General features: G+C 45.4%; 1 protein-coding gene across 3 annotated transcripts; it reads right to left on the reverse strand.

The window, feature by feature from the left end:
• Positions 1-11,578: 11,578 nt before the first annotated feature.
• Positions 11,579-38,682, reverse strand: PDGFB (platelet derived growth factor subunit B). Of its 3 annotated transcripts, none has more exons than XM_056523892.1 (7): positions 38,249-38,682; positions 32,051-32,147; positions 17,228-17,320; positions 16,751-16,944; positions 15,476-15,623; positions 14,965-15,136; positions 11,579-12,808 (listed from the first exon to the last, which is right to left on the reverse strand). In XM_056523892.1, the coding sequence occupies exons 1-6, from the start codon at positions 38,303-38,305 to the stop codon at positions 15,003-15,005; spliced, it is 723 nt and encodes a 240-aa protein (XP_056379867.1). In that variant the 5' UTR covers positions 38,306-38,682; the 3' UTR covers positions 11,579-12,808; positions 14,965-15,002. The 3 variants fall into 3 exon arrangements, with proteins under 3 accessions (XP_056379867.1, XP_056379866.1, XP_056379868.1); XM_056523891.1 differs by having other exon boundaries at positions 14,965-15,139; positions 38,249-38,669; XM_056523893.1 differs by lacking the exon at positions 38,249-38,682 and adding an exon at positions 34,119-34,338 and having other exon boundaries at positions 14,965-15,139; positions 32,055-32,147.
• Between the last annotated feature and the right edge of the window lie 33,407 nt (positions 38,683-72,089).

Below are 72,089 nucleotides of genomic sequence, written 5' to 3' on the forward strand. Positions count from 1 at the left end.
GGCGGGGCAAGCTGTGCATAACTAGCTTGCACCCTGACTGGTGAGCAGTTAAGTGGTTAAGAAAAATACAGGCAAGGTTTTTAGTCCCCTCCCCCGCCTGTAAAATTTGTCGGTAACTGTAGTGGTATGTCCCATGGGTGGGGGGAAGGAGTGCACCAATCAGGGGTTCAATAGTTTCCCGGGCTTTCAGGGGCCCTCCCCTGGGTATTTATAGCTGTGGTGCCTCCCTCCCCCCCTCAATCTGCCCAGGACCCGGAGTTTTGCCCTCCCTCCCTTTTTTGTATCTCTGTTTATTGTAAGTCACAGCTTGGCGGTAAGAAGATGGTGAAAGCGGGGTCAACCCGGGGTAGACCTCCACACAGGACGGTGTGGCAGCACCTCTCGGGTTGGTAAGAAGCCAATCGGTGTCTTTGTTACAGTTAAATTGTTATTTATATAAGTAATTTTATAAATAAAGCTGTGGCCGATCCCCACCCACGGAAAAGTTAAATTGTTGTTGTGTCAGTTATTATTTAATTATTTATTGTAGTAAGGGGGAGGGGGAGTTATAGCCTGCTAGGAGCTAATTGGGTCTCAGCAGTCTAATATATCTGTCAAGCAGAAGTGATCATAGACTATGGGTGATGGAAGGCACTTTTAGGCATCCATTTAAAGGAACCGTCAGGCATAGGCTGTAATCGCACTCATTATAAGGGGTTGTGCAGTGAAACAAACGTATTCTCTATTGACAGGAAAGCGGATAAGTAGCTGATCGCTGGACCCGTCTCTCCCATAAACAGAGCGGAGGTCCTTACATGCCCTCCTTTCATCTCTGTGGGGGAGCCAGGGATACACGAGCCCTGTACTCGTGTATTTCTCTGTATGTGGATGAGGGATAAGTTTGTTTTCGCTGCATAACCTCTTTAATAGATACGTCATCAAAAGCTATTGAAAAGCTCATGATGTATCTGTTTAATGGACATCTGTGATGGAGGCCATATAGGATAATACGGAATAAATGTAATTGATACGCTTTATAAAGGATGCCAATGGATGGCATATTGTAGTCTACTACACCATCCCACACTTTGTGTCTTTCAGAATATTGATGTACACCAGCCAGACAAAGGCCAGGAGGATACTTTTTTTGTTGGCCTACGTCTAACAATGGAACCCTATGGAGACATTTGAATCTTTCCCAACATGAATGCTAAACTTGGGGGTAAAGTGTGATGAGACCAGCCCCTTACCGGTGACTATAAACAGGCTGCATTATTGCTAACAAGCCCATCCTAGCCTTGACTAGTCTGTAAGTTGCCATAATTTATGTGGCAAGAGAACATCCTAAAGGTGGGGGGAGCTCCTGGGGTTTGGGGGTCCCTCTCCGTGGCTGAGGGTGGTCTATGTGTTTTTTTGGGCCCCTTTTTTAAGTGGTTTTAATTGTGTGTGTGTGTTATTTGATACGTAATAAAATACTTATTGCTATATAATAGGTGTGCACCCCTGTTTCTTGCCTTACTTTTTTTCTTGGTTTAATTTAATTTGTTATTTTAATGCATTGGTAGCACCCATGTGTATACTTTTAGGTTGAGCCTGATATCTTTGTGGTACACCCTAAAGGTGGTTCAACACACTGCATTTTATAGATGAAAAAAATAGGCAATTTTAGTTTTTGATGCAATTATTTTAAAGGGGTTATCCAGGAAAAAAAAAATTTTTATATATCAACTGGCTCCAGAAAGTTAAACAGATTTGTAAATTACTTCTATTAAAAAATCTTAATCCTTCCAATAATTATCAGCTGCTGAAGTTGAGTTGCTCTTTTCTGTCTGGCAACAGTGCTCTCTGCTGACATATCTGCTTGTCTCGGGAACTGCATAGAGTAGAAGAGGTTTGCTATGGGGATTTGCTTCTACTCTGGACAGTTCTCGAGACTGGTGTTATCAGAGAGTAGTTAGATAGAAAAGAACAACTCAACTTCAGCAGCTCATAAGTACTGAAAGAATTAAGATTTTTTGATATAAGTAATTTACAAATCTGTTTGACTTTCTGTAGCCAGTTGATACATAATTATTTTCCTGGATAACCCCTTTAAGCTGTAAACGACAAAAAACGTGGTCTCAAATGGCTGGAGGTGCTCAACCCCAAATGCGGTTGTGCATATATACTGGGGGAGCAGATCCTGCCCTTGTAGTCTGTTGCTAGGGGCGATCCCCAGCATAAAAATGCATACAATAGATGATGCCTGCAGCGGACTACAAGTGCCACAATAGAATCCTACACCAGATAGACGGTGTGGATGTGTAACAATTAGAATAATACAATACAGGAATGTGGGTGCACTACTGTGGTAGATGTATACAGTGACATTGGCTAATCCCTCAACACTGATGTTAAAATTGAGACATTCGCCAGTGTATCCTCATATGAAGGACACACCAGAGCCCGCACACCAACGCCAAGGTTTCTCAAAATGGTGCGGGACTTATCGCTAATCCTACCTGTGTGTGATAAGCAAAACAGGGGCCAGTGGGCAATTATGGCAGCATTAGATCGACTCACAGCATTCTCCCAGGTACCCTCCAGCGTGACTGAGCACACATGCAATGGGAGGAGGGGGGAAAGCTGCAAGCCCCACCTGAGTTGGCTAATATAGGTGCATGGCCTCACAGATGCTACCCTAGTATAAATGCACAGTATAAATGCACAACCGCATTTGGGGTTGAGCACCTCCAGCCATTTGACACCACATTTTTTGTTGTTCGTTTAAATTTTATACTTGGAGGTGTGTAAACTCCATAGTTAATGCGCCTTGAATATCATCCAGGCAGCATTATGGTAGCACCTGTGAGGCCATGCACCTACATTAGCCAACTCAGGTGGGGCTTGCAGCTTGCCTCCCCCTCCCATTGTATGTTTGTGCTTGTAGCCACGCTGGAGGGTACCTGGGAGAACGCTGTGAGTCGATCTAATGCTGCCGTAATTGCCCACTGGCCCCTGTTTTGCTTATCACGCACAAGTAGGTTAGCGTTAGGTCCCGTGCCATTTGAGAAACCTTGGCGTTGGTGTGCGGGCTCTGGTATGTCCTTCATATAAGGATATGCTGGCGAATGTCTCAATTTTAACATCAGTGTTGAGGGATAGCCAATGTCACTGTACACATCTACCACAGGAGTGCACCCACATTCCTGTATCCCTTTAAGCTGTAGCTAGAAGCAAGAAAAACATATTGATGTGAGACAATCTCTGTGCAATGCCGTGGAATATGTTGGCACTTTATAAATAAAGTAATTATTATTATAATTGTTAATAAAAATATTGATTATTATAATTTTATTATTTATAATAATAATAATATAATAATAATAATATAATAATTAGAGATGAGCGAACTTACAGTAAATTCGATTCGTCATTAACTTCTCGGCTCGGCAGTTGATGACTTTAGTCTGCATAAATTAGTTCAGCTTTCAGGTGCTCCCGTGGGCTGGAAAAGGTGGATACAGTCCCAGGTATCCACCTTTTCCAGCCCACCGGAGCACCTGAAAGCTGAACTAATTTATGCAGGATAAGTCATCAACTGCCGAGCCGAGAAGTTCGTGACGAATCGAATTTACTGTAAGTTCGTTCATCTCTAATAATAATAATAACAACAAAAATAATAATTAATAATAGTCAATAATAATAACAACAATAATTAATAATAACAATAATAATAATAAATAATAACAATAAATAATACATATTATTATTAATAATAATAATTAGTATTATTATTGTTATTAGTCCTTCCTTTTTTTGTTCCTAATTTCTTTTGATCCACTCCTGGCCTCAGTTAAAAAAAACTGCATTTTTTCAAAGAACACTGCTCAGGCCGTAGCAGTATATTAGAATCCATTGTACAATCTATACAGTCATTTTATATTGGATAGGGACATTTGGACTTGTTATAACAAAAAAGTTGACACCAGAAAAAAAAAAGTCATTATTTTATGGTTTTAGTAAAATCATTTGCAGCTTACGCAGTTACTTCCATTGCTAATACCATGACATTAGCCCAGACATTTTCAGACACCAGTATGTGAAATGCCCCAACCAACCATCTGGAACACAAAGGATGTGTTAAGCTCCAGAGGTTAAAGGTCACTAATGTCACACCTAGGTCACAGAATGCTTTCCTCTAAAATAATCCCCCTCCAGAACCATGAAATCTTAGGCCTTGATGGAACCTGAAAATACCACAACAGCAGACGTCACGGAGTCACGGCAGGTCACACTATATGTGAATAGATAAAGGGCATTAAAAAGGATTGCCACTCTTCTGAAAAAAAACTTTTTCTTTACTTAATCTTTTTTATTTATTTTTTTAAATAAGAAAGCACCAGTATTAAAATGGCGCATTGTAAGTGGGGGACCCTTTTACAGATTTAGCATCATGGTCGATGTGAGCGAAGACCATCGCTGTAGCTTAAAGTTACGTCTCTGTTAAGAGGTTACTGTTGCCTAATGACTAAAATCAGCCAAAATTTCTATAGGTTCGGACAACTCTCTAAAGCCGTGGTCTCAAATTTGGCCCCTCCAGATGTTGCAAAACTTCAAATCCCAGAATGCCCGGACAGCCAACGGCTGTCCGGGCATGCTGGGATTTGAAGTTTTGCAACATCTGGAGGGCTACTGTTTGAGACCACTGTTCTAAAGTGTATGGCGGCCTCCCCACTGTCCACCTACCGATGATGTTGGTGGAGGTAAGGGCTGGGCATGTTGGAATTTCACTGTCGGACCCTGTTCTGGAAGGGTTATAGGGGTATTCCGGTGGAAATTTTTTATTTTTTTTTTCAAATGAACTGGTGCCAGAAAGTTAAACAGATTTATAAATTAATTCTATTAAAAAAAATCCTAATCCTTCCAGTACTTATCAGCTGCTGTATTCTCCAGAGGAAGTTGTGTAGTTCTTTTCTGTCTGACCACAGTGCTCTCTGCTGACACTTCTGTCCATGTCGGGAACTGTCCTGAGCAGAAAAAGTTTGCTGTGGGGGATTTGCTACTGCTCTGGACAGTTCATGACATGGACAGAGGTGTCAGCAGAGAGCACTGTGGTCAGACAGAAAAGAACAACTCCACTTCCTCTGGAGCATACAGCAGCTGATAAGTACTGGAAGGATTAGGATTTTTTAATAGAAATCATTTACAAATCTGTTTAACTTTCTGGCACCAGTTCATTTGAATTTTTTTTTTTTTTTTTTTTTTTTTTAGTGGAGTACCCTTAAGCCAGTGCCACTGTGGCTCACTCCTCTGTTTACACAGATTACACATGGACCATATTTTTAAAAGGGGTACTCTGGTGAAAAACATTTTTTGTTTAAATCAACTGGTGCCAGAACATTAAACAGTTTGTAAATGACTTCTATTTAAAAATCGTAATCCTTCCAGTACTTATCAGCTGCTGTATGCTCCAAAGGAAGTTCTTTTCTTTTTACATTTATTTTCTGTCTGACCACAGTGCTCTTTGCTGACACCTCTGTCCATGTCAGTAACTGTTCAGAGTAGGAGCAAATCCCCATAGAAAACCTATCCTGCTCTGGACAGTTCCTGAGACAGACAGAAGTGTCAGCAGAGAGCACTGTAATCAGACAGAAAAGACATTTAAAATTAAAAGAACTTCCTTTGGTGCATACAGCAGCTGATAAGTACGGGAAGGATTAAGATTTTTAAATAGAAGTCATTTACAAATCTGTTTAATGTTCTGGCACCAGTTAATTAAAAAAAATAGTTTTTCACCGGAGTACCCCTTTAAAGAATTTTTGGTGTTTTTTTTATTTTCCATTTTTATCTTGAAATAAAATAAAATAATCCTGAAATCTTGAAGTTTCCATTCTGGCCACTAGCTGTACAGATCATTTTCCAGCGGTCTCCTCTTTATCAACACGGAAGTATAGTAAGGGTGATACCAGTACAGTGGTTCCAGGCAGACCATCGTATGTTGAAACTAGGGATCGACCGATATTGGTTTTTAGGGCCGATACCGATACCAATAAACGGTGGAGGTTAGGGCTGAGAGCCGATAATTTATAACGATATTCCGGTATAAGTTATCGGCTATTTATCCCCCCGCGACACCGCTGCAGATCATTGATTTAAAGCGGGCGCTTTAAATCAATGAACTGCAGTGGTTTTTGCGGTGCCAGAGACCACCGCCGCCACCCGCTTCTCTCCCCCTGCCTGTCTGGGGTCCTGAGTCCTATCAACCGCGACCGTCCCCCGCCGCACCGCTCCCCCCCCCCCACCGCCGCACCGCTCCGCGCCCCCTATCGCCGCACCGCGCTGCGTCGCATCCTCCACCGCACCGCCCCGGCCCCATTGCCTCCCCCATCCCTGGTTTTGTAATTACCTGTTACCGGGGCCCGGGGTCCACTCTACATCTGGCTCCGGTGGCATCCTCCTGAGCTGTCACTGTGCGCACTGACCGTGACTTCACTAGTCATTGCGCACAGTGTAACGCAGGACGCAGCAGGAGCCAGAAGTAGCGTGGACCCCGGGCCCCAGGAACAGGTAATTATAAAACCGGGGATGGGGGAGGCAATGGGGCCGGGGCGGTGTGGTGGGGGGTGCGACGCGGTGCGGCGGGTCGGTGGGGGGGGGGCGGTGCGGTGAGGGCGGGGGGCGGGGCATTATCGGCTTATCGGCAAGGTAATTGCCGATGCCGATAATGCCCAAAATCGTGATTATCGGCCGATAATATCGGCCAAACCGATAATCGGTCGATCCCTAGTTGAAACCATCGTATGTTGAGGGAACACTGACACTATACATAGTAACATAGTTCATAAGGCTGAAAAAAGACCAGAGTCCATCAAGTTCAACCTATAACCCTAATGAATCCCTACTGAGTTGATACAGAGGAAGGCAAAAAACCCTCATACTAGAGGTAAAAATTCCTTCCCGACTCCAAATATGGCATCAGAATAAATCCCTGGATCAACGTTCTGTCCCTATAAAGCTAGTATACATAACCAGCAATGTTATTACTCTCCCAAAATGCATCCAGACCCCTTTTGAACTCTCTTACAGAGTTCACCATGACCACCTCCTCTGGCAGAGAATTCCACAGTCTCACTGCTCTTACAGTAAAGAACCCCCGTCTGTGCTGGTGTAGAAACCTTCTTTCCTCTAGACGTAGAGGATGCCCCCTTGTTATAGATACAGTGCTGGGTATAAATAGATCATGGGAGAGATCCCTGTACTGTCCCCTGATATATAGTTATTATAGTTATTAGGTCGCCCCTAAGCCTTCTTTTTTCTAAACTAAATAACCCTAATTCTGATAATCTTTCTGGGTACTGTAGTCCTCCCATTTCCCATATTACTCTGGTTGCCCGTCTTTGAACCCTCTCCAGCGCCACTATATCTTTCTTGTACACTGGTGCCCAGTACTGTACACAGTATTCCATGTGTGGTCTGACCAGTGATTTGTACAGCGGTAGAATTATTTCCTTGTTGTGGGCATCTATGCCCCTATTGATGCACCCCATGATTTTATTAGCCTTGGCAGCAGCTGCCCGACACTGGTCACTACAGCTAAATTTACTAGCCCGGACTTCTCTTCCCCATGTGAATTACCTTACTTTTATCAGTGTTGAACCTCATCTGCCACTTCTCAGCCCAAACCTCCAACCTATCCAGATCCATTTGTAACAGTGCACTGTCCTCTATAGTGTTTACCGCTTTACAGAGTTTAGTATCATCTGCAAAGATTGCTACTTTACTATCCAACCCCTCTATCAGGTCATTAATGACTGTGACTGTGTCATTAATGAATGCTTAATGATACTCACATGTCCCCGCCATTCCGGCCCATCAGTTCGCTGCTCCGGCCTTCAGTTCGCTGCTCCTCTGCTGCTGTATCACTACGTGATGATGACGACAAAGAGAGATGTCGCAGGGCAGCGGCAGCAGAAGAGCGGCAAACTGATATGTAAGTATCATTGAGCGGGGCACGTTAAACGGTTATCAGGTGGCAGCTGAAGCAGTCAGCAATGCCGGATATCCATTTTTTGCGATGGCCCCGACACACAGAAGCATCATATGTTGATGCTGCCTTCAAACTACGAGGGCCTCTGAGAGGACATTGTATGTTGAAACGATCGTATATCCGGGGACCATTGTATGTAGATAACTAACGTGCACATAATAGCTGTTGCTCACAGATCAGCCTCCCTCTCTCTGTGGAATGACCTCTGAAAAATTTACCAAGCACGCCCAGACACCTTTCCTATTCATCTGAATAAGACAGGTTCAGTCTATTGTTGTCCATGTTCATTAGTCCTGCTGTAAAGCATATGTCTAAATGCTGTTAAAAACAGCTCAGGCAAATTGGGAGCCCTTATTATTATGTATAAAAATAAAAATAAATAAAAATAGCAATCAGAAAATAAAAAACAGATTAGTAAAAAGAACATGTTTCAATATCTGTTTCTAATCAGTTAAGAAAGTCTAGGGGATACATTCCCTTTAAGATGACAGATTTGGCAGGAAACAGACATTACGCCCTCGGTTGACATCAAACACTCCCAGTAAGTTGGTATCCAAGAAGAAGTGATGAATTAAATATATTTTTAATCTTTACTGTTTCATCTTAAAAAAGATGGAACTAAAGCTGCCTCATTTTTCTTCCTACAGCCTTCAGACACACTAAAGGGGTACTCCGCCCCTAGACATCTTATCCCCTATCCAAAGGATAAGGGATAAGATGTCTGACCGCGGGGGTTCTGCCGCTGGAGGGGGCATGGCGTGATGTCACAAGGGGGCGTGGCTAGACGTCACGTCTCCCTCCGCAGGAACCAAGCATTCTAAACATACTGTAGCAGTGGCGGGACCCCCGTGATCAGACATCTTTTCCCTATCCTTTAGATAGGGGATAAGATGTCTAGGGGCGGACTACCCCTTTAACATGTACTCCAATAATGCCTATATATAGTGTTGAGCGGCATAGGCCATATTCGAATTCGCGAATATTCGCGAATATATGGACGAATATTCGTCATATATTTGCGAATATTCGCATATTCGTTATATTCTCGTTTTATTTTCGCATATGCGAAAACTCGCATATGCGAAAATTAACATAATGCTAATTTTCGCATATGCGAATTTTTACACGCCAGTCTCACACAGTAGTATTACAGCCTTCTTTACACCACACAAGCTGGAAGCAGAGAGGGGTGATCACTGTGATGTGTACTGGGAAGAAAAAAAACAAAAAAAAAAAACGAATATTCGTAATTACGAATATATAGCGCTATATTCGCGAAATTCGTGAATTCGCGAATATGCGATATTCGCGAATAATATTCGAATTGCGAATATTCGCGAGCAACACTACCTATATATAAAAAGATCTTGTTATGATGGAATATTTAACAATACTGGGGTGTACATGGAGGTTGACCAAGGAATAGCCTAGAATTTGGTCCTATTTTAAGCATTTTAGCACTTCCTGCTTCATTCTGTCATTTTCGCATAAAATCCCCTGTATGATATGTATGATATATGATAGGATGTATGGACAGCACAACCCATTCCCAAACATGGAAGATTGTCGGCAGAATTACACTAGGGCTCACAGCCATTTTGGCCTCATGGCCTGTGTTGTGGCCACAACTACTGTGTAACTCTAGCCTCTAGAGTCCATCTAGTCTCCATATTATATTATGTACATGGTATAACTTCAACCTGGGTCCTAATAGCATTAACGTACATTTTAAGCTAGCTCCAAATTTTGTCTGCGGTGGGGATAAGTCCGGTCCTTAGCCAGAGTCTGCCCAAAGAAGATGGATACCATCAAAGGCACCAATCGGCGGTTGTATGAAACTTTATTTTATTTTATAAACTCTAGAATAAAATTTGATACAACCGCCTTTCATAGCAACCATTTTCTTTGGGCAGACTCCTGACCATGGACCGGACTTCTCCCCGCGGCAGACTAGATTTACCCGCACTCAGTCCATTGTGACAGTAGCACCGAACGACTACGAACGACCACCAACACCCCCTGGATGATCGTCTGCAACTTCCACGTGCAAGTTGCAGTGTTGCGCTTGGAGCGCAACATCTATAGGTGAATGCATTTTACACTTCATAACATCTGCTATGGGATTACGACACCTAGAGCGCCATATTATTCCTTTACTATCTTTACATATAGCTTTAAACTTTATCATTTGCTATGAGTCAAGCAAATTGCAATAATGTTAGGTAAATACAACCTTTTTTGAAGGAAATCTGTCATAAGCGTCTCCCGTCTGCTGGTACAGACTTATAGCACAGGTGGCGCTACATTATACATGTCTTTACCACTTTTAATCATCCCTTCCTTCTTTGTGCTCGAAAATGAAAATATGCAAATAAGATGTCTCTCACATACTGTCGGCTCACAGTGACATTTGTGCTTGCGCCAACAACGCTTTACAACCATCTTTGATTGCATGCGCGATTATCACTGTGCAACAACAGTATATGAGAACGCCATGAGTGCACCTAGCTATATTATTTGCATATTTACAGTTTTTGAGGAACGGAGGCATGCACGTAAAAATGGTAAATATTTTTGTATTCAAAGACATTTTATATGTTGTACATCTTGGCAAAACATGAACCTTTCTAATATTTTTCATAAAATTATCTCCTTTTTTATAGAAATAATGGCTTATAAAAAAAAGAGACCACTAGGGGCCCCCATACCATCCAGAATATAATTCTGTCCTACTGCATCATCATCTTTGTCCCTGTTAAAGCACAGGCTCTGACAAAGTCCAGGAAGTGAGGGTGGGACTAGCACTCCATTATGCTCACTCCTGTCCTGTCAGAAAATAGAGAGGAGGGGGTTACAGAGTAGCCTACAGGGTTTGAATAAAGAGACCCAGCACAGCAGACTGGTAGTGGGCTCAGTGCTTGCCCTGGACACGCCCCTTCCTGTGCAGTGGATGTCAGAATGAGTGAGTAGCAGAACAGAGGGATTTGTGAGCCAAATACAGAAGCTAGACACATAAAAGAGACATGTAAAACATCTGCATGACCTATTGAGTAACACATATAAGGATTATCTTGTTCGGTGATTACAGGTATGCATTAAATGGGTATTCAAGGAAAAAACTTTTTTTTTATTTATCAACTGGCTCCAGAAAGTTAAACAGATTTGTAAATTACTTATATTAAAAAAGCTTAATCCTTTCAGTACTTATGAGCTTCTGAAGTTAAGGTTGTTCTTTTCTGTCTAAGTGCTCTCTGATTACACGTTTCTTGGGAAACGCCCAGTTTAGAAGAGGTTTGCTATGGGGATTTGCTTCTAAACTGGGCGTTTCCCAAGACACGTGTCATCAGAGATTACTTAGACAGAAAAGAACAACCTTAACTTCAGAAGCTCATAAGTACTGAAAGGATTAAGATTTTTTAATAGAAGTAATTTATGAATCTGTTTGACTTTCTGGAGCCAGTTGATATCTAAAAATTTTTTTTTCCTGGAATACCCCTTTAAGTTTATATTTATGCCATACTTGTCAATTCAACCCATGGTTGGCTAAATGCTGCATGAAAACTCAACATAGCCGAGAAGGGGTCTTGTTTTATTTCCCAAAATGCAAAAAAAAAAAAAAATGTTAATAAAAATAATAAATACATTTTATAAAAGAACCGATTCAAAAACATTCATGTCTTTTTAATACAAATGTCATCCCTTTTAATACAAATTGAATTTTGGTTGGGGGGTTTTCTTTGTACATTTTAAATATTGAATATAAATTACTTTACATATTAGATTTTGCATTTTTTTTTTTTTACATTTTTTTTTTTGACAGGCAGAGCTGTGTGCAAAGAGAAAGGAATTCAGAGTAACGGGAGGGAGATGGATAAGTCATAGAAATACTGGAAACAATAAAAAAAAGAAGGAAATATTCCAAGAGCCACATTTGAACTGTTTTCTGCCATTTTTATATGGAAAAAACAAACAAAAAAACAAAAACAAAAAAAAATACTGTCAAAGGATGAGACAACCTGTAGTTCTCTACGGATATTAAAATACAACTAGTGAACATGTTGTATTATACCTTGTAGTTGGTAACATCAAGTTGCCTGTTCATTGTTTAATCCAGTGTTTCCCAACCAGGGGGCCTCCAGCTGTTGCAAAACTACAACTCCCAGCATGCCCGGACAGCCGAAGGCTGTCCGGGCATGCTGGGAGTTGTAGTTTTGCAACAACTGGAGGCATTCTGGTTGGAAAAAACTTCTTAACTTAGCTTAAAGCAGAAATACACCGGGTATATCCGGCACGTGGCCTCTTCCTTCTCGGAGGTTGCAACATAGTAGAAATACATAAATACTGGGCTATGGTGATAAAGGTCAATAAAAATTCAGTCCCATTCCCCTTTTTTTCAGTCTCTGTCCTGCCTCGTGCAATCTGAGCAAAGGAAAACACTTTTTACAAAAATATGTATATTTTTATATATATATAAAAAATACCACATAAAGTACATTAAATAAGGTGACAAAATTCATCCAGTGAGTTCGAGTGGCTTTTGTGTTCCCCATTCTTTTCCCACCACCCCCGAAAGTTTTTTTTTTTTTTACACTTGGCAGTAAGTTCTTCACTGCTGTCGAAGGAACACGGTCCTATGTCTCTGTTGTTCGGAGAAATGAGCAGTGGGAGCAGTGGGTACAGAGGGAAAAAATGGCCTATTTTGTCTCTGTAAAGCACCAGCGGCACAAAGTCCGGCGTTTGAAGCATCCGGTCAGAAGTCCGTGGACCCCATAGGGGCCAAATTTAATCTTATTGTGTATCCTGGGGGGGGTGAAAAAAAACAGATTAGATTGTGTGAGATTGGGCAAATCATTAAGGATATGTTCACAGACAAGCGGATCCACAGCGTATTTTACGCTACGGATCTGCCGCCGAAGGATCCCTTTAGATGTGCCTGCTCAGAGCGGCACTACGGCGCTACGAGCAGATGCACTGCTGTGATGTGCGAGTTGCCGCGCATGCGCAGTGTACTCGCACACATCGTGGCCACTCCCCATGCTCCCTGAGCAGCCGCGATGTGTGAGTTTACTGCGCATGCGAGCTGCAGCTCGCACATCACAGCGTGTCAGCTCGTAGCAGCATATTGCCGCTCCGAGCAGGCACATCTAAAGGCCCCCTGTATCGGTCCTTTGGCGGCAGATCCACAGCGTAAAATACCAGTATTCTCCAATACTGACTATTCTTGTTATACCCTGGGAAACATGACTGAACATTAGAATTCATATTAAGTTATGTTAGAAATATGGGGGGAAAAAAAGTGGCTGTCTAAGGCTATGTTCACGCAGCAGAATATTTGTGGAATGTCTGCTTGGAAAACACGCAAGTAGCCGACGCCGGCAGTACATACCAGTGCTAGAGCTGCTCGGAAATGCGCCATCTCCATAGACGGCAATGCATTTCTGAGCGGATTCTGCCAAAAGAATTGACAAGCCATTTCTTTCGGCCGAGGCCGGAATCAGAATTTCAGCAGAAAATGTTTCTACTGAGGAAATTCCGCCGTGTGCACGGTGCAGTGAAAACAGATCTCAGCTGCAATGGAGTTTCTAAGCTAACCTTTTCCAACAAATTCCACTCGGAAATTCTGTCATGTGAACATGGCCTTACAAGGTGATTTAAAAAGGATGTTGCAAAATAACACTCTTGGTATTCCTAACTTAGAGAACAGAACCCAAATTTATTACTATGAAAAGATGCACTATATGTATCCAAGTCGTTTTAAGTGATTTCCATTAGGGACATGGCATAGGTCCAGCGTGCCAGCATATTTTTGGAAAACATTTACAGAGGAAAAGTTGACCAGTTGCCCATAGCAACTTATCAGATTGCCTCTTTAATTTTTGAAAAGGCCTCTGCAAAATAAAAGATGCAATCTGATTGGTTGCTATGGGCAACTGGTCAACTTTTCCTCTGCACAGGTTTTGATAAATCTCCCCAACAGATTCCAATGTTTCAGTGATGCATTGTTTCAGGTCATTCAGGTCCGGTGGCTGGGGGGTTGGGGGTCAGATACACTATATCCTTGATGTACCCCCAAAGAAAGAAGTAGAGGGATGTTAACTCTGGCGATCATTAGGGCCAGAGTAACATAAGTGAATCATTGTTTCCGGTGTGGCCGAACCACCATTCCAAGTTTCATTCAGCCATTGGCAACATCCAAATAGAAACAATGACTCACCAAGGTTGACATGAACTTCGTGATCACCAGATCTAACGCCTAGCGACATCTTTCTGAGGGGCTACAACAAGGACTTTCCCAGCCACACGATCTGAATGACCTGAGACCACGCATCACAGTGGAGTCGACATCCAAAGATATGATTGCCATGTCTGGAAAGGACTTGACTACCATGTAGACATCTGCCGTGTCTCCAATGGAAATCACTTTGCACATTTGTAGTGTATAGTTAAGACTTGGATAGATGGTGTACGTTGTAAATAAATTTGTGGAATTTACCATCCTTTTGAATTTACCTGCATTACATACTAAGTTTCAACATTCATTGTTGGAACTTTTACATCCACAAAGTCATAAGATGATACCTGTCACTTCACAGGTAACTAACCAGCAACTTCTAATAGGGAACATTGTTACATGCTTAAAAAATCTGGGCCCTAAGGTAACATTATCTGCCATTATGTAAAATGACATAGTAGGATTAAACACTCTTAAAGGCTGAATATATTATGCTAAAATAGTCTGAGATAATCTCATAACTATTCGTTAATTGGCGAAGAAGATTTAAAGGATTGTTTCTCCATTCTTATAGCAAGTGTTTAAGTAGGTGAAGATTTAAAGAATTTCCTGGCCACTCCGGTGTATTTAGTCCTACAAGTAATTGTTATAACCCCCTCTCCCCCCAGCACTTTTAGGATTAATTTAATGTGTTAAAATTGGTTAGGGAGGAATCAAATCTCACCTGCTAAGTAACAGATACAAAGACCCATTCCCAAGTCACTACGTGGTGAGTAGATGTCTCTGCTCCTTCTTGCTGGGTAGATGCTTGAATTTTCTATTTTTTCGTTTGAACTGTCGTACCTGAGACTCCTCTTTACGACTTATAGTGGTTGGAGGCGGAGTGGTTGCAGTTACTGCTATAACAAACAATCGGGAAGAATAAAAAGTCATTCCAACTTGATGAAGAAGTTATCGGCCTGGGGCTCAGCTATATGGAGCTCCATTGGCAATTCCGGCAGTTTACTGAGGAGAAAAAAAAAATAGTGCATTCACTATATTTTTTCCTCCAGTAAACTACCGGATCCTCAATGACTCCATTTAAGTGAATGGGATCTGTTGGGTGGAGTCAGTTGAGCTCCAAACCGTTTTGGGGCCATGTGGCACAAAAGAGCCAAACGGACCCAGAACGGGACTGATCACAACAGCAATGTGAACTTTGCCTAAGAAACTCAAAAGAAAGGGATGATAACTACCTGCTATTATCCTGTGTTCGCTGACAGGGTGGTGACTTCTTACAGATACCGGGTTGATAGGCTCACACTTGCACTCCACATGGTCTTCTAATGCAACTGGAACATGTTCGATTTTTTTCATGGTTCGATGAAGCACAATTTTCTTCACCTGTATCAACACGGCAGTCATTAACACAAGTTCAGGGATCGGAACAAACAAACTATAAAACAAACCATTAAACTTTTTACAACTTATTCACCAAGTGCCATAGATATCGCTTATGGCATAGATAGCCATAATCCACTAGATAGTAGAAACGTCAGCGACACAGGCTGGAACAGTCCATGCTATAGCAGGCTCACATTCCATTGAATGATCACACTGTGTTTGAAGTAAACCTTTCCACTGTCCAGCTACATATTCCATCACACAAATATCCAGCTAGGAACATTCCATAAAAAATACTCAAATTTTCCAAAGCACAGTGATTTCCTGGAAAGTACCCCCGACCGCGGAGGGTACGTTAGCAGCACAATGGGTGATACAACTCAGTAGAGTGTGACTATGGACAATGTAATGCTTGTCTATGAAATATTCATCTACCAGTGGAAATACCTTTATTGTATTACGGCCTTTTGACTGGACATTTGTAATCATTAAAAAACATTTGTCCATCAACTTAACAGCTCGACTTAGAAGCTTGGCAGCGTGTCAAGTATAACATAGCTTTGATTTTATGGAAAGGAGGAGGGATATTGCATTTGAAGTAAGTTATTTTGTTTTTAAACAGAGATTGTGAAACATTTTTGTGAATTTATAGAGCACTTTGGAGCTATTGTAATGTTCAGTCATGAATCCTACAACACTTTCTTATCATGTTTGTTGACATGTCTGTTGCAGCGTTACTGCCCAGCCAAAAGTCAATGGGGAACATTCATCAAGCTGCAACAGTGAGTCTGCACCGCTCGCGCCAAGGGACTCTGACTGGTAGCTAGAACGAACGGGGAAACAGGCGTGCGGCTGAGCAATTTTCTCCCCACTCTCTGTGCGTGCAACCAAGACAATCCCATAGACTTATAATATAAGTCTGTCTCCATCACATGGCACAGAGCCACATGAGAACATGCAATACTTCTGGCTGGATAGACCAAGAGAATAAAAAATACCAGCCACGCACAGATTACATATCGCCAGCTAACAACTTTTCGAAATGAAGGCAAACATGGCTGCTCGCTGATTGACAGCATATGGAGATCGCAACATATATGATGCCAAATCGACTGGCTCAAAGTTACCTGGACATGTCGGATGTGTTTGCGAATTGGCACACATTTCATGTTCCTTGAGTTGCAACATCCGGAGCACCTCTGCACCTCCACACATGATGGCTGAACCACAAAGTTAGCATTGGTTGGATCAACCAGATTGCGAGTGATTTCGAAAACCTCTGTTCTTGTTTTGCACTGTGCGAGCTGAGCTTGTTCTACATCTAAAGGAAAAAAACAAGAAGCCATCAGTTAGTTTCGCAAAATCCAAAGAATAAGTGTCAATATCCTAAACCACAGACAAGGTCACAAAACTGTTTGGTACAGAGTTGTGAAATTTAGGTGAAATGTGCAATTGCTAAAACACCTAAAGCATCAGAGCTGTGAACGACACATAGCTTCAGTATGAAATGAGCGACTCTCCATAAAATCGGAATGCATGATGTCACTCCTGAATAATGCCTCCGGGACACTTTGAAATGGTTTAGCCCAGAGCATCTTGCTTACCTACGCTACGAATGACCCGGGAGTGGCTGGAATTGCCCCTAGGCCAGCTTCTTGCTTCATTCCTGTTTAGCTCGTATACATCGTCCTCTTCATCTATTGGGGGAGACACAAGTTGAATACAAATCAGAAATGTAACTTATCATGCAACAAGATGGTCAGATTACAAAAGACATTACATCAAATAAAAAAGGTGATTCCAGAGGTGCCCATACCCCCCCCCCCCCCCCCGAGGGCCCCTTCTGCCACTATATATACTATTTTCCAGGTGGACATTACACCGTGTGAGTATAGCCTGATAGTGCCCCTCCCGAGACTAGGCTCTGGATCCGCCACTGGCCCCTGCAGATAAGATCAAAGTTATATGATGCAGATTGGTAAACTAACTTATATGTATGGGGCAAGGGGGCTCTCCTCTGAAAGAAAACTTTGAGGGTAAAAGTCACCAAACACCTTCAATAGCTGTTGCTCTCCCCATACACGTGAACTTTCGGCATGGCTAAATGTTCGTTCCTCACTGAAAACAAGGGGAAAGCTGTTTCCAGACAGTTCTGGTGGTGGCTTATCTCTCTAAGAAAAAATCGTTGGTCCATGCCCAACTCTTCTGTTTCCCAATATCAAGGGAAGAATCGAGAGGCTCCAATACACTTCAGAAAGTCAGATCATCCTACCAAAGTCTTTGAGATCAGCTGACTTTTGACTAAAGTATAGGGACCTTAAGAAGGGCTATGCATTTTAAATTTCATCATCAGTTGTTTTGTTCTCAAGGAAGATAATCCACTATCAGAGAAGCCTAGGTTGTCAGCACTCTGTAGGCAGTAGTACGTACACATGGAGGTAGGTACAATCAGAAAAGTCAAGGTCCCACTCTCCAAGTTCTGCTAGAAACATTGTTTATCAAAGTTTTACATATAAGAATATACAGGACGCGTTTTGGCAACCAGTTTGTCTTTCTCAGCTGTCAGCTGAGGAAGGCAAGGTATTTGCCGAAACATGTCATGTATACCCCTGTATATGTGAAACATCAATAAACAATGTTCCTAGCAGAACTTGGTAAGTCCTAGGACCTTGACTTTTGTATCCTGACATATATACAATGTTTGGTTTAGTCTTCACACTGAAAAGATCACATCCTTTTTCTAGAAAGTTGTTGAACAAAGTTGCTTTACTGTTTCATATGTAAACTCTTATTTTCCTTAATTTCTTTACAAAAATATCACTAGTAAACAAACGTCATAGGGGTCTTACGTGATGATCACACAACAGTTATATCAACTTCTATTGAAGCATGACTCAGGTCACATGCAATTTGCATTGTGTGACTCAGTAAATGACCCACTTGATATAAGAATCGCATGACACTACTAATCCCGGGCCCAGACAATTGTTGTGGTATGGACTAGTCAGATGTTATAATCCAGACTCTGACTTACTCTGCAATACGATATCCAGAATTCTTATATTCCTGAAGTACATAGACTTCGTTTAATAGCATAGTTTAATATTTTTGTCTTAAAAACAACCCAAAAGTGGCCCTTTATAATAGTTTCTCATGATGTTAAAGGGGTTTTCCAGGAAAAAACTTTATTTTAATTTTTTTAAAGATCAACTGGCTCCAGAAAGTTAAACAGATTTGTAAATTACTTCAATTAAAAAAATCTTAATCCTTCCAATAGTTATCAGCTGCTGAAGTTGAGTTGTTCTTTTCTGTCTGACAACAGTTCTCTCTTCTGACATCTCTGTCTGTCTCAGGAACTGTCCGGAGCAATCAGAGGTTTGCTTTGGGGATTCGCTCCTACTCTGGACAGCTCTCGAGACATCAGAGAGTACTTAGACAGAAAAGAGCAACTCAACTTCAGCAGCTAATAAGTACTGACAGCATTAAGATTTTTTTTTAATAGAAGTCATTTACAGAAAGTGATCTATTTAACTTTCTGAAGCCAGTTGATTATATATATATATATATATATATATATATATATATATATAAGTTTTTTTCCTGGAATACCCCTTTAACTAGGAAACAAATAGATGGCCACCTTCCACGAGCCGTGATATCTAACCATTATGAACGATCTGTGTTAACTACAGCTGCAGAATTAAGGTCACGCACCCCTGGCTGACAATAACGAAAAACCCTTTCATGCTATTTTTGGCACGTTCTACAAATATGTAGGTGAAAGAGATTGAAACTTTTTTTTCCAAAGGGGATAGACTCTGGAATGATATCACTGTTTTCCCCAAAGAACCTGGCTCTAGCGAAAACACGACCTGCTGAGAGATTCCATGGAACAACAAGCATGCAAATGTGTGAGCACCAGCTACGTAGGCGGACTACAGTAGAGGACTGGCTACCAGGAAACCTATGGGGGGCTTCTAGCAATAAACCAGGAGCCTGGGGGGGGGACTTCTAATAGTTTATGGAAAGATTTTAATGTTGTGTCTTTAACTGTCCTCTTAAAGGGGTTCTCCGGTGCTTACAAATCTTATCCCCTATCCAGAGGATAGGGGATAAGATGCCTGATCGCGGGAGTCCCGCTGCTGGGGACGCCCGTGATCTTGCACGCGGCACTCCGTTTGTAATCAGTCCCCGGAGCGTGTTCGCTCCGGGTCTGATTACGGGCGACTACAGGGCCGGCGGCGTGTGATGTGACGCCTCCGCCCCGTGTGACGTCACACTCCGCCCCTCAATGCAAGCCAACGGGAGGGGGTGTGATAGCTATCACTCCCCCTCCCATATGTGTGCATTGAGGGGTGGAACGTGACGTCATACGGGGGTGGAGGCGTCACATCACACGCCGCCGGCCCTGTAGTCGCCCGTAATCAGACCCAGAGCGAACACGCTCCGGGGACTGATTACAAACGGGGTGCCACGTGCAAGATCACGGGCGTCCCCAGCTGCGGGACTCCCGCGATCAGGCATCTTATCCCCTATCCTTTGGATAGGGGATAAGATGTCGAAGCACCGGAGAACCCCTTTAATGGGAAAATACAATTTATACACATAATGGGGCAAATTTACTAATATCCAGATGTTGCAAAACTACAACTACAGTATGCCCGGACAGCCAATGACTAGAATGTCTAGCCTTGCTGTAGCCTTGATGAAAAAACAGTTCAGCAGTTCGAAACGCGCTTTTATAAAATGTATTATTTTTTTTTTATCCACGTTAATTCTTTTATAATTTGAATTGAATTTATTTTTGAATTTTATTGGAAGCTGGTGACTTAAACTTGTCTGCATTTTGGATGTCTACAAGGTAACCGTCCTGTTTTGTTCCATGTTGTCCGTGCTTCCAGAGAATGCATGACCCTACTGAAAACGTGTACAGACTTTTGGTGGTAAGCTCCCTCGTCTGATTTTTTTTCTACTTTTTTAAGTCAAAAAATGTTCCAGATATATCATAGTAGCTCAGGTTGAATGATCAATGCACATGTTTAGATGTAAAGCCAACATTTCGACTAGTAGTCTCAAACTGTGGCCTTCCAGATGTTGCAAAACTTCAACCCCCAGCATGCGGCTGTCCGGGCATGCTGGGGGTTGAAGTTTTGCAACATCTGGAGGGCCACAGTTTGAGACCATTGGTTTAGACCATCAATTAGTTAGCCTGCTATGCACAGCAGCATATTTTAATCCACAACCCCATTTAAAGGGGTAATCCAGGAAAAAAACTTTATATATATATATATATCAACTGGCTCCAGAAAGTAAAACAGATTTGTAAATTACTTCTATTGAAAAATCTTAATCCTTTCAGTACTTATGAGCTGATGAAGTTGAGTTGTTCTTTTCTGTCTAAGTGCTCTCTGATGACACCTGTCTCGGGAACCGCCCAGTTTAGAAGCAAATCCCCATAGCAAACTTCTACTCTGTGCAGTTCCCGAGACAAGCAGAGATGTCAGCAGAGAGCACTGTTGCCAGACAGAAAAGGACAACTCAACTTCAGCAGCTGATAATTATTGAAAGGATTAAGATTTTTTAATAGAAGTAATTTACAAATCTGTTTAGCTCTCTGGAGCCAGTTGATATTAAAAACATTTTTTTTTCCTGGAATACCCCTTTAAGCTAAACTAGTCATACATTATGGCCCTGATTTACTAAGAGTGTCGGGTTATTTTCAGAGTATTTTCTGCACCAGGACGTAACTTTACATTCATGGTCGTAAATGGGTTAACAAACAAAAAGGAAAAAAGGAGAAAAAAAAAGGAAATGAAAGCCAAGATTTAAACAAAAAAGAAAAAAAGAGAAATTTCAAAAAAATGTATAAAAAAAATAAAAAATGTAATAAAAAAAGCTACTAAGGGACAAAGTAACAGGATTTTCTAAAAAAAAAAAAAAAAAAACACTTTTTAACAGATTCCCCACACCTCAAGGCAGTCGGGTTTTCAAGTTCAGTATTTCACTATTTTTCTGGTGGGTTTTTAAATACAACTGTTGGGTTTTCAGAAAAATATCAGGAACACGCCCCTAATTAAGAAAACCACGCCCCTTTAGTCAGGTTAAAAAAATTCTCTGAATAATTAGAAAACCATCTGGTTTTTACCAGTAAAATGTGTTGCACAAAGTGTCGCGGAGGACTTGCGACACACATTGTTTCACATAACCCAATAAAAAGAGTCGGATCATGTTAGTAAATCAGGGCCAGTGCGTTTTACAGCACTTTTTGGCACACCAGTTATAATAAATGTGTCGCAACTCGCAAGTCTGGTGCAGTTGAAGGCAAAGGGAGAGATTTTTCAAAACCTGTCCAGATGAAAAGTTGACCAGTTGCCCATAGCAACAATCAGATCGCTACTTTCATTTTTGAAAAAGCCTCTGAAAAATGAAAGTAGTAATCTGATTGGTTGCTATGGGCAACTGGTCAACTTTTTCTCGGCACAGGTTTTGATAAATCTTCCCCAAAATTTGCACCAAAAATCGTTAGTAACATCACTATTATTATGTCTAGGGTGTGCAGTCTGTCTAGTTTTAGTTTAGTTTAAGCTTTTATGTTCCTAATTGTGTATAGACAGAATCACATCATTATTTTACCTTTTTGACTTTATGAAACAATGTCAAACTGGCATTTAAGGTAGCTGGACAATGACACGCCGTAGCCAGGCTGACATTTAGGGTCCAGCAAGAATGGCACGCTGACATTTAGGGTCTAAGTTCACTGATACACTGGCACTTGAGGTCTCAGAAGAATGACAAAATGAGCGAGAGTGTCGGCCCCGGAACAAAGGCGCGCTGACACTCGGAGCCCCGTAATAATGACACATTGACTTCCACCAATGGACCAAGAACAATGGACATGCTGAGATGAGGAATCCTAGGATGAAGACACATTGACACAAGTGATGGAGAACAATGGCACATGGGGTCACAACATTATTAAGAAAGAACCGCGACTATACAACACCCTGCAGGGCACTACTACCTATTTTCTCAAGACAATTGATGAGATTTATGAAAACCTGTGGAGAGGAAAAGTTGACCAGTGGCCCATAGCAACCAATCAGATCGCTTCTTTCATTTAAAAAAAAAGGCCTATGAGAAATGAAAGTAGTAATCTGATTGGTTGCTATGGGCAACTGGCAAACTTTTCCCCTGCACAAGTTTTTATAAATCTTCCCAAATTTCCTACTAGGTCTTTTAGTCCAAGTGGGTATGGCATTTCATAAATCACTATTAACTTGCAGCTTATATCTGGTCACTGCGTTATTTCACCAAACAATGCAGCTCAGTATTTGTGGCGTCTTTTTGGTTAAAAAAAAAAAAAAAAAAGTGGAAACCCAGCCTAAGGCTGGGTTCACACGACGTTTTTGCCATACAGTTTTTTTTTATCAGGTTTTTGATTAAAAAAACGGATTCCTCAAAACCTGACTGAACTGTATCAAAACGTATGTACAAAGTTTTATCTGTATACGGTTTGAAAAGTGATTTTAAGAAAAAAAACGTATATGTTTTGAACTTTACACTTCATTATGAATAAAGTTTCACTTGTTTGATTGAAATTCCAAGAAAAAAAACTGTGCAAAGTCAAAAACCGTATGGTAAAAACCGTATGGAACCGTACGCACATACAGTTCTGTACGGATCCCATTGACACCCATGTAAAAAAAAAAAAACGTATATGGTTTAAGACTGCATTCAAACCACGTTTTGTACATATGGGTGCCGGATCCAGCGGGGGGAGGGGCAAACCGGGCGCTCCCGTACCCCAGCCGGATCAGTCCTTGACTCCATTTACTTTAATGAGCCGACCGGAGTCAAAAGGTGACTCCGGTCGGCTCAGTTTTGACCCGTATGCGGTAGGGATCGACCGATTATCGGTATGGCCGATATTATCGGCCGATAATCACGATTTTGGGCATTATCGGTATCGGCAATTACCTTGCCGATAAGCCGATAATGCCCCGCCCCCACCGCACCGCAACCGTCCCCCCTCCCGACCCGCCACACCGCACCGCGACCGCCCCCCCGACCCACCGCACCGCGTCGCACCCCCCACCGTAGTGCTGGGCGGTATACCGGTATGATCCGGATACCGTTTTTTTTTTCTCCCACTGTATGGATTTTTGCCCATACCGCTATACCGGTCGGGCCCCTCCCCCACCCTCTGAGTCAATAAAAAAATATTTAACTTACCTGTAATGGGGTGGTCTGGGCCATCCATCCTTCCTGTAGTGTCCGGCGCCATTCCGGGTGGAGGGTGAACCGGTCCGGGCTGTCCTTCTTCTCCGGGGGTGCTTTTCTCCACTCCGGGCAGGCTCCGGCCTAGTACACTGCATAGACGCCGCTACGCCGTGACGTCAGGTGCGTTGCTGCGCACGGGCGTCACTGCGCAGCGGCGTTTATGCTGCGTTACTAGGCCGGAGCCTGCCCGGAGTGGAGAAGATGACCGCCGGAGAAGAAGGACAGCCCGGACCGGTTCACCCTCCACCCAGAATGCCGCCGGACACTACAGGAAGGATGGATGGCCCGGACCACCCTGACAGGTAGGGGGAGAGAAGCGGGTGGTGGTGGCGGCGGCGGCCTATGGCACCGCAAAAGCCACTGCAGTGCATTGATTTAAAGCGCCCGCTTTAAATCAATGATCTGCATGGCTGTCGCGGGGGGATAAATAACCGATAACTTATACCGGAATATCGGTATAAGTTATCGGCTATCGGCCCTAACCTGCACCGATTATAGGCCTGAGCCTAAATGAACAGAACATTTTAGAGTTAAGTGCTAGGGCTATGTAAAGAACATAAACCTTGGTTATTAGTACTTCTCATTGAAGGCATTACAAGCAACGCTGTCATAAAAGGGATAACAAAAGTATATGTGTCATCACCGTGTAGGACTACAGGGAGCTGCCCTGCAGCGCTTATCTAGTCAGTTTTGCTAATAAATGTCATTTAGGTTTACATTACATCACTGGAGGCGGAGAAGGAGATGTAGACTAAGGTTATTTAAGGGGGTATAAAAAAAAACGAAACAAAATACTACTTAACCACAATAGACGAATAAGCAAGTAAAGTAGTGACATTCGACTCAAAAATAAATAAAAAAGCCAATTAATTACATTGTATTCTGCATGACCTGCGTTAATGTGAAAAGTCCTTTCTGGGAAAGGAATAAGACAAGACAATGGCTATTATTTCAATTTTAGGTAATACATAAGAAGGCTATGTTTCCAAAACAGCTGCTTACCACACCCTGTCTGTATGAGAACACACCAAGGACAAACAGTGAATAGGCCGGGAGACGCTGGGGTCCGGCTGTCCACTGCCTCACTACTTACATCAGTGTTTCCCAACCAGGGTGCCACCAGCTGTTGCAAAACTACAACTCCCAGCATGCCCGGACAGCCTTTGGCTGTCCGGGCATGCTGGGAGTTGTAGTTTTGCAACAGCTGGAGGCATTCTGCTTGGGAAACACTGACTCCCACAGTGCAGGATCATACACTGCTCAAACAACACAATATAACTCCAAGTCAATGACACTTCTGTGAAATCACACTGTCCACTCAGGAAGCAACACTGATTGACAATCAAGTTCACCTGCTGTTGTGCAAATGGAACAGACAACAGGTGGAAATTATAGGCAATTAGCAAGACACCCCCAATAAAGGAGTGGTTCTGCAGGTGGTGACCACAGATCACTTCTCAGTTCCTATGCTTCCTGGCTGAGGGTTTTGGTCACTTTTGAATGCTGGCGGTGCTTTCACTCTAGTGGTAGCATGAGAAGGAGTCTACAACCCACACAAGTGGCTCAGGTAGTGCAGCTCATCCAGGATGGCACATCAATGCGAGCTGTGGCAAGAAGGTTTGCTGTGTCTGTCAGCGTAGTGTCCAGAGCATGGAGGCACTACCAGGAGACAGGCCAGTACATCAGGAGACGTGGAGGAGGCCATAGGAGGGCAACAATCCAACAGCAGGACCGCTACCTCCACCTTTGTTGCAGGAGAAGCAGGAGGAGCACTGCCAGAGCCCTGCAAAATGACCTCCAGCAGGCCACAAATGTGCATGTGTCCACTCAAATGGTCAGATACAGACTCCATGAGGGTGGTATGAGGGCCTGACGTCCACAGGTGGGGGTTGTGCTTACAGTCCAACACTGTGCAGGACGTTTGTCATTTGCCAGAGAAAACAAAAATTGGCAAATTCACCACTGGTGCCCTGTGCTCTTCACAGATGAAAGCAGGATCACACCGTGCACATGTGACAGAGTCTGGAGACGCCGTGGAGAATGTTCTGCTGCCTGCAACATCCTCCAGCAGGACTGGTTTGGCGGTGGGTCAGTGATGGTGTGAGGTAGCATTTCTTTGGGGGGCTGCACAGCCCTCCATGTGCTTGCCAGAGGTAGCCTGACTGTCATTAGGTACTGAGAAGAGATCCTCAGACCCCTTGTGAGACCATATGCTGGTGCGGTTGGCCCTGGGTTCCTCCTAATGCAATACAATGCAAGACCTCATGTGGCTGGAGTGTGTCAGCAGTTCCTGCAAGGGTAAGGCATTGATGCTATGGACTGGCCCGCCCGTTCCCCAGACCTGAATCCGATTGACCACATCTGGGACATCATGTCTCGCTTCATCCACCAACGCCACATTGCACCACAGACTGTCCAGGAGCCACCCCATCAGGAGCATGCCCAGGCATTGTAGGGAGGTCATACGGGCACGTGGAGGCCACACACACTACTGAGCCTCATTCTGACTTGTTTTAAGGACATTACATAAAGTTGGATCAGCCTGTAGTGGGGTTTTCCACTTTGATTTTGAGTGTGACTCCATATCCAGACCTCCATGGGTTGATAAATTTGATTTCCATTGATAATTTTTGTGTGATTTTGTTGTCAGCGCATTTAACTATGTAAAGACGAAAGTATTTCATACGATTAGTTCATTCATTCAGATCTAGGATGTGTTATCTTAGTGTTCCCTTTATTTTTTTTTGAGCAGTGTCTTATTGAATAAGGATCTTGTGAAATTATTTTTTTTGCTTAAAAAATTGTAGAACCTAGACCTGTCCGGGCATGCTGGGAGTTGTGGTTTTGCAACAGCTGGAGGCTCTCTGGTGGGGAAACACTGACTTACACAGTGCTGGACCATATTTTTAAATAGGGTATAGAACCTATGCATGTGCAAATGGCTTTGTACTTTGCTGTTGTTATTGCTCAGGCAGGTGATATAAATAGTAAATAAATAACATTAGTCACAGATTAAAGGGGTTACATCCCAAAATAAAAGTTGTCCTCTAGCCACAGTATAGGTGCTAACTAGCATATCGGGGGTGGGGGGTCTGACGCTGAGATCGCCATCGATCAGAGGTCTATTGTGTCCGATGTGAATGGAGGAGCAGCACCCATGCTTGACCACCACTCCATTCATTGTCTATGGGGCTTCTGGACATTGCTGAGCGCTGAACTCGGCTATAGTCGGCAGTCCTTTAGAAAGTAAATGGAGCAGTGGCCGAGCATGTTCATTTAGGAGACAATTGACCTACAAACTGGTCCCAGTGGTCAAACCTCTGCCGATCAGCTACTTATCGCCTTTTCTGTGTATAGAGCAGTTTTTCTCAACCAGTGTGCCTCCAGCTGTTGCATAACTACATCTCCCAGCATGCCCGGACAGCCTTTGGCCTTATGGCCTTGTCCACCACAAGAATCTGTTGAGCACAGGAACATGGAGGGTGAGTTGGGGAATAGAAAATGTCTTCTACTTGTAAAAATTCTTCTAAATGTTAAGGACACATATCCAAGTTAGCCAACCCCGCTGATTTAAGCTGGACCTATGAATTATCTTATGGGCATGGTGGTCTTCCAAATTGATTTTGGGGATAAACAAAAAGGAATGAACAATGAATTCAATGCCTAATCCTATATATATATTTTTTTTTTTACCCCAGAGATTACTTCAGTATCTGGCGCAGCCTTTAGTCATCTCCCCGGTTGAAAACACATGCATGCTCGGCCAAGGTGAGTATGCATGTATAGGAAGAACAGATATCGGCCCGGCACGCATTCGAAGGACAGCTATAGAAGGCGTATGGACCCCTTTAGGGTAGGGCCACACCTGCCGTATTTTGCGGCGTATTTTTTGTATAAGTCAACGGGTAGCAAAATCAACTGCATATTTTGCTATCCACTGACTTCAATTGGTAGGAAAATACGCAGCAGCAAATGTGCAGCAAAATACGGCACGTGGGACCCTACCCTAAGTGTTTATCCAGGAATGTTAGGATTTGCGGTAATTGCTAAAATAATCCTATTTACACAATGGTGTAAATTATTCCGGGACAAGACCTCAAGACGTAAACATAAGCAAAGGAGTAGCTGGATTTTCCTTCATCCAGGGCAAAGCTTTAATTGTTCTATGAAATCTCGCAAAGGCACAGGGGCTTGTTGGTTACAACCATTAATATATGTGTGTAAATAAATATATATATATATATATATATATATATATATATATATATATATATACATACAACAATGCTCCTAACTCAAATATTGGCCATTACTCTTTGTTTACTGGGCTTTTAAGCCAGTTTTTTCCCAGCCAATGTGCCTCCAGCTGTTGCAAAACTGCAACTCCCAGCATGCCCGGACAGCCGATGGCTGTCTGGGCATGCTGGGAGTTGTAGTTTTGCGAAAGCTGAAGGCACACTGGTTGGGATACACTGCTTTGGACAAAAAAAAACCTGAATGAACATGTCATTCCATGCCACCTGATGGCTGTCCGGGCATGCTGGGAGTTGTAGTTTTGCAACAGCTGAAGGCACACTGGTTGGGATACACTGCTTTGGACAAAAAAAAATAAACTGAATGAACATGTCATTCCATGCCACCTGATGGCTGTCCGGGCATGCTGGGAGTTGTAGTTTTGCAACAGCTGAAGGAACACTGGTTGGGATATATATATGCACATACAACAATGCTCCGAACTCAAATTTTGGCCATTACTTTTTGTTTACTGGACTTTTAAGCCAGTTTTTCCCAACCAATGTGCCTCCAGCTGTTGCAAAACTGCAACTCCCAGCATGTCCGGACAGCCGATGGCTGTCTGGGCATGCTGGGAGTTGTAGTTTTGCAACAGCTGAAGGCACACTGGTTGGGATATATATATGCACATACAACAATGCTCCAAACTCAAATATTGGCCATTACTCTTTGTTTACTGGGCTTTTAAGCCAGTTTTTCCCAACCAATGTGCCTCCAGCTGTTGCAAAACTGCAACTGCCAGCATGCCCGGACAGCCGATGGCTGTCCGGGCATGCTGGGAGTTGTAGTTTTGCAACAGTTGAAGGCACACTGGTTGGGATACACTTCTTTGGACAAAAAAAAAAAAACTGAATGAACATGTCATTCCATGCCACCTGATGGCTGTCCGGGCATGCTGGGAGTTGTAGTTTTGCAACAGCTGATGGCACACTGGTTGGGATATATATATGCACATACAACAATGCTCCGAACTCAAATATTGGCCATTACTCTTTGTTTACTGGGCTTTTAAGCCAGTTTTTTCCCAGCCAATGTGCCTCCAGCTGTTGCAAAACTGCAACTCCCAACATGCCCGGACAGCCGATGGCTGTTCGGGCATGCTGGGAGTTGTAGTTTTGCAACAGCTGAAGGCACACTGGTTGGGATACACTGCTTTGGACAAAAAAAAAATGATACCCAATCTGAATGAACATGTCATTCCATGCCACCTGATGCCCACAGATGCCTGCAGCTGATGTCCCTGATGGGTATTAATAGCACATACAGCTGTAGCAGCTGGATGAAGTCTGGAGGGCGGCTAGTGTGAAGGGGAGGGAGTGCAAAAGAATTCTTTTCAAGCACAAGCCAGAGTTTTTTAGACTGGCACATCAGACAAAGAGGGGAAGTTGTGTCCAGACACAGATAGCGGAGTGCAGGGGTCTGACGTGCGCAAGGAGACAATAGCAAGGAGGGAGGTCGCAGTACAGCACAGCACAACTCTGATGTGCTCCAAACACTGGGCTCCTGGCATGACTTCATGCACCCTCAGGCCAGCTCTACGTGTTAAGGCCATTAACCCCTATGCTAAGGCGAAAAACAATCCCCCACCCCCCCAAAAAAACAACAACAAAAAAACGTATATCTAAATTATAAGCGAGGCCAGGACATTCCTGTAGGTTTAGGACTGCGAATTGTAACTTGCAAATAATTGTAGGCACCTGGTTCCTAGAAATGGTCGTGCACCGACATGCCGATAAAAGGCAAATAACACACAGGACGCACAGAACGAGACCGTATTATGGCGAATGTCAACATGAGAAACCCGTTATGTGCAATCCAAAGAATAATGGCTCTCCTGGGTTCTCCTGGGATGGTGCGGACTATATCGGCTGACCATACAATTTTTTTGAGCCAAAAGGGGACATTGGGATAGCAAAAACGGGACGGGGTTATGTAATGTATGCATATATAGTTATAGGCCCCCGGCTCTGTGCCCCCATATATTGTGTATGTATACATATATAGGGACCAAATAAGATTATATATATATATATAGGCCTCCGGCTCTGTGCCCCCATATATTGTGTATGTATATATATATTATGTAGGGACCAAATAAGATTATATATATATATATATATAGGCCCCCGGCTCTGTGCCCCCATATATTGTGTATGTATACATATATTATATAGGGACCAAATAAGATTATATATATATATATATAGGCCCCCGGCTCTGTGCCCCCATATATTGTGTATGTACACATATATTATATAGTGACCAAATAAAATTATATATATATATATATATATATATATATATATATATATAGTTATATGCCCCCGGCTCTGTGCCCCCATATATTGTGTATGTATACATATATTATATAGTGACCAAATAAGATTATATATATATATATATAGGCCTCCGGCTCTGTGCCCCCATATATTGTGTATGTATACATCTATTATATAGTGACCAAATAAGACTGGCTTGACAAAGACAGCGAGAGGCTGTCGAAACGTAGCTCACGGTGGAGTGAATAAAAGACATCACTTTGCACTGAATCAACGGGAGTGCCTCTGTTTCTCTTTGGACATATATATATATATATATATATATATACATATATATATATAGGCCCCCAACTCTGTGCCCCAATATACTGTTTGTATATACTATACATATATGATATAGTGCCGCAAATAATATATATATATATATATATATGTATATATATATGTGTGTGTGTGTTATAGGCCCCTGAATTTGTGTCCCCATATATTGTGAATATATATTAAACATTTATTAGATAGTTTATAGGCCCCCAAGCAGCTCTACGCCCCCATATCGTTGGAGGCATCAGCCATAGGCCCCCTTTTCCAGACTATATGCCCCCATGTAGTATAATTTGTTATAGGCACCTGACTCCACTATCACAAGCCTCTTATATAGTTTGTCGGCCGCAGTTTAGTTACCGTCCCATGCCGGTATCATGGAACAGTCTGCCTATGACAATATGTACACTGAATCGCCTTGTAATCGCCCAGGTATGCTGAGAGTTCTAGTTTTGCAACAGCTGGAGGCACACTGGTTGGGAAATACTGACATAGTATATTGTAATAGTCAGACTTAGGGTGGGTTCACACTACGTTTTGTCCCATACGGGAGCGCATACGGCAGGAGGGAGCTAAAACCTCGCGCTCCCGTATGTGACCGTATGCGCTCCCGTATGTCATTCACTTCAATGAGCCGACCGGAGTGAAACGTTCGGTCCGGTCGGCTCATTTTTGCGCCGTATGCGCTTTTACAACTGGACCTAAAACCGTGGTTGACCACAGTTTTAGGTCCGGTTGTAAAAGCGCATACGGCGCAAAAATGAGCCGACCGGACCGAACGTTTCACTCCGGTCGGCTCATTGAAGTGAATGACATACGGGAGCGCATACGGTCACATACGGGAGCGCGAGGTTTTAGCTCCCTCCTGCCGTATGCGCTCCCGTATGGGACAAAACGTAGTGTGGACCCAGCCTTAAAGCGGTTGTCCACTTTTTTTAATTCGCTTTCATACACCCTAATTGACCGGAGTGGAAAACGAACAAAGAGTGTCTCCTGGTCTGGAGGACCAGTCCTGTCTCTTATTACACAGACAAGCAATTGATTTGAATGGGCACTGTGTAATGCTTCATATCCCCTGTGGTGGCGCTGCAGGGAAATAAAACATCTACTGTCAGGATTACTGACACAGCACAGCTGATCTCTGGAGATCCCAGTAGGAGGACACCTTGTGATCATGTTATTGTCAAGGGATCTATCCAACAAGTAGGAAATGTCAAGAACAACAACATCAAACACAATTCTGTAGAGATTTACCTACGGATTCTATCTGCAGCAACCTTTTTATGTCTGCTATAGACTTGACAGATCCTCCTGTGATCTTCTCGAACATTTCTCTTGGAATGGGGTCCCCCTGTTAAAAAAAACATATAAATATTTATACCAGAATTAATAAAATGATTAGGCAGTCACCAAGGTAAAACATCCAAGGTGTGAGAGGAACGGTATTGGAAGGACATACAGTAATAGAATTACAATATCACACATCAATGTCACGGTCTGAAATAAAGGGAAAAGAGCAGTGGAATCCTGGTTCCACGAAGAAGCGGTGCTTGGTAGCGCTCGTTTCCAGCGAGAGACGAAAGATTATAGTCTACGAACACTATGGTCCATGATGCGGCGCGGGGCACTCCGGGAGCGGAAGCCACAAATCGGCGATTTGTGGCTTCCGCTCCCGGAGTGCCCCGCGCCGCATCATGGACCATAGTGTTCGTAGACTATAATCTTTCGTCTCTCGCTGGAAACGAGCGCTACTAAGCACCGCTTCTTCGTGGAACCAGGATTCCACTGCTCTTTTCCCTATACCAGACGTCCAGGACCAGTTCCCGAGACGAACGGGTGCCCAGCAGCTCTTCCACCATCACCTCCCAGGGATCTGGGGAATAAGCCTTCCACGGTGTTGTGTCTGTAACACAACACCCCCAGGTGAGCGCACCAGTCTTTGTTCACCTGTGTATCTCCTATACATACAGAATCATGGCACATTAGTGCGCTCTCTTCTCTGTTTCTTTTTTTGCATATACACGGTCTGAAATATGTAACTTAATATAACAATTGGTAACTTAACCAGAACAATATAGATTACCTAGTTTTCCAACGTGATTATGCCTATAGTACAGTATATATTTTTATTATTATCCTTACTCTGGATCAACAGGGAGAAACAAAGGTCGAAAACTACTCATAACCCTCCACTCCATCAACATCATCTCTCCTCCCCTGGTTGAATTTGATGGACATTTCTTTTTCCAACCATGTTTCTTGGAACAGATTTTTTAAGCTTTTCTAACTTACCTATATACTGTATTTGATGAATATTGCAGAACTATAAATTAAAGTGGTACCCCAGTTTTGCCAAATGTATCCTCTATCCTGTGAATTTCTAAAGACACCTCCAACCCCATGTAGGTGATTGTCTTGTGTAACTGAACCCTTAGGCTGGATTCACACTGTGGAATTTCTGGGCAGAATTTCTGCCGGAGATCGAGCCGGCGGCACTAGGACTGCGTGGACTACATTGCCGTCGCCATAGATGGCAATGCATTTCTGAGCAGATCTCCCCAAAAGATCCACCCAGAAATGCAATGCAGTCTATGGGGGCAGCAATGCAGTCTGCTCGGTCCGAGTGCCGCTGGCTCGATCTCCGGCAGAAATTCTGCCCAGAAATTCTGCAGTGTGAACCCAGCCTTAGAGTCTATTCACACGGCCGAATTCTGCCTCAAATTAAATCCCATAGACTTCTATGGGATTCCACACTCCCATTCACACTTCAGAATTTCTGCTTGCGGGATTCCGCAAGCGGAAATTCAGAAGTGTGAATGGGAGTGCGGAATCCCATAGAAGTCTATGGGATTTAATTTGAGGCAGAATTCTGCAAGCGGAAATTTTGCAGTGTGAATAGACCCTTAGCAAGGAAGCCATTGAGAACCATGGCTAGTACCATTCTTAAGTGTCTGACTGTGGGGGGGGGGGGGTCTGACCGTCATTGGGACCACCCATGATCTCCAGAACAGAGCCCGTCTCTTATGTCAGAAAAGTTTGTGTGGTCTCAAGAGTTACAGTCCGCTACGCCAATCGCCAACTGAGGCAGGACATTGCTGCATGGAGGAGCAAACCATTACTCCAGAGACCGGTGCGTCTCGGAAGTTGGTGGCCGAAGCACTCCGAGGTAGGAGATGGGCCCTGTTCTGGAGAACAGTCAGACCCCCGCGATCAGACACTTATCCCCTAACCTGTAAAAAGGGGGTAAGTTTTACATAACTGGAGTATCCCTTTAATTAATTTGAAATAGACCCTGTGTTAACACGTGTTCTTGCTACTTCACCTTTTTTGTTCTTGTCTTCCTGCCATAGCACACTATTAATTTGAACCATCTTATTTGCAATATGAATACATTATTGTCGCTGCTGTCACCATTCGAAGTGATGCTTGCCAGGTGCGTATGAATGGGGGGAACCTCAACATTGCATTGAGCACTGTATCATTGAGAACAATGGAACAATAATGTACACAGCAGTGGTCTCCAAACTGTGGGCCTGTGCTGTCTGGGCATGCTGGGAATTGTAGGTCCACACTGCGGACCTCCGCATGTTTCAAAACTACAACTTCCAGCATGCCCGGACAGCCAACGGCTGTCCGGGCATGCTGGAAGTTGTAGTTTTGAAACATGCGGAGGTCCACAGATTGGAGACCATGATCAACAACTAGAGGTCCACAGTTTCGAGACTATGATCACAGTTTGGAGACCATGGGGGAGATCTATCAAAACCTGTGTAGATGAACGTAGAGTGGTGCAGTTGCCCATAGCAACCGTTCAGATTGCTTCTTTCATTTTTCACAGGCCTCTTTAAAAATGAAAGAAACGATCTGCTAGGTTGCTATTGACAACTGCACCACTCTTACTCTACACAGGTTTTGATAAATCTACCCCCCATGGCCATATGTCCAGTCTACAGACTGAAATCCATGGGGGAGATTTATCAAAACCTGTCCAGAGGAAAAGTTGCTGAGTTGCCCATAGCAACCAATCAGATCGCTTCTTTCATTTTTGAAAAGGCCTCTGGAAAATGAAAGAAGCAATCTGATTGGTTGCTATGGGCAACTCAGCAACTTTTTCTCTGAACAGGTTTTGATAAATCTCCCCCCCATATATAAATGTATGAACGAATTCATAGAAAATAAGCATTATTTATATATTATTATGATGTATCTTGAGATGTGTGAAATTCGGGACTGATCGCTTCAAACCAGATTTTGTTCGGCCAACTAAACCATGTGTCATGAGGATTTGCAGATTCAAGATGCATCACACGGTCCTAACTCTATGGGAACACTTCTGTAGATCAACACCCCCCCCCCCACCAAGGGCCATCATTGGTTTATTTCACCGATATCAGCACATGGCAGTGAGTCAGTCAGTCGCAACGCATGACCAAGACAACCTTTCTTAAGACCATTCTCCATTTTAATAAGGTGCTCGGATACTCAGTTCTCACAGGAGAGAAAAATCCCAACCCAGTGGCTGAACAAGCCAGGACAAAAAAAAAATGTTGGCAAGCAAACCTTTCTAGGAAAGAAATACTAGGACTGCAGGGAGGGATGCCAGCTATTGTTCTTCAAAGGGACTTAGTGCCCGGGTGGAGAGAGGTGAGAGGGCTGAACGGAGAAAGTGAGAAGCTGGGGGAACCCTTGCAAATAGGAGTGGACTTGGAGACTGAAACCTGGCAAGGGCCACGCAAAGGTATACCTGTTTGCCTTAGATAAAGTACCACTCATGACAAGGAGAACCTCAATGAAGGCCTGGACGGACTGTGTGTGCGTAGGTTAATATTTCTCTGTTATAGGTAATACATAGATATGTCTAAAAACAAGTCATCAATTATTCATCTGAAGCAAATCTATCTTAAGAAATAGAAAGAAAAAGGTAAAATAAACATTCAATGAACAAAGAAACAAAGAGGAATGCATGAGTAGACAGGAGGTCCAGACAGCCTGACATAGTGCACCTGTATTGGATGTCATCCAAAGAACACGCATCGTGACTGCCCCATGTTTAGACGCTGGCAGCTGGTGCGTAGAGATGAACTGTGATTCCTGAAGAGATGGGGGGTCCGACCCTATTTACTTTTTTTGGTATCAGAATGTATATATTTTGAGTGGTCCTAAAGAACTCACCTAGTACGTACATCATGTGTACTTTCAACAAGGAGGTGCACGTTATAGCAAAGTAGCTTAGAGGTAATCAAGTGTGGTCCAGACTGGGCTGAGATGGCGCAAAAAATTTAGCAACAATTTTATAAAGTCACTGTTGATAAATCACTGTCCTTTACAAGAAGCTATCCATGCAAAGAGAAGGCGTATAGGTCCGACGACAGACCTCGCTTGGCGAACAACATCTCCCAGCAAAATTAAAACTATAAAAAAAAAGCACCTTACTAAAGCGTTCTATAGGAGAGCGCATAAAACGTAGCAAACTATACCACCACGTCTGAGACTAAATGAGTTGCATGGAAATGTTGCCACTTTTTCCACCCATCTCGCAAATCTTTGCAACAACTTACCACCAAAAAAATTGAGTAAAACCAATGATCTATCCGCCCCCACCCCCTCCATAGTGTACACCTTAAAAGTCAAGGTGGATTCTATAACACTCATAGAATATAATAATTTCCTTCTATTCGCAGAAGTACAGCGATGACTGACACAAACAACCGTAGATATATCTATCTAATTATCGGACACCTTGTAAGATTCCGATTGGGAACGCGAGTCCTGTAAGTGTGAATTGTATTCGAGTGAGTTCAAATAACCCGGCACCGTTCTGTGAAAATTCACAGGTAGCAACACATTCTGTATTGCTGTATTGACAAACTCGACTCTGCTGCATTGAGTAACTCAGCTCCGCTCAGAAGGCATTTTGCACACCTAAGGCTAATGTTTTTCCCGGATTTCTTTCTTCCCCTCTCTCCTATTTTGCAACCTCTGGTACATGTGTATTCCTCCCTCCATGCTGCGCTCTCCCTGCCTGGCAGGCATGTGTGCGTGTTGTAATGTAACCTGCCCTCCCTGAGGCTGCACATACAGTGTGTTCCAGGCAGCTGGCCATACACCCACTTCCGTATACACACTCAGGCACTGCTGGCAGGTGCTGTGCAGGTCACCTCTACAAGTGGCACCCAACACTCCCCATGCTAGTGCCCAGGTGAAGCACGACCTGCCATGTTAATAAAAGGCCAGTACACAGTCTCTGTAGCAGTGTTTATCAAGCACTGCGTCTCCAGCTGTTGCAAAGCTACAACTCCCAGCATGCCCGGACAGCCGAAGGCTGTCCGGGCATGCTGGAAGTTGTAGTTTTGCAACAGCTTGAGATATACTCTTTGGAAAACACTGCTCTATAGCAGGTGAAAACAAGAATTTGCTTATAACTGTATTAAATGCTCTGGCTACAATGTAACAAATCTCAGCCTATGAGCGTCTCATGGATCACTATAGGAATACATAAGATTGATACCCCCGAAATAGGAAAGCGATAATATGTGCTACAGTCAGTGAGATCTTAAGGGTTAAAATATGCTGGGAATCCGGCAGATTTTCTCAAGTTAAAAGATGTTTCCATTTTTGTACCATTTTTAAGCGGATTTGCCAGATAAACAGCAAACAGAATTACGAAAAAATCCGGTATATCGACGACACTATGGAGGTGCGACCTTAACCCGAAGATCTTAACCACCTGAAATAGGGATGTGATAATTTAGGCTACAGTCATGTAAGGTCCTGAGGGTTAAAATTTGCTAAGAATCCTGCTGATTTGCACAAATTAAAAAAATAATAATAATAAAAAATTAAATTTGAAAATTTCAAAATGGATTTGCCAGATGCCCAGAAAACTGAATCAAGAAAGAATCCGGTATACCGATGACAGTATGGAGGTTCGCCCCTAACCCCAAGATCTTAACCACCTGAAATAGGAAAGTGATGATTTGGGCTACAGTCATATAAGGTCTTAGGGGTTAAAATTTGCTAAGAATCCGGCTGATTTGCACAAATTAAAAAAATAAATAAAATGCTAAAATTTCAAAATGGATTTGCCAGATGCACAGAAAACTGAATCAAGAAAGAATCCTGTATATCGACGATATTATGGAGGTGCGCCCTTAACCTCAAGATCCTAAATATTCTGGGAAACATCTGATGAGGTAAAGTAACGATGTGTGCTACAGCCAGTGAGATCTTAAGGGTTAAAAATTTTCTGGGAATCCGGCTTAATTGCACAAATAAAGAAAATTAAAAATTCAAATTTCAGAATTTCAAAATCGGATTTGTTTGCCAGACGCACAGCGAACAGAATTACGAAAGAATCCGGTATATTGACGATAGTATGGAGGTGCGCCCTTGACCCCCCCCCCCCCCACCTTAGATCTGAAATATTCAGTGAATTGCTGGAGACGTTCTTACCTCAGCACGAACCATATGCAGAAGCCAAATAGACATTAGCAGACCCCCAAGATTCATCCTGTAGTCCAAGAGAGAATATTTGGAACATGTATATAGCAGCTGTCAGATCTTCTTAGATAGTGAATAGCAGGGAGGCTGGCACCCTTCCAGTAAGGGGATACCCCTCCCCAAAAAAAAAAATTTTGAAGAAAAGGTCTCCTTATTCCAAAATCTTCAGGATGGAGGTTTGTTGAAGAAGGTAGAATTCTAAGGTCGTATGTAGAATGGGAGAACCGAGACGTGAAAGGTGATAGGTGGCATCAGTATTCCCGCAGAGTGACACCGACTGTCATGGTCTAGGGTTTCCTTCCAGAGCAGATGCTGAGAGCTGACCCAAAGCCACTGACTCAAATTCGAAGTGTGCAGTTTTCTTTAGCTATCCCAGCTAAGAGGCGTGAGCTGAGAGGGGAAGGGCCTGGCTGGGAGGGAGGGTGCCTGCTATAGTCAGGACTGTGTGTAAAGGTGTGTAGGGAGGGTGTGTAGAATGGGAGTGATGTCTCTGCCACAAGGAGGGAGCAGTGAACACCCTGTAACGGTGCAGACACAACATGCACTGGAATGATAAGGGAAAATCATTTACGAATCCTTCATCTACTGATCTCGGTTCACACGTTGCTTGCTTTCTGGTTACGGGCATTGCAAAGCATTTATACTTGTCGCAGCTTCGTAGCTTTAGGGCATGTATATAGAGTGTTGGATAGAAAGGTCATTGTTAGTGAACTGGAAAATGTTACTAGTGTTAACAATTATTGTTTTGTCGTTGGTCCTTAAGACGAAAAATGAAGTAGCATTTGCCATTAGTATTGACCTATATTATCTTGTGAGAAAAACACAAACATGCAGAGCATTGCACAAATCCCATGTACTGTATACAATATAACTGCATAAGACACCCCCTGATGAAGCCTTAGTGCGAAACATAAGTTGGGGTATGCAGATAGTTTAGTCTAAGGCAGAGTACATGGCAGTTATTCATATGTCCCTTTTGCTATTTGAGTTTACTTATATGTTTGCAGTTTATGTCCACTACGTTAACCTATATCATGTGTCTTTATACCTAGTGACTACATATCCAGTACTGTTTGTTACTGTTTTAGTATACAGTGACCCCCCCAACCTATCATGGTTTCCCGTGATTTCTACGCTACTACAGGTGTTGTGCTCTAAGCGCAACACTTAGGGGTAAGAACCCATCTTTATGCTACATCTTCACTATCATCAAACGGTCCTCACTAGGGGCGCACCTCTTGTTGTTGTTTTTTTCTCGTTTTTTATTTATCATGGCCCCGACATACGATCATTTTAACATACGATGGTCTCTCAGAGGCCATCGCATGTTGAAGGCAGCATCAACATACGATGCTTTTGTATGTCGGGGCCATCGCATAAACGGCTATCCGGCAGGGCAGACTTCTTCAGCTGCCACCGGATAGCCATTTACGGTGCCCCGTGTGGTCCGCTGACGATCACTTACCTGTCCTCGGGGCTCTGGGGCGTCCTCTTCGGGATCCCCTGCATCGTCGGCGCTCTCCATCGTCGTCATCACGTCGCTGCGCACGCCGTCCCGTCATCCAATAGGAGCGGCGTGCGGAGCGGCGTGATGGCGGCGACAGAGAGCGAGGATGCCGGGGGAAGGAAGAAGAGGCCTTGCCGGAGCGTCGGGGACACCTCGGGGACACGGCGACAGCGATGGACGGCGACATCCAGGGCAGCGGTGACGAGCAGTGACAGTCCGGAGCGGCGGGGACACGTGAATAGAACTTCCAATACCAGTGGTCTTCAACCTGCGGACCTCCAGATGTTGCAAAACTACAACTCCCAGCATGCCCGGACAGCCGTTGGCTGTCCGGGCATGCTGGGTGTTGTAGTTTTGCAACATCTGGAGGTCCGCAGGTTGTAGACCACTGTCCTATACTTTGCATTGCACGGATCCCTCAACATACGATGGTTTCAACAAACGATGGTCCATTTGGAACGGATTACCATCATATGTTGAGGGACCACTGTATTGGCATCAGTATTATTGACACCGCTGTTTAATTACACATCTTGTGTGACATAATACAACATCTCAATGATATGTCTGCCACTACCACCACCAAGTCTTCTGTAAGTGCAGTGTAGTGCACTATCCCCTTTCTATGCTTTTTTACATGTATGTTATCAATAATATTTGCATTAAAGGAATAAAAATAATAAAGATTTATTTCATAATTAAAGGACAACACTTTTTGAAGGTGTCAAACCCTCTTCATCAGGTCGTCCTCCATTAAAGGGGTTGTACATTGGGATCAAATTAGAAGGAAGCAGACTGGGTTTAAAATATAAAAAGCACTACTCACCTTCCTAATCCCCCACTGCTGGAGCTGTAGTAGGAGGACACCGACTCAAGAAGTCAATGTGATCTTGGATCCGAACCTGTGTTTAATGTGTGCATAACTTGTCATGTGTAGGGTAGGCACTACTTCATTCATTCATTCATTCATTCACATTACTAGTTCCATCACACCCAAAACTACTCGTATTAAAGGGGTTATCCAGAATTAGAAAACCAGAGCTGATATCTTTAAAAACAGCACCACTCTTGTCATCAGGTTGTGTATGGTATTGCAGCTCAGTTCCATTGAAGTGAATGGAGTCGCGCTGTACCACATACAACCTGAGGACGGGTGTAGTGCTGTTTTTTGGAAGAAGTTGGCTCTGGTTTTCTATTCCTGGATAACCCCTTAAAAAAGGGGGGACTAGTTAAAAAATTTGAAAAAAGTGCACACATTACTGATCTCCCCTGCTGCTTTCCTAGGTGTGCCCGGGCCCCCATTGACCTCCACTTCCGGATCCACTTTTACACTTTTAATGCCCACTCAGCCAAGCACTGGGTGTAACATGACCCCTGCCAGCCAGTGATTAATATTTCCAAAATGGGGATCTGGAAGTGGAGACCGGCAGGAACCCAGACACCATTGGAAAGGCAGCAGCAGAGCTTTCCACACTTCAGGGTATGACTCTACATTGTGTGAGGCCATGTTTACATAGTGTAATTTCCGGGCAGAATATTGCAGAAAAATTCATTGTTTTCAATGGGATTCTGCTGCACCGTGCGCACGGCGAAATTTCCACGGCGGAAATCGCGGAATTCCCGATTCTGGCCTCTGCAAAAAGAATTGACCGGTCAATCCTTACGGCGGAATCCACCCGGAAATGCATTGCCGTCTATATAAGGCTATGTTCTCTGGAAATTCTGATTAAATTTACTGCCCATTGATTTTAATGGGATTCCGCTGTCCCATTAACACAGCGGAATTCCACCTTCTGCAAAATATAAAGACCTGTCTTTAATTTTGCAGAATTTTGCGCGTGGAATCCTATTGAAGACAATGGGGCTTTGGACTTCAGCAGAGTTCTGTTTTAAGAACACAGAATCCCGTTGCAATTCGGCTGCAATTCCAGCAAAATTCCGCAGTTGCACTTGTGCAGAATATTCAGAATTTGTCCGGATATTTCGCCATGGGAACATAACCTTCGGATGTATTCACACGTAAAGTATTCTTTGCACATTTGATGCGCAAGATTTTAAGCTGCCGATGTCAATGTAAACTAAATGGCTGAACACAGCTTTAAATCCGATGCAGGATACTGTACGTGTGAATACAATCTAAGGGTAGGGTCACAGGTTCCATATTTTGCTGCATGTTTTCTACAACTGATTTTGCTACCCATTGACTTCAATGTGTAGAAAAATATGCAGCAAAACATAGCCCCTATGACCCTACCCTTAAAGGGGTACTCTGGGGGAATTATTATTATTTTTTTTTATATCAACTGGTGCCAGAAAGTGAAACAGATTTGTAAATTACTTCTATTTAAAAATCTTAATCCTTCCAGTATTTATCAGCTGCTGTATACTACAGAGGAAGTTCTTTTCTTTTTTAATTTCTTTTCTATCTCACCACAGTGCTCTCTGCTGACACCTCTGTCCAAGTCAGGAACTGTCCAGAGCAGGAGCAAAATCCCCATAGCAAACCTTTCCTACTCTGGACAGTTCCTGACACGGACAGAGGTGTCAGCAGAGAGCACTGTGGTCAGGCAGAAAAGAAATTCAAAAAGGAAAGAACTTCCTGTGGAGCATAACGCAGCTGATAAGTACTGGAAGGGTTAAGATTTTTATAATGAAGTAATTTACAAATCTGTTTAACTTACTGGCAACAGTTGATTTAAAAAAAAAAAACATTTCCAGTGGAGTACCCCTTTAAGAATTGTGCGTGCCTACAAAAATGCATAATGTAATACAGGGCCTAGTGATAAAGTGACACATAATATAAATGGCCATGTAGTCATACGATGCATAATGCCAAACCCATCGCAGCAGAGTGTAGGGGGTTAAAATGTGCTTCTCTTTTACTATATCTCTTATAAAATCTACACCAGAGTTCCTCCAGCTTTTGCAAAACTACAGCTCCCAGCATGCCCGGACAGCCATAGGCTGTCCGGGCATGCTGGGAGTTGTAGTTTTGCAACAGCTGGAGGCACCCTGGTTGGGAAAACACTGACCGTTGCTACTGGTCTGTAACTAGATGACCTGTATCTCTATATAGAGGATGATATCACTAGGTAACTATATATAGACACAGTTGTCTGGACTCATATCTATCTATTGATAGAAACTTTAAAAAGTGATCTTTCATTTTCAAGAAGAGTTTATGACATTGTAAATGTTTTCATTACATTGCTGAGGTAGTTTTTCAAGTCGAAGACATATTAATGGGGATATAGCCATAAAAAAAGATGAATGATCCAATATGTAATTTAAATCAGAATATTAGTCCCATTAAAACCATCTTTACAATGCAGTTAATAGGGTCAGGGCTCCCGAATAGAGCTGATTCTCCTATTAATTTATACTTTTGAATAAAAATTTATTTTAATACAATCAAAATGAGAAAATCCATTTTCATCCTAGAAAAATATCTTGTATCATGTGGGGGCAGATTAAAAGGAGATGTGTTATGCCAAAAAAACATATCTCCCATCCGCAGAATAGGGGATAAGTTTAAATGGGCACTGTCACCCAATTTTTTTTTTTGATATGTTGTAGTGCTTATGTACTAAAACATATCTCTAATATACTTAAATAATTTTTTTTTAATTAAAAGGGTTTAGTTTACATTTAAAAGCCGGCCACTAGGGGTCTCCCTCCTAGTGGCTGGCTGCAGCCTGGCGTGACGTCACGCTTGAATTCGGACCGATGCCAGGCATCGGTCCGAATTCAGTCAGGCTGCGCTCGCTCCCTGCCTGTAAATCAGACAGCTCCGCTGTGACTGTTCTTTTGCCGGGGGGGGGAGTGGGTTGAGCGGCGCGGCGGGGCCGGGGGGGGGGGGTTGCGGGCTGCGCGGCGGGGAGCGGTATGTGCGGCCATCATAGATACGATGTTCACCTATACAGTATGCCTCCATTTGTTTCCCCACTACAACTCCCAGAATGCCCTGACAGCCAATAGATGTTGCAAGCTGGGAGTTGTAGTGGGGAAACAGCTGGAGGTACACTGAATAGGTGAACTAAGGGCGGAAGTGTGCCCCCCCCCCCCAGCAGGCATCAGTGACGTCGTGCCTGCTGGGGAAGTCTGCCTGGTGGTGAGCACACTACCAGGCAGACAAAAGGCATTTTTAATATGTTAAAAAAAAATTAAAGGCAGGGAGGGGGTTAGGAATAGATGGGCAATAGGCAGGGACAGAAAAAAAAAAAGGGGGATGGTGGGAGCTACCCTTTAAGATTGTGGGGGGTCCGGTTACTGGCAGCCAAGCCCCCTCCGTGTAGAGCTGGGGCCCTGTACAGGAGATCACGGTGGGTCCCAGTGGTTGGACCCCTGCAGACTTCTCCTTTAAGGACCTGTGTAAAAGAAAGACTCTCTGTTGCCCATAGCAACCAATCACAGAGCAGTTTATGCAGCAGAATAAGAAGTATAAGCTGTGTTCTGATTGGTTGCTATGGGAAAAAGATGTAGATAGGGGATAAGTGCCTTTTTGCAGGGGGTCTGGCCTCTCTCATAATGTTGTGCACTCTAGCCCCCACCTTCCAATGCATACTTGTCTCGGCAGTAAAGGTCACTTAGTCAATTATCGGTTGCAGCAGTCGGGGATAAGGAGGTTAAGAAAGCCACGGAATGGACAAAATGGGAATGGAGGGGCACATGATAGGGGGCAGCTTCAGCGGTAAGGAAGGGGTTAATAAAATGGAGGGAAAAAGAAAAATGGCTCTGGGGGGAGGAGAAAAGGGGGGTGGTCAATAGAGGGTATATAGGGGAGGGCCGGGGTGAGGTAAGGGTCAGTGAGAGTTCACCACCGAAGAAAGTTGCAGCCCAGCGTACCTTAGCGATGGCGGATATCGAGGCCTTGGTGCGGCGTGTGAGAGACAAGATCCGGGCGAGAGGGTCGGCGTGGCTGGAGGAACAGATTCTGCGGCCCCTGTGCGATCCAGTGCCCGGAGGTCCAGGGCCCCATCCAGGCTGAGCCCCGAGGTGATCCTGCGTGCCCGCTGCAGACATGAGAGCCCCACCAGGGACCCTCCGGCTGTGCCTGCTGCTACCGCTTCTCAGGGCAGTGTTGGGGTCGGGAGGAATCTCCGGGAGGTGGCGGGGATGGCGGTACCGGCGCAGGAGACGAGGCGGAGGTCAGGACGAGGCAGCAGAAGTAAGGCGGGGCCTCAGACGGCAGGCCCTAGCCCTGTGGCCCCCGTGCAGGGCGAGCCCATTGTGCGGTGAGGACACGGAGTGTGTCCCTGGCGGCCCGGCGGGATGCGCTGCAGGCGCCATCTACGGCCGGGCGGTCACGTGACTGCTGGGGTGCGGGAGCCATGGCGGTCCCAGAAGGAGGGAGCCGACGGAGTTTTGCTTCCGGATCGGGCGGAGGACAGCGCGAGATGCAGGGGGTGCCGTCGGCTGGCCCCGCCCCCTTATCTGATGCTGCAGGGGATGAAATTAGTGATGAAGGTGATGGGGGGGCTTCCCCTGCCTCTGGGCCAGAGGAGGATCCACGTGGGCAAGATGTTCGGAGCATGCGGTCTGTGGTGGGCAGTGTGGTGGTCCCGCCTGCTGCTACCTGGGCTGGTGCACTGCTCGATGATGGAAGAGCCGGTCGCCGTGGACAGAGGAGTGTCACAGCCGCTGGGTCCAGTGATCCAGAGAGGTTGGGTGAGTGTACCACCATGGCGGGGATTGGGGGGGGAGGGTTTGTGGGAGGAGCTTACTGCTTTTTTGCGGGATGTGAGGGGTTTGTTGCAGGATAGGGCCTTGTCTTAGGGGGGGTCGCCTGTGGCGGTGGGGGCGAGTGGGGGGCAAGGGGATGCCGGGGAGGCGGCAGTGGCAGTCGGGGGGGCGTCTAGTGTGGGGGGGCCCCTGGCTCAGGTGGCGGCGGCCGCGGGGTGGCCTGGGGAGAAGGCAGTGGACGAGGTGCGTTTGGCGGATTCTGCAAAGGGGGAGGTTTATGTTTGTTTTGAAGGGCCGTTAGTTGCGCATTTAAAGAGCGAGGTTAGGGAGCGCATTTGGAAAGGGGAGTATGTAGAGATATTTTCTCTGCTCCCCTTGGAGAAGTTTAATTTGGATAGAGTCAAGCCTGACGAATCCAAAAAGGAGGAGGAAGAACGGTGTCGGTAGCTTGATACCAAGGACGTTCACAAATTGGTTGCAGGTGTTCGCCATTCTGTCGAGCGTTATTGGCGAGAAGGCGCCGGAAAACTGTTCCGGCCTCTTTTGTTACCTGGACTCGGTGGGTGAGGCTTATAGAGTTTATGGGGGTACTGCTTGGCTTAGATATGATGAGCAGTTCAGACAGCGTAAGGCGGTCCGCCCTTCGCTGAGGTGGGACCAAAAGGACATTGGCTTGTTGATGAAGTTTATGGCCGCGCCCAGGGGTGGGGGGGTCAGCAGTCCATTCGGATCCGGGATCTGGTTCCGGGCGGCTGGACGCGGCCGCAAAGGGGGGCTGCTGGCAGTTCAACGAAGGCCAGTATAAGTTCAGGGACTCTTGTAGGTTTAAGCACGAGTGCTCCGGTTGCGGAGGCGCCCATAGTTTGGCCCGCTGTTTCCGTAAGGGAAAAGGGAAGGGCGGGGATGCTGATGCAAAGGGGGGACACGGCAGTGAGAGTGGCAGAGATGCTGCCATATCTCGCGCGTTACCCAAATAGACGGGTGGCTGAGTTGCTACGGGGGGGGGGGGGGTTTATGTTTGGTTTCAAAATCCTGTGTTCGATGGTGCAGCCTTTGGGGGAGGTGCGCAGTCTGGCATCCGCATTGGCGCATCTGGCGGTTGTGGGGGAAAAATTGTTTAAGGAGGTTGAACTGGATAGGATGGCGGGTCCTTTTGGGGAGCCGCCTTTGCAGGCGTTGCGGGTGTCACCGCTCGGGGTGGTGCCTAAAAAGGAGCCTAACAAGTTCCGGCTCATTCACCATCTCTCTCATCCGGCAGGGGAGTCGGTGAATGACGGAATTGACCCGGCACTGTGTGTCGTGTCTTATACCTCCTTTGACGCAGCGGTGGTTTGGGTGCGGAGGTATGGGCACGGGACCCTGATGGCGAAGATGGATATTGAGGCGGCATTTCGCGTTCACCCGGATAGCTTTGAGTTGTTGGGTTGTTGTTGGGAGGGGGAATTTTTTGTTGATCGCTGCCTGCCGATGGGTTGCTCTATATCGTGCTCGTATTTCGAATTTTTCAGCACGTTTTTGGAGTGGGTGGTGCGGTCGGAGGCTCACGTGGCGTCCGTACTGCATTACTTGGATGATTTCCTGTTTTTGGGAAAGGCGGGGTTGGCAATTTTGTTACAGACCATGGAGAGGGTGGCGGCCCGCTTTGGGGAATTGCGGGAGTCGCTTGTTTCGGCGGTGGGGGCAAGGAAGATTCAATTGAGGGACCTGCAGTCCCTACTGGGTCGCCTCAACTTCGCTTGCCGTATCATCCACATGGGACCGGTTTTCTGTCAGCGGTTGGCGGGTGCTACGGCGGGTGTATGGCGGCCTCAACATTTTGTTCGGTTATCTGCGGAGTTGCGGGAGGATTTGAGGGTTTGGTTGGATTTCCTGGGGAGGTATAACGGCAGGTCGGTTATTCTGGAACGGCAGATGGCTAACGGGGAGTTGGAGCTTTTCACAGACGTGTCGGGCAGTCGGGGTTTTGGGGCTTACTTCCAAGGGCAGTGGTATGTGGGGGAGTGGCCTGAGGCGTGGCAGTCAAGTGGTTTGGTGCTTAACCTGGCTCTTCTTGAACTGTTCCCTATTTTAGCTGCGGTGGTCATCTGGGGCGAGAGATTGCTCGATAAGAAGGTGTGCTTTCATTGTGACAATTTGAAGGTGGTGCAGGTGGTGAATGCGCAGAGGGCCAAGTCGCCGCCAGTGGTGCGCTTGCTGCGTAAATTGGTTTTGTGTTGCTTGGATTTGAATGTGCATTTTGTGGCGCAGCATGTTCCAGGGTTTCGCAATGAAATTGCTGATTCTCTCTCTCGTTTCCAGTGGGACAGGTTTTGGGAGCTGGCACCGGGAGCAGAGCCCTGTGGGATTCCGTGTCCGGAGGTCCTGTGGCAAGTGGTCTGAGGACGGCCTTTGCTTTGATACGCCGATCGGTCAGCGAGAGCACCTGGTCAGGTTACGACAGGTGTTGGCGGGAATGCGAGGCCTTGTTGGGGGAACTTGGGGCTGTCACAGGTGCCGATTGGGAAGGAGTGGTGTTGTTCTTTGTGGGTCGTTTGTTTGGGGACGGTGTGTCTCCATCGGGACTTAGCCGCCGGCTGGCGGCTTTGGGGTTTTGGTTTAAATTTAATGGTTTGCCTGACGCGACTAAATCCTTTTTGGTGCGTCAGGCGTCCCGGGGATTTCGTAGAGGGGTGGTTCAGAGGGATTCTAGGAGGCCCGTGTCTTTTCCGTTATTGCAGGATTTGGGTAGGGTTTTGGAAACAGTGTGTTTTTCCAGTTTTGAGCTGGTCCTTTTTCGGCTTGCCTTTTCTCTTGTGTTTTTTGGGGCCTTTCGGGTGTCAGAGCTAGTGGCTCCGAGTAAGGTGAGGGAGGGCGGGCTGTTGTTCGCCGATGTTAGTTTGGAGGGGTCGGTGTTGGTTTGTCGGGTGCGTCGGTCAAAGACAGATCAGGTGGGTAGGGGCTTTGCCGTGAGGTTGGCCAAGTTGGGGGGTGAGGGGATGTGTCCGGTGTTTTGTTTCCGGGAGTACTTGAAGGTGAGGCCGTTGGGGGGTGTTCCTCTGTTGGTACATGGGCATGGTGAATTTTTGTTGCGTTTCCTGTTTGTACGGGTTTTTAGACAATGCCTGGAGACGCTGGGAAGGGCCTCGGGGGAGTTCAGCTCTCATTCTTTCAGGATTGGGGCAGCTACAGAGGCGTCCAGATGGGGGTTGGGTCCGGAGGTTATCCGCAGGATAGGTAGGTGGGAGTCTGATAGGTTTAGACTGTATGCTCGCCCTCGGCTGTTGTAACGGGTGGGGTTGGACGTGGTGGGTTGTGTTCTGCGGGGTTTTTGATTTTTGTGCTGTTTATGTTTTACAGGACTGGGACAGTGCCTGGTCTGGATCGTGGGGCATTCCTACGTGAGGCGGGGGCCTTGCGTGCCGATGTACGTCCAGACGGGAGACAATTGGGATTGGCCAGGGAGGTGGCGCAGGTGCGTTGGGTAGGCCGGGGTGGGATGAAGTGGGCTGGCTTGCTTCCCTTATTACAGTCCTATGTAGCGTAGGACAGGCCCCCCAATGTTTTGGTCTTGCACCTTGGGGGGAACGATTTGGGTTGCCGGACGGCTAGAGCACTAATGAGGGACGTTAAGCTGGACCTTTTGCGCATTTGGACTTCCTTTCCTGGGATTGTGTTGATTTGGTCCGACATTGTGGAGCGCTTTAAATGGCGCAACGCACGGTCGGTTCCTAAGTTGAACAGGGCAAGGGCAAAGGTCAACCGTGTAGTGGGCCGCTTCGTGGCCAGGAATTGAGGGCTGGTGGTTCGCCACCGGGAGTTGGAGGTTCCTTCTTGGGGCTTCATGGATGGTGATGGGATTCATCTGAATGGGATAGGTACTGACCTGTGGGCATGGGAAATCACAGAGGCTGTGGAGAGAGTGGTCTGGTTGTGGGTGGCCAGCAGAGTGTAAAGGTTCACACTTTGCCGTCATGGCAGAAAATGGAGGAGGGGGGGGACTTGGAGGCACTGGAAGGATTATGATGATGGAGGCTTGGATGGAATAGTATGGAGAGGTTGGGGGCGGTGCCCCAGTAGATGGTGGTACCTCAGCGGTTGAGGTTACTAATGGATGGGGGGGGCTCCGAAGGCGGTGCCTTTGGGTCCGGTGACCACGGCCAAGGGCAAAGTAAGAGCCCGGTAGAAGTTTAGGATGCCTTCAAGTCCCCTTGCCTTTGAATAGGGTTAAAATATTTGGTTGCACTATTTTGCACTGTTGTTATGCAATATGTTAATATGTTTAATTGGTAATGTTTACCCGATTGCTCAAGGTAAAATTATAAAAGATGGTTATTTATATTATTTATGTTTGGTTTAATAAATGCGGCCGCTATGGCCTTTTCCACCAAAAAATATGTGTATGAAGTTCTTGATGGGGAAAAGGGGGTGGGGGAAAAGGTTTAGCGGAGATAGCAGATCCCCTAGTCATGTTTTTAACAGAATATACCCTTTAAAGATGACCATGCATGCTCAATAGCTGACAGCAGTCACTCACAATCCTATACACATGAATGTTCGGCTTGGCCAAACCATGTGTTCTCAGTGAAGACTCCTCTGTAGGCCCCCATACACATTAGTTAGTCGGCCAGTCCAGGTAAAGTCAGCAGGTTTGTCCAACTTTTAGCCAATGTGATTGAGCACATGTGCAGGGAGCCTATATAAAGGCCCATGGAGTCCTTGTGACACAGTACTATGGAGATGTAGGCATTTCATCCACTAGAATATGGGGCTTTCGTATGGTACAGAGACATAGCTAATGGGGGTGCAGAGATAGCATTCGCACCAGGGCCCTGGTGCTTTAGGGGGCCCCAAAGAATAACTGCCCCATATGAGACCACTATTAGGGTGCGTTCACAGGGAGTAAATCAAGAGGTATTCATGGCAAAAAATTTCCGGGTGGAAAAAATAATTTTGGCTCAAAATTTGTGCGAAATTCGCGTGGAATTGCGCGTGGAAATGGGGGAGAAAGAAGTGAAGGGTTTTTCAGCCATTTCTGCGCGAATTCCGCGCACATTCCACCCAAATTTTTAACCATTCACTTCTATTGATTTCTGCTAGCGGATTCCGCTTGAAGAATGAACATGTTCTTTCTTCAAGTGGAACGGAATTCAGCGTCAGAATTCCGCTAGCAGAATTTCCGCAGTGTGAACAGCACAGCGGAAAAAACATTAAAGTCAATGGGCAGAGGAGATGTGAATTAATTTGGAGCGGTGAATTCAAGAGGAATTACTCAAGTAAATTCCTCTTGAATTACTCCGTGTGAACGCACCCGTATACATTTCTCATGGTAGATATGGGAACCTGTTGCAGACTTTGCATTGAGTCCAAAAGCTACAAGTTATGTCTCTGGTAAAGTACCATATTACAAAGATATTGTCCCCTAGAATCAGTACTTTAAAAGGAGAGGAGCTCCATAAAAAACATCCATTGTAAAGAAAAATCTCTTAATGGGGACCTGTCAAAAAGTCTTGCACTAGTTCCTAAACACTGTGCATCCATAGTTCGTCAAGGTTATTCTCAGCCAGGCCCTAATTGATGTCCCAGAGTCCCGGGATCAAATTCCATGTCCTGAGGGATGGGGGAATTAGGGCGGGGACATCTATCGGCAGCGTCTCCATCTCCTTGTTTTTATACAGTCAATTAGCGATAAACTTTTTTTAACTAAATGAGGCAACTATGTGGACAACGGTGGGAACTTCAGCTGCACACTGTTCAGATACTGGAGCAGGATTGTGGGGCAAAAAACTTTCACTTTAATTTTATAATTTTTGTGATCAAATACAAAAGAAAAAGAAGCGCTCCATAGTGCATTAACCGGGCAAGTGGAATTTCACAGTAGTTTACTGGAAGCACTTACCCGGTAAGTTGTGCTAGTGTACCAGGCACAACACTGTTAAGAGTTTCCAAAATGCAGCCAATCCCGCCACAACATAGGTGTAATGGTAACAGCAACCTCCAAATACTCCCAAGGGACTTCAATAGGCGCAGAAAGGATGAGGGGTGATAGATGTATAGATGATAGCATTTATTTGCAGAACTTAAATAATAAATAAATGCTATCATCTATACATCTATCACCCCTCATCCTTTCTGCACCTATTGAAGTCCCTTGGGAGTATTTGGAGGTTGCTGTTATAATTTTTGTGGTGTGATGGCGGAATTGTTTCTACTACTTGTGATTCAAATGTGTTAGGTTACTGGTATCTGGGCGGCATGGCCTATGTACATGTCCAATCATAGGATAAAAACAAACCTGTGTATCCCTTCTCAGACGGCTTCTCAGGATCTTTATGATGTCACCAGTAGAGTGGAGGGAACTTTTGAAAACTAACCTTTGGCCATGTGATCGTGCTGGGATAGCTGGGTTACCCTGACATCATCTCAGTACTCCTACTTATCCTATGCATTCTGGTGCCAATATGCCATGTGTTCCTCATCTCTTCTCCTATAATAGCGCCGTTGCCAGGCTCGCGCAAAGCACACCTGGCAAAGTTCTAGTGTTTGGCGAACATCATTTTATGCAAAGTTAAGTGAAATATGGTCTTACGGTTTTAGATCGATGATCTCGTCACAGTCAAAAGAAAGCAACTATGGTGTGTGAGTCTATGTGTGGGTGTATGCTGTCTATTGGTGCAGGTGTAAGCCTTTTCCTGATATCCAGGTGAGTGTAAGTGTCTGCTTATCTGACTGTCTCTATGGTGGGATCCTGCACTCTCCAGCTTAGTAGTTAATAGCAGTAAATAAGGCACAGACTGGAGCCTGTGAGACTAAACCACTAGACCCCAGGAAATTGACCAATACCCAATCACAACAATTCTTAATTGATCATATGAAGAAAGGGTGGAGCGTAAGTTAACATATTTTTCCAGTTGAACCAAATTGCCTTGTACTGGCCTAAGACACTGTTATAGACACCAGGTTAATCGTCACCTTGTGCAGTGCTGCTATGGTCCTCCCTGCTAGCTCTCTATACATGGATGCAGCAATTACATGTCCATACAACCACATCACCATTACAGTGAATCACTGGAATCCCACAATTGGGGCTATCCAGGAGGCCTGGCTCCTTATGAATTATGGATTGCCAGGAAACGCCTGATTATAAATTCAGAGAGGATGTCTGTCCATGACTATTCAGAGACTATTCCATCATGGACAGTTTGGACATCGAGGAGGAATTAACATCCCTCTCCTTCTCGCTCTCCCTTTTGTGTGTTTTGTCTCTCAAGGCACTTTTGGGCCTGTGATCTTGCTTTTCTATCCCCTTTTTTCCCATCCCCTATTACTAGCTGCAATGGTTTATTGTTTGAGTGTGTTTGATAATGTGTGCAGGAATGTTAGTGTAGCATGTGGCATGATGTATAGCTTAGGGAGATCTATGCTGTTGGTTGTACTGTTGCGCTATGTACAGTATTTGTATTAATTTATGTTCTGCTTCCAAACCTGCGCTGTGTCGCAGAACATTGTATGAATGTTTATGACAAATGGTTAATAAAGTCATTTTCAATTAAAAACATTTGCAATGGGACGTCATCGCTGAGCCATGTAAATAAAGCCAATAGTAAGGATTTTAAATGGAACTAATGTTTGAAATGTGTCGAAGTGATGCATTTTATGATCCTTTTATGCTGTTTATGTCTGGAATAAGAATAGAATAAAAAAGTTTGGATTTTACCATGCCAAGTGAATGTTGGTCCACAAGCGTCCTTTGCACCTGCTTGGGTCTGGCGTCATGCATGATTATGGTGAGCGCAACAAATTGTGTTTTTGAGAAGAAATATTTGTGTCTTATTATGATTCAGAAATGCCATTGCCATTTTCTAGTACCATTCAGTGGCCAAAGAAAGTTACTGTATAAACTTATAAAAGCCATCCAGAAAATAAACGATAGAATTGTAAAATCGACACCGGCAATTAGATCAGATTTCTGTTTATTTTCTACACAGATAAAGAATCTGGCTATTAATAGAGTTAACCTTTATACTGCAAATACAGAACTGTGAACGTTCAGAACAAACACCTTTGTTTAGAATTTTTGGTCTATTCATCTTCCGTCCACATATCCAGAATCTCGTACAGCTTTGTCTGCTGGTCTGCCTTGTTTGGAAGGATGGCACTAGCTCAGTTTAGCTGCTAAAGTCCTGGCATCTCAGATAGGCATCCCAGGTCATCCAATGAACCCTGCAGGAATGAAGCTATGTTTCTTTTACTCTGGAGAAAAGACTGAGTTGGGTTCTCCTCCACCACAAATTCCTGTTTGCTAACGTTCACACACAGATCTGCAGTTCAGTTGCCCATTCATCAGCCCTGCCCTGGCATTGCTATTCCAGGATGGCAACCCTTCTCTCCCCAACCATGCAAATTTTGGCTGCAAAAGTACTGTGTGTCCCTGATGTTATTGAAACTTTACGAATAAAAAAAGTTTACCTGTCCATTGTGAGCAGTGGTGATCTTATAGATGTCTATCAGACTTAATTCACATCTACATCTGGATTTTTTTGTCCACTGAAATGCAAGACCAATGAACCCTATATGAAAATCAATAAGGTCTGTTGGAATCCAGCTTGTAAGAAGTCCAGCCACAGGCCTTAAAAGGGTACTCCACCCCTAGACATCTTATCCCCTATCCAAAGGATAGGGGATAAGATGTCTGATCACGGATGTCCTGCCGCTGGGGATCTCGCTGCGATCTCCCTGCTGCACCCAGCATTCGTTCAGAGCGTCTGAGTGCAGCACCAGAGCGCTAGAGGCTTGTGATGTCACAGCCTCCGCCCCACATTGCCAGTCATCTGGCACAAAGCAAAGTTCGTAGCCGAGATTGCGGGGGTCCCCAGTGGCGGGACTCCAAACGATCAGACATTTTTTCCCCTATCCTTTGGATAAGGGATAAGTTGTCTAGAGGCAGAGTACCCCTTTAAGCAGCAGAAGACCACTTCGGATTCCACTCCTGTCAGCTAAGAACAGGAAACTGTGGCTACAATTGATACAGACTCACCAAAATTGGGCAATGGAAGACTTTGCCTGGTCTGATGCGTTTTAATTTCGCCCGTGACATTCAGATGGCAGCGTCAGAATTTAGTGTAAACAACATGAACGCAGGGATCCACCCTGTCTTGTACCAATGATTCAGGCTGGTGGTGGTGTATTGGTGTGGGATGACATTTCTTTGGCACACTTTGGACAAAGTACCAATTGAGCATCGTTTAAATACCACAGCCTACCTGTGTATTGTTACCGACCATCTTCTGATGACACTTCCAGCAGAATAATGCACCATGTTACATCATCTCATACAGGACAATGAGGTCCCTGGACTCCAATAGCCACCACAGTCACCAGATCTCATCCAATAGAGAACCTTTAGGATGTGGTGAAATGGGAGACTCGCATCATGGACGTGCAGCCAACAAATCTGCAGCAACTGTGTGAATTTTGCCATTTTTGGACTTTCTTATTTAGTCATTGTGTAGCCTTTATGTGCCATTTACTAGAAACAATACAAAAGTTCAGTTTCTCAGGCTATATTGATCTGTTGGGTTTTTACATCATGCTTCTTCCTGATCTCATCAGTTCCCCTTTTTTTTTTTTTTTGTCTTTTTTTACAGAACAGTAGAGAAGACCATCACATCATAAATTAAGCCTACTGGATGAGCCCTTAAGGGAATTTACACTGAAAACAGACATTTTAGGTCATTCTTTATCACGACTGTGGTTATATTATGGTTGCCAAGAAAAAAGACTTCCCAAAAGTCGTAAAGTAACTTCTACCCCTAAAAATGATGGGTTCTACTGAAGGACTCATACTTACCTTCACTATGTAGTGTTTTACTCCCAAGAGTCATCTACCATGGTTGAAAGTTTTGCTTTGTTATTTTACAGGGTGCTTTTATGCAAACAAAGGTTCCCTCAAAATCTTTTTGTTGTACCAAATGACTACACAGAATAGATTACAAAGTCTTCCAAAATTAAAATTATAGGGATCCATCACTTTGAAGATGCAGTCTAGTCTTCTGGCATCTACTAACCATCTTCTGGTAATAGAGCAGGAGGAGCTGAGCAGACTGATATATAGTTTTGTTGGGATATACTCAGTCTATCCTGTAATATATGGATCTAAACCTCAACTCATTTTTAGCTTAGGAGTCTAGTGGGCGGTCCTACTCAGTGATTAAAAGCCTTGCAGCCAAATGGACTCCTAAATCCAAAAATGAGCAGATGTTTAAGTTAATAGATTACATGTTATACTTAATATTTTTCCCAAAACTATTGTTACAGGTGCTCCTACCATCTGGTGTACTGGCCGCAGGCGCTTCTTTGCTGTTATGGGTGCTCCTGCGGCTCCTGCTTCTCTCCCCCTCTGGTGCTGTGGTCAGCTCCCCAGACCGCAGGCACTCCCATGTACCTTGCCCCTACTCACCTCTCCTTGATCCTGTGTATTCTGTTTGCCGGCACTGACCCTATAAAGGGGTCTGACTTCCCCTTGACCCCTGCCGGATCTTTGTGTCTCCTAGAGCCTTAGAGAAAGTGTTTTCCTGTGTGTTCTGATTATCCGTGTACCATACCTTCCTGCTAGTTCCTGACCTTGCATCTATGCCGCCATCCTGTGACCACCTTGCCACTTCCTTGACCACGCTCCTGTGCCAGCAGCCCTGACCTTTTGCCTGACCTGACTAAGAGCTTGCCTTATCCTTCCTGTGCCATGCTATACCTCGGCAGCCTGTGTGGACGAGTCGTATCAGGGGTAGCGACCTGGGTGCCGCCTGCCGCAGCAAGTCCGTCTCCCTTAGACTCCGCTCCCTGGTACGGCCCACGTCATCTTCCACACAGGTCCAGCGGATCCACTTCTCCATCACCAGCCGTTACAACTATATATTAATCTGCTTGGCTTCTTTTGTTCTCTTACATTATGTCTGCAGATTTGGCTGTGTTTGCCATATGACAGGTCCCCTTTAAAGGGGTACTCCAGTGCTCCAACATTCTGAACATTTTGTTAAGAATGCTCTGAGGCGGAGGCCATGATTGTGACATCATCATCCCTTGTGATGTCACGCCATGCCCCCTCTATTCATGTCTATGGGAGGGGGCGTATCGGCCGACACTCCCCCTCCCGTAGACATGAATGGAGGGGGTGTGGTGAAATGTCATGAGGGGTGTGGCCGTGACTTCACGACCACTGCCACAGGAACCCGGCATTTGTTTAGAACGCCGTGTACTGCGGGAGATCACAGGGGGCCCCAGCAGCGGGACCCTGTGATTAGAAATCTTATCATCTATCCTTTGGATAGGGAATAAAATGACTAGCAGTGGAGTACCCCTTTAATAAAAGAAAACTAAAACCTTATTTACATTTATATTGGAATGAAAGTATACAAAAAACATAAAGGGGTATTCCAGGCAAAAACATTTTTTATATATATCAACTGGCTCCGGAAAGGGAAACAGATTTGTAAATTACTTCTATTAAAAAATCTTAATCCTTCCAATAGTTATTAGCTTCTGAAGTTTTCTGTCTAACTGCTCAATGATGATGTCACGTCCCGGGAGCTGTGCATGATGGGAGAATATCCCCATAGGAACTGCACAGCTCCCGGGACGTGAGTCATCAGAAAGCAGTTAGACAGAAAAAAACAACTCAACTTCAGAAGCTAATAACTATTGCAAGGATTAAAAATTTTTAATCTAAGTAATTTACAAATCTGTTTAACTTTCCAGAGCCAGTTGATATATAAAAAAAAGTTTTGGCCTGGAATACCCCTTTAATTCTGAGCACATTATCCACTTCTTTGTCAGGCAATGAACCCACTGTCACGATTCGGCTTACAGGTTGTGGATCCTCTGTGTCAGCGAGGGATTGGCGTGGACCGTGCTGGTGGACCGGTTCTAAGAGGCTACTGGTGTTCACCAGAGCCCGCCGCAAAGCGGGATGGTCTTGCTGCGGCAGTAGCAACCAGGTCGTATCCACTAGCAACGGCTCAACCTCGCTGACTGCTGAGAAGGCGTGGGACAGAAGGACTAGGCAGAGGCAAGGTCAGACGTAGCAGAAGGTCGGGGCAGGCGGCAAGGTTCGTAGTCAAGATGGATAGCAGGAGTTCAGGTAACACAGGCTTGGACAACACTAAACGCTTTCACTGGCACAAGGCAACAAGATCCGGCAAGGGAGTGCAGGGGCAGTGAGCAGATATAGCCTGGGAGCAGATGGAAGCCAATTAAGCTAATTGGGCCAGGCACCAATCATTGGTGCACTGGCCCTTTAAGTCTCAGAGAGCTGGCGCGCGCGCGCCCTAGAGAGCGGAGCCGCACGCGCCAGCACATGACAGCAGGGGACCGGGACGGGTAAGTGACTTGGGATGCGATTCGGGAGCGGGCGCGTCCCGCTGTGCGAATCGCATCCCCGACGGCCATGTCAGTGCAGCGCTCCCGGTCAGCGGGACTGACCGGGGCGCTGCAGGGAGAGAGACGCCGTGAGCGCTCCGGGGAGGAGCAGGGACCCGGAGCGCTCGGCGTAACAGTACCCCCCCCCTTAGGTCTCCCCCTTTTTTTGTCCGACAACTGCTTTACCTGGGACGAGGACACCGGGAGTGAATGGAGGGTTTCCTCAAAGGCAGGCAGTACAGCAGGAGTGGGAATGGGGAGGGAGGGCAGAGGGCGAAGCCTGGCACGGGGCAGTGTGTCACCAGGACGGGGGCCATGAGGAGGCACTGAGGCTTGCCTGACGGGACTGGGAGGGGGGGGAGAGGCATTTCTTGTGGCAAGCAGAGTCCCAGTTCTTGATCTCCCCGGTGGTCCAGTCAAGGGTGGGAGAATGAAGCCGGAGCCATGGCAGACCGAGGAGGACCTCAGAGGTACAGTTGGGAAGGACGAAGAACTCAATCACTTCGTGATGGGGTCCAATACACATCAAGAGTGGTTCTGTGCGGTAACGCACGGTGCAATCCAATCTGACTCCGTTGACCGCGGAAATGTAGAGCGGCTTGACGAGACGGGTCACCGGGATGCAGAATTTATTCACCAAAGACTCCAAAATGAAATTCCCAGAGGCACCAGAGTCCAAGCAGGCCACGGCTGAGAGGGAGGAGTTGGCTGAAGGAGAAATCCGCACGGGCACCGTGAGACGTGGAGAAGCAGACTTTGAACCAAGAGACGCCACACCCACGTGAGCTGGGTGCGTGCGTGCATTTCCCAGACGTGGAGGACGAATAGGGCAATCCACCAAGAAATTCTCGGTACTGGCACAGTACAGACAAAGATTTTCTTCCCTACGGCGATTCCTCTCTTCCTGGGTCAGGCGAGACCGATCCACTTGCATGGCCTCCTCGGCGGGAGGCCCAGGCGTAGACTGCAAAGGATGCTGTGGGAGAGGTGCCCAGAGATCTAAGTCTTTTTCCTGGCGGAGCTCCTGATGTCTCTCAGAAAAACGCATGTCAATGCGGGTGGCCAAATGAATAAGTTCTTGCAGGTTGGCAGGAATCTCTCGTGCGGCCAGCACATCCTTGATGCTACTGAATAGGCCTTTTTTAAAGGTCGCGCAGAGAGCCTCGTTATTCCATGATAATTCGGAAGTAAGAGTACGAAATTGGATGGCGTACTCGCCTACTGAAGAATTACCCTGGACCAGGTTCAGCAGGGCAGTCTCGGCAGAAGAAGCTCGGGCTGGTTCCTCGAAGACACTACGGACTTCAGCGAAGAAGGACTGGACTGTGGCTGTGGCAGGATCATTGCGGTCCCAGAGCGGTGTGGCCCAAGACAAGGCCTTTCCTGAAAGAAGGCTCACTACGAACGCCACCTTAGACCGTTCTGTAGGAAACAAGTCCGACAACATCTCCATATGCAGGGAACATTGAGACAAAAATCCACGGCAGAGTCTAGAATCCCCATCAAATTTGTCCGGCAGGGACAAGCGGAGGCTAGGAGCGGCCACTCGCTGCGGAGGAGGTGCAGGAGCTGGCGGAGGAGATGGTTGCTGCTGTAGCAGAGGCAGAAGTTGCTGTAACATGGCGGTCAACTGCGACAGCTGCTGTCCTTGTTGGGCAATCTGCTGCGATTGCTGAGCGACCACCGTGGTAAGGTCAGCGAGACTTGGCAGCGGCACCTCAGCGGGATCCATGGCCGGATCTACTGTCACGATTCGGCTTACAGGTTGTGGATCCTCTGTGTCAGCGAGGGATTGGCGTGGACCGTGCTGGTGGACCGGTTCTAAGAGGCTACTGGTGTTCACCAGAGCCCGCCGCAAAGCGGGATGGTCTTGCTGCGGCAGTAGCAACCAGGTCGTATCCACTAGCAACGGCTCAACCTCGCTGACTGCTGAGAAGGCGTGGGACAGAAGGACTAGGCAGAGGCAAGGTCAGACGTAGCAGAAGGTCGGGGCAGGCGGCAAGGTTCGTAGTCAAGATGGATAGCAGGAGTTCAGGTAACACAGGCTTGGACAACACTAAACGCTTTCACTGGCACAAGGCAACAAGATCCGGCAAGGGAGTGCAGGGGCAGTGAGCAGATATAGCCTGGGAGCAGATGGAAGCCAATTAAGCTAATTGGGCCAGGCACCAATCATTGGTGCACTGGCCCTTTAAGTCTCAGAGAGCTGGCGCGCGCGCGCCCTAGAGAGCGGAGCCGCGCACGCCAGCACATGACAGCAGGGGACCGGGACGGGTAAGTGACTTGGGATGCGATTCGCGAGCGGGCGCGTCCCGCTGTGCGAATCGAATCCCCGACAGCCATGTCAGTGCAGCGCTCCCGGTCAGCGGGACTGACCGGGGCGCTGCAGGGAGAGAGACGCCGTGAGCGCTCCGGGGAGGAGCAGGGACCCGGAGCGCTCGGCGTAACACCCACCAATAGGGGATCATCTTTGAATGGGTTGTCCACTTTGGATAAACAGTGTGTCCCTTTATGAATGGCCATATTCCTTGGTGCACTTCATGAAGCATTATTGCCATGGTGATGCCCATCAGGTGATGCCTATCTGGACAGTGTAAAGTGGTTTTCCTGGTAATTAACTCATAGGCTACTTGCTACCTTACAGGGTATTTAGAAGGCGGAAGCAAGATCATTGTATATGGTACCATGTAGGATTTCAGTACTTCAAATGACTTAAGAGAGACTGAAAGAAAGGAAGTTAAAAGAGACAAGAGTTTTGCCTGTTTATTTAGATGAACTCAGGCTTTCCTGTTGGGGCTGAATTCGTGGCTATTTATAGGGTCAGGAAATTCCCTACAAATTTGTGCCCCTATGAAAGGTATTCCTCTCCTACACTGGGCTTCAGCAAACACCCACTCACAGACTATTTCCATAGAACACTGGAAAATCTGTAGGCTTTAAAAGTTCACATTATCCATTGTATCAGTGATTCAAAGGCTATTTTAGCATTTTCTGAGACAGTGACATCATTTAGTAAGGGGCCCCCTTTCTATACATACTCACATTTAGGCCATTCTGGAGGGGTGTAATACTTGTGATTGTTTTTACTTTATAATTAGATGGTATTTCTAACAACATATGAATAGTGCAATACGGTAGCTGAAGATGAGTGCTAATGGTTTCAGTCTCATTCCCAATCTACTTACTATGGGGACTGCCTACCTACAGGGGGGACTACCTACCCAAGAGGAATTCCTACCTACTATTTTGGAACCTACCTACTTGAGGGATGTATCTACCCCCACCTAACTTGCCTACCTACACACTCTTAGGGTCTATTCACATGACAGAATTTCCACTTGCGGTATTCCTCCTCAAATTAAAGCCCATAGACTTCAATGGGATTCCGCCCTTCCATTCACACTTCTGAATTTCCGCTTGAAAGCGGAAATTCAGAAGGGTTAATGGGAGTGCAGAATCCCATAGAAGTCTATGGGCTTTAACCTGTTAAGGACCCAGGGCGTACCTGTACGTCCTGAGTCCGCTCCCATTCTATAATGTGGGGCCATGGCGTGGCCCTGCGTCATAGCGGGTCGGGCCCGACCTCTAACAACGGCTGGGACCCGTGGCTAATAGCGTGTTCAAAGTTGAACGTCGCCTCTAAAGTGAAACTAAATCACAGCCGGCTCAGGGAGCTGTTCGGACACGGGGAGGGTCCCCTACCTTGCCTCCTGGTGTCCGATCGCCGAATGACTGCTCAGTGCCTGAGATCCAGGCATGAGCAGTCAAGCGGCAGAATCATCGATCAGTGGTTTCTTATGAGAAACCACTGATCAATGTAAAAGATCAGTGTGTGCAGTGTTATAGGTCCCTATGGGAGCTATAACACTGCAAAGAAAAAGTGAATAAAGATCATTTAACCCCTTCCCTAATAAAAGTTTGAATCACCCCACTTTTCCCATTTAAAAAAAAAACTGTGTAAATAAAAATAAAAATAAACATATGTGGTATCGCGGAAATGTCCGAATTATAAAAATATATAATTAATTAAACCGCTCTGTCAATGGCGTGCGCGCAAAAAAATTCCAAAGTCCAAAATAGTGCATTTTTGGTCACTTTTTATATCATGAAAAAAATGAATAAAAAGCGATCAAAAAGTCCTATCAATGCAAAAATGGTACCGCTATAAAATTCAGATCACGGTACAAAAAATTAGCCCTCATACCGCCCCATACGCATAAAAATAAAAAAGTTATAGGGGTCAGAAGATGACAATTTTAAATGTATACATTTTTCTGCATGTAGTTATGATTTTTTCCAGAAGTACGATAAAATCAAACCTATATAAGTAGGGGATCATTTTAACCGTATGGACCTACAGAATAAAGATAAGGTGTCATCATTGCGATCTGGACCTTCTATACTTAAAAATGTGACGTGGTGTGGCTGCTTTTCCAAACCCCCAGGACGTAGCATGGAGAGGGTTTACTATACTTTACATAAGAAATGAGTTTACTATACTTTATATCAGAAATGAGTTTACTATACTTTATATTAGAAATGAGTTTACTATACTTTACATAAGAAATGAGTTTACTATACTTTATATCAGAAATGAGTTTACTATACTTTATATCAGAAATGAGTTTACTATACTTTATATCAGAAATGAGTTTACTATACTTTACATCAGAAATGAGTTTATTATACTTTACATAAGAAATGAGTTTACTATACTTTACATCAGAAATGAGTTTACTATACTTTACATCAGAAATGAGTTTACTATACTTTATATCAGAAATGAGTTTACTATACTTTATATCAGAAATGAGTTTACTATACTTTACATCAGAAATGAGTTTACTATACTTTACATCAGAAATGAGTTTACTATACTTTATATCAGAAATGAGTTTACTATACTTTATATCAGAAATGAGTTTACTATACTTTATATCAGAAATGAGTTTACTATACTTTATATCAGAAATGAGTTTACTATACTTTATATCAGAAATAGGCAGATATTATTGTAGGAGTCCACACCAGACCAAAGCTGGCACCTATTTCAAGGTCTCTGGCACGTGGACAGTCAAAGATGTATGAAATTCAGTGGGCACAACGCTCTTTGCATTAAGACCAACTCAGGAAAACAGGAGTCCTAATATATTATTTTCATGTTTATTTTATAACTACTGTACTTAGGATACTAAATTATAAAGTATTATGTACAGGCCAGTAAGACTCTAATATTAAGCTCTAAGGCAATACTGGATATTAAACCATCATTTGGGAACTGGAATAGGACACATTGCCTGGTGTTATGTATTTTAGATTGCAGTGAAATCATCTAGTGTGTAAATAGTATTAATATTTAGCATGTGAGTGTATAATGCAGGGAGTGTTGCTCTGCTCACTTGTTCGCACATACTCAGAATGCTTATTGCTATGTACTGTCTAGCCAGAGCTTTAAGTGTGTGTTACCAGTGCCAGGCAACTACTTGTACTGTATATTCCACCTGGCTGCTGGAATCCACTGTAAGGGTGGCCCAGAGCTATTAACAAATTAGGATTCCTAGTGCTGTCTGCTAGATGGTAAGGGTATGACCCGACTGACAGCTGAACATTACATTTTAGGTTAACATTCTACCACCTCCAATTCATCATTATTATCAATGTATATAGCAATGTCATCTTCTGTACAGTGGTAGCACATATACAATTGTGGTAGAGGGCAGATGGAATTACCCTAGGGGCAGATGGCATCAACCATTTGGATTCGTGATGCCAGGGCGTGGTTTATCCTTGATACCACCAGAAGGTATACCGCTAGATCCTGGGCTAGGCACGGGGGGCAATAATAACTCGGATGCCAAGTTACAGATAACGGTAGCTTTACTGAGGGTAGACAGATGGTAAAGTCTATACAGTTCAGCCAGGGCCCACGGAGGTGGGCTTAAGGGTTTGCTGGGACTTGTAGTAGATGGAGTCAATTTAATGCAGGCCACGCTGACTTGACAAATGGTGACTGTGACTGACTTGACCGATGACTGATAAGACTGTGGTTCCTTGTAGCTGCTTGTGGCTGCAGACTGGATGTTACGCCTAGCGCTCCGGGCCCCCGCTCCTCCCCAGAGCGCTCACGGCGTCTTTCTCCCTGCAGCTCCCCGGTCAGTCCCGCTGACCGGGAGCGCTGCTCTGTCATGGCCGTTGGGGATGCGATTCGCACAGCGGGACGCGCCCGCTCGCGAATCGCATCCCAGGTCACTTACCCGTTCCCGTCCCCTGCTGTCATGTGCTGGCGCGCGCGGCTCCGCTCTCTAGGGCGCGCGCGCGCCAGCTCCCTGAGACTTAAAGGGCCAGTGCACCAATGATTGGTGCCTGGCCCAATTAGCTTAATTGGCTCCCACCTGGTCCCTGACTATATCTAACCTCCTCCCATGCACTTCCTTGCCGGATCTTGTTGCCCTTGTGCCTAGTGAAAGCGTTTTGTGTGTTTATAACCTGTGTACCAGAACTTCTGCTATCTCCCCTGACTACGAACCTTGCCGCCTGCCCCCGACCTTCTGCTACGACCGACTTTGCTTCTGCCTACTCCCTTGTACCTCGCCTATCTTCAGCAGCCAGAGAGGTGAGCCGTTGCTAGTGGATACGACCTGGTCACTACCGCCGCAGCAAGACCATCCCGCTTTGCGGCGGGCTCTGGTGAAAACCAGTAGTGTCTTAGAACCGGTCCACTAGCACGGTCCTCGCTATCCCTCTCTGGCACAGAGGATCCACCTTCTGCCAGTCGGCATCGTGACAGTAGATCCGGCCATGGATCCCGCTGAAGTTCCTCTGCCAGTTGTCGCTGACCTCCCTACGCTGGTCGCCCAGCAAGCTCGTCAGATCGCCCAACAAGATCACCAGCTGTCGTACTTGACCACCATGACACAGCAACTCCAGTCACAACTACAGCAAGTACAGTCACAGCTACAGCAGCAACAACCATCTCCTCCGCCAGCTCCTGCACCCCTTCCGCAGCGAGTGGCCACTCCTAGCCTCCGCCTGTCCTTGCCGGACAAATTTAATGGGGACTCTAAGTTTTGCCGTGGCTTTCTTTCGCAATGTTCCCTGCACTTGGAGATGATGTCGGATCAGTTTCCTACTGAAAGGTCTAAGGTGGCTTTCGTAGTCAGCCTTCTGTCTGGAAAAGCCCTGTCATGGGCCACACCGCTCTGGGACCGCAATGACCCCGTCACTGCCTCTGTACACTCCTTCTTCTCGGAAATTCGAAGTGTCTTTGAGGAACCTGCCCGAGCCTCTTCTGCTGAGACTGCCCTGCTGAACCTGGTCCAGGGTAATTCCTCCGTTGGCGAGTACGCCATACAATTCCGTACTCTTGCTTCTGAACTATCCTGGAATAATGAGGCTCTCTGCGCGACCTTTAAAAAAGGCCTATCCAGCAACATTAAAGATGTTCTGGCCGCACGAGAGACTCCTGCTAACCTGCATGAACTCATTCATCTAGCCACTCGCATTGACATGCGTTTTTCTGAGAGGCATCAAGAGCTCCGCCAGGAAAAAGACTTAGATCTCTGGACACCTCTCCCACAGTCTCCACTGCAATCTGCGCCTAGGCCTCCCGCCGAGGAGGCCATGCAAGTGGATCGGTCTCGCCTGACCCTGGAAGAGAGGAATCGCCGTAAGGAAGAGAATCTTTGTCTGTACTGTGCCAGTACTGAACATTTTTTGGTGGATTGCCCAATCCGTCCTCCACGTCTGGGAAACGCACGCTCGCACCCAGCACTCGTGGGTGTGGCGTCTCTTGATGCCAAGTCGGCTTCTCCACGTCTCACGGTGCCTGTTCGGATTTCTACTTCAGCCAGCTCTCCCCTCTCAGCCGTGGCCTGCCTGGACTCTGGAGCTTCTGGGAATTTTATTCGGGAGTCCTTAGTGAATAAATTCCGCATTCCGGTGACCCGTCTTGTCAAGCCACTCCACATTTCCGCGGTCAACGGAGCCAGGTTGGATTGCACCGTGCGTTACCGCACGGAGCCCCTCCTAATGTGCATCGGACCTCATCACGAGGAAATTGTATTTTTTGTCCTTCCTAATTGCACTTCTGAAGTTCTCCTTGGACTACCCTGGCTTCAACACCATTCCCCAACCCTGGATTGGTCCACTGGGGAGATCAAGAGTTGGGGTCCCTCTTGTTCCAAGGACTGCCTTCAACCGGTTCCCAGTACTCCCTGCCGTGACCCTGTGGTTCCTCCTGTATCCGGTCCCCCTAAGGTCATTAAGGACTCTGCCTGCCACAGGAAATGCCCCTCCCCCCCTCCCAGTCCCATCAGGCAAGCCTCTGTGTCCCCTCATGGCCCTCGTCCTGGTGTCACACTGCCCCGTGCCAGGTCTCGCCCTCTGCCCTCTCTCCCCATTCCTACTCCTGCGGTTCTGCCTGCCGTTGAGGAATCCCTCCATCCTTTCCCGGTGTCCTCATCCCAGGGGAGGCAGTTACCGGACAAAGAGAAGGGGAGACCTAAGGGGGGGGGTACTGTTACGCCTAGCGCTCCGGGCCCCCGCTCCTCCCCGGAGCGCTCACGGCGTCTTTCTCCCTGCAGCTCCCCGGTCAGTCCCGCTGACCGGGAGCGCTGCTCTGTCATGGCCGTTGGGGATGCGATTCGCACAGCGGGACGCGCCCGCTCGCGAATCGCATCCCAGGTCACTTACCCGTTCCCGTCCCCTGCTGTCATGTGCTGGCGCGCGCGGCTCCGCTCTCTAGGGCGCGCGCGCGCCAGCTCCCTGAGACTTAAAGGGCCAGTGCACCAATGATTGGTGCCTGGCCCAATTAGCTTAATTGGCTCCCACCTGGTCCCTGACTATATCTAACCTCCTCCCATGCACTTCCTTGCCGGATCTTGTTGCCCTTGTGCCTAGTGAAAGCGTTTTGTGTGTTTATAACCTGTGTACCAGAACTTCTGCTATCTCCCCTGACTACGAACCTTGCCGCCTGCCCCCGACCTTCTGCTACGACCGACTTTGCTTCTGCCTACTCCCTTGTACCTCGCCTATCTTCAGCAGCCAGAGAGGTGAGCCGTTGCTAGTGGATACGACCTGGTCACTACCGCCGCAGCAAGACCATCCCGCTTTGCGGCGGGCTCTAGTGAAAACCAGTAGTGTCTTAGAACCGGTCCACTAGCACGGTCCTCGCTATCCCTCTCTGGCACAGAGGATCCACCTTCTGCCAGCCGGCATCGTGACACTGGACTTGAGGCCTCCGATGACTCTGGACTCTCTAGGACTCGACTTGACCTCAGCAAAGACTTGTAAGGAAAGAGAGAGAAGCTCCACCCAGGGCTTATATGGGGGAGACTAGCAGGGAGCTCATAGGTCACCCCTGGGATCACCTGGTCACTGGTACCTCCTGGGTAACAATCACATGACAAGTCACATGGTAAACAGTCTTAAAGTGACAACGCTTCCTGAACACATTACATGGTGTAATACATTAGAAACATATTTACATGGGGGGACAGATGCAAGGGGCCCAGGAGACACTGTAGGGAGGGAATGGGGTAACACCTCCCATACTGGGCCACTACACAATGTTTAAATATTTAAGTAGTAATACAGTGAAAACCTGAATATAGTGTAGGCTAGAAATTCATTATTTATTTATTCTTTAATGTATTCAATAGTTATGGTAATGGAGATCACAGAAGGAAAAATATTAAAGGGGTACTTCGCCCCTAGACATCTTATCCCCTATCCAAAGGATAGGACTTCGCTAGGTGCCGGATGACTGGCGATATGGAGCGGAGGCTCGTGACGTCATAGCCATGCCCCCTCAATGCAAGACTATGGGAGGGGGCGTGACGGCCGTCATGCCCCCTCCCATAGACTTGCATTGAAGGGGCATGGCCGTAACGTCACGAGCCTCCGGCGCTGAATCCAGCATGGAGTGCAGCATGGAGATTGCGGGAGTCCCCAGCTGCGGACTTTCGTGATCAGACATCTTATCCCCTCATCCTTTGGATAGGGGATAAGATGTCTCAGGGCCGAGTACCCCTTTAAACCAAGTGTATTCTCTACTATTTCCAGGTGTTGGAATGCCTTGTTGTTTTTATCAAAACCAGTGAAAAGGAAAGGGATTGGGTACGACAACCCTGTCTCAACTCATCTGAAATTAAAGAGAAAAGTGAGACAGTTTTCCTCTGTCTAATTCCCCATACATTGAGTCCCAAGGTAATAATGCTTGACTACCAGGGGAAGGGTCAGCTTCATTGAAAATAAGACCCTCGGCAACAAGCGAACAAAGGCACACATCTCCTCTTGCCTTTTCAGGCTCTCCCGGCATATATGGTAAGTGCAGCCACAGATTCTTATTATCTAATGGAGGCCATTAGTGACATACGTGGTTTACATTGGAGTCTACATTTATTTGCTGAGTGTAAGAACAGTATATGGTGAAAAGGAAAAAATAAAGTATAGAGCACAATATAAATCTTTTTAACATGGGACCTATGTTACCTGTGAAGGACATAGTGGCATTTAGTATAGGTATACGTTGGGGACTGCTGAAAGTGTGAAAAAGTGAGGGTGAAAAGAGCCTTAAATGGTACAACATTTTTGTGCATCACTTCATGTACTTTAAGGAAAAGTCCGCAGGATAAGTTTTAGATAGCGGGGGTCCTACCCCTGGGGCCCCCCGTGATCTCTTGTATGGAGCCTCGCCCCCCTGCCCGAAGCGGGGGGGCCACCACACCTCTTCCATTAGGGTTGCCACCTTTCTTCCCAAAAAATACCGGCCATGCTAATTTGCATAATTAATTATATATGCGTGACATCGCAGGATACACATGTGCAGGGGAAATTTTGTCCTATTCTGACCCCTTTAACCTTTTTATTTCTCCTTATTTTAAACACTGGTATAGTATATGGTGCAATATTCCGGCAGTTGGAGGATTGCATGGCTGGTATTTTTTATATAGAAATACTGACGGGGTGGCCAAAATACCGGTTGTGCTGGTAAATTACCGGCCAGGTGACAACCCTACACTCCATATATATCCTGTGGATATATAGGGGATAAATGTTCTATGGCTGCAGTACTCCTTTAAGTTCCTTATTCACATTAGGGAAAAGTCAGTTGAACTCACCAATTCCCACCGGACTGGGCGACTGTCTAATTTTTATGGAAGGTCCCCAACTCTCAGAAGATTTAGATGGAGAGAAGGATCGGGCATGTTGGATTTCAACAGTTGATCCTTCTGTTCTCAGGGAGATAAGCTAGATAGAGCTGTCTGGCAGCGGCTTACCTCCCCTCTTCCAGTTTGGCCAAGTGTTAATGTGTACTTAGATTTAATATTTCTCTCCCCCAGATGAGTCCAATGGCTAACCACCCAAGAGGTGTCACTATAAATATAAAATAATAAGACACTAGGTGAACAGTAAAACATAATGCAGAACATTCTCCTATGAAGTATGAAGTGTCTGGTTGCTGTGTTATATTGTACAAGCGTATTTGCCTTTAGCCTGATCCTTAAAGGGGTACTCCGGTGGAAACCTTTTTTTTTTTTTTTTAAATCAACTGATGCCAGGAAGTTAAACAGATTTGTAAATTACTTCTATTACATTTTTTTTATCCTTCCAGTACTTATTAGCGGCTGTATACTACAGAGGAAATTCTTTTCTTTTTGGATTTCTTTTCTGTCATAACCACAGTGCTCTCTGCTGACACCTCTGTCCATTTTTGGAACTGTCCAGAGCAGGAGAAACTCCCAATTTCAAACATATGCTGCTCTGGACAGTTCCTAAAATGGTCAGAGAACACTGTGGTCATGACAGAAAAGAAATCCAAAAAGAAAAGAATTTCCTCTGTAGTATACTGCCGCTAATAAGTCCTGGAAGGATTAAGAATTTTTGATAGAAATAATTTAAAATTCTGTTTAACTTTCTGGCACCAGTTGATTTAAAAAAATATATATAAGTTTTCCACCGGAGTACCCCTTTAAGTCTCCTGATATGTTATCTCCCCAGATGAAAGGACTCGGCTGTTTTCACACTCGAAAAAATTTATTGAGTTGAAAATTGGCAACAATAACCGAAATGTGAATCTGGGAAGGGAACTAAAAAATGTTGGCAGGAGGATCAGAAGTTTTTTTGTGAGGATCCAAATATCAGGAAAGAGCCATATGTTGTGAAGTTATAGCCGTAATCTGGAGGCTCCTGTGGCTTTCACAGTGAAAGTGTTGACAGGCATTAGAGCTCCTGGGATTGCAGACCCCCCACCGTGTGTATGCTGTCCCCACGCCTAGAGGGATGAGGGGAATTCCTTGTTATTGCTGCATTTTTCGGATACCTGGAGAGGTACCAGACGGTGATTAATAGGGAAGAGAAGTCAGACATTAACACAGCACAGCCAGCACTTGAGGGCAGATTCAGTACACAGAAGGTCATAATGTAACATAGATAGGGAGGTGAGAGAAGATCTGTGGGAGGGTAGAGAAAAAATAGAGCTCCGAAAAGAAACAGGAATGTTCATTCAGATGGAGATGAGAAAAAGGGAGGAATAGTGTGTGAAGTGGAGAAGCTTTAGAGCAGTGGTCTCAAACAGTGGCCCTCCAGATGTTGCAAAACTTCAACTCCCAGCATGCCCGGACAGCCTACACATGATCCTCTCCTGCCTTGTCCTTCATGTTCCATACTTTACTGTTACTACTACTACTACCAGCCTCACACAGCTGCTCATCTCCATCAGGTTTCATAATGTACTACTGCAGCTACTACTACTACTACTAGACCTTCACCGCAGCACACCTTCTGCCTTGTCCATCATGTTATATACTGTACTACTGCAGCTACTACTACTACTACTAGACCTTCACCGCAGCACACCTTCTGCCTTGTCCATCATGTTCTATACTGTACTACTGCAGCTACCACTACTACTACTACTACTACTACTACTACTAGACCTTCACCGCAGCACACCTTCTACCTTGTCCATCATGTTATATACTGTACTACTGCAGCTACTACTACTACTACTAGACCTTCACCGCAGCACACCTTCTACCTTGTCCATCATGTTATATACTGTACTACTGCAGCTACTACTACTACTACTAGACCTTCACCGCAGCACACCTTCTGCCTTGTTCATCATGTTCTATACTGTACTACTGCAGCTACTACTACTACTACTAGACCTTCACCGCAGCACACCTTCTGCCTTGTCCATCATGTTCTATACTGTACTACTGCAGCTACCACTACTACTACTACTACTAGACCTTCACCGCAGCACACCTTCTGCCTTGTCCATCATATTCTCTACTGTACTACTGCAGCTACTACTACTACTAGACCTTCACAGTCACCGCCAAACACCTTCTACCTTGTCCATCATGTTCTATACTGTACTACTGCAGCTACCACTACTACTACTACTAGACCTTCACCGCCGCACACCTTCTGCCTTGTCCATCATGTTATACACTGTACTACTGCAGCTACCACTACTACTACTAGACCTTCACCGCAGCACACCTTCTGCCTTGTCTATCATATTCTCTACTACACTACTGCAGCTACCACTACTACTACTAGACCTTCACCGCAGCACACCTTCTGCCTTGTCCATCATATTCTCTACTGTACTACTGCAGCTACTACTACTACTACTACTACTAGACCTTCACAGTCACCGCCAAACACCTTCTACCTTGTCCATCATGTTCTATACTGTACTACTGCAGCTACCACTACTACTACTACTAGACCTTCACCGCAGCACACCTTCCACCTTGTCCATCATATTCTCTACTGTACTACTGCAGCTACCACTACTACTACTACAAGACCTTCACCGCTGCACACCTTCCGCCTTGTCCATCATCTTCTATACTGTACTACTGCTGCTACTACTCCTACTACTAGACCTTCACGGTCACCGCCACACACCTTCTGCCTTGTCCATCATCTTCTATACTGTACTACTGCAGCTACCACTACTACTACTAGACCTTCATCGCCGCACACCTTCTGCCTTGTCCATCATCTTCTATACTGTACTACTGCAGCTACTACTACTAGACCTTCACGGTCACCGCCACACACCTTCTGCCTTGTCCATCTTGTTCTCTACTGTACTGCTACCACTACTACTACTAGACCTTCACCGCCGCACACCTTCTGCCTTCTCCATCATGTTCTCTACTGTACTACTGCAGCTACCACTACTACTACTAG

This window comes from Hyla sarda, chromosome 6, assembly GCF_029499605.1.
Source record: "Hyla sarda isolate aHylSar1 chromosome 6, aHylSar1.hap1, whole genome shotgun sequence".
In the NCBI taxonomy this organism is placed as follows: Eukaryota; Metazoa; Chordata; class Amphibia; order Anura; family Hylidae; genus Hyla; species Hyla sarda.

Excerpts from the sequence above, each read along its gene's own strand:
- PDGFB (XM_056523891.1), bottom strand. The coding sequence starts at position 38,305 with ATGAATCTTGGGGGTCTGCTAATGTCTATTTGGCTTCTGCATATGGTT. Across the intron at positions 32,148-38,248 it reads TGCATATGGTTCGTGCTGAG|GGGGACCCCATTCCAAGAGA; the intron begins GTAAGAACGTCT and ends TTTTTTTAACAG. Across the intron at positions 15,140-15,475 it reads CGAACACAGGATAATAGCAG|CAGTAACTGCAACCACTCCG; the intron begins GTAGTTATCATC and ends TGTTTGTTATAG.